The 72,089-nt window shown below is 45.1% G+C and overlaps 1 protein-coding gene across 1 annotated transcript; it reads right to left on the bottom strand.

Annotated features, from left to right (window-relative positions):
• Positions 1-30,086: 30,086 nt before the first annotated feature.
• Positions 30,087-55,408, bottom strand: slc2a15a (solute carrier family 2 member 15a). The gene is made up of 12 exons (XM_035400858.1): positions 55,169-55,408; positions 48,396-48,494; positions 44,218-44,378; positions 43,503-43,627; positions 41,777-41,922; positions 41,306-41,438; positions 40,625-40,812; positions 38,942-39,052; positions 36,156-36,257; positions 35,568-35,643; positions 31,040-31,167; positions 30,087-30,341 (listed from the first exon to the last, which is right to left on the bottom strand). The coding sequence occupies exons 1-12, from the start codon at positions 55,211-55,213 to the stop codon at positions 30,087-30,089; spliced, it is 1,569 nt and encodes a 522-aa protein (XP_035256749.1). The 5' UTR covers positions 55,214-55,408.
• Positions 55,409-72,089: the final 16,681 nt, after the last annotated feature.

The following is a 72,089-nucleotide window of genomic DNA, read 5'->3' as shown; positions in this document are numbered from 1 at the left end:
GTCTGTCCCAGAACAGCTGTGCGGATCTGGGGAGGGAAGGGATGAGGGGGGGGAGAGGGAAGAGAAGAAAGGATGTTCAGCAGTCCGCAGGGAGGCCAGCTCCTCTCTATCTCCAGCGGCTGGGGGGTGGGGGCAGGGGGGTGGAGGGGTACGTCTCCACCTCTTCTTTACACAGATCACATTTCAACTGGTGGGGGGGGGGGGGGGGGGGGGGGGAGGAGGGGGGGAGTTTGAGGGGGGGGTCTGTTCCACACCACCCTGCTGCCCCAGCTCCATTGCACAGGAGCCTGAGGAAAATTAAATCAAGGGCCCATTAAAGCAAACGGCAAACAAAATTAATTAAAGGTCTCATGCAATTAAACGTTTGCCTCTGACCTTAATCCTGGGATTGGGTTAGAAGACCCCTGAAGCCTAGGACAAGTTGAGCTTTAAACACAGCAGGAGTTATTGTTTGTCGCGGCTAAAACTGTCATGTGGCTAATGTGCCTTTTGTGTTTCCGTGGCTACTGAAACATTCAAAGGTGAAAGTTCACAGCAGTAAACATTGTGAAAATGGATTCACTACATTCTGTGCAATGGAATCTTTCCGAACGCAATGTGTGCGTGAGATGTGTCACAGTGCTTGAATGGAATTATTTTTTTATTCCCTGGAGCCGATTTTAATCGACAGTGAAATTCTGAGCTTCCATTAACCGCTCCATTTTGGGCTGCTCAGAAAGTATGAGCTGCCCAATAATGAGCGAATGAGTGACTCTGTGTTTTAGGGTGTTAAGAGCAAAATAAACAAATTCACATGTTGCTGTTAAAATACTTCTTGTACTTTGACTGCTATTATTATTATTATTATTATTATTATTTTTATTAGTTATTTTTATTATTATATATACTAAATGTATACTAAATATACTATATACTAAAACAATAATAATGACAACAATAATAATAATAATAATAATAATAATAATTACATTACATTACATTACATTACAGGCATTTAGCAGACGCTCTTATCCAGATTACATTACATTTATCCAGATTAATGTAATGTAATGTAATAATAATAATAATAATAATAATGATAATAATAATTTGTAATTTTGTGTTTAAAAAGATCCCGTAAATTTGGTGCAAAGGATGATTAGCTCATAAAGGTGTCCTTCCACGCTGGTATGAGGTAGGGAAAGAGCAGCTGATTGGAATAGCATATGCTTCAGAGCCTATGTAGCGTAACCCCTCCAGCACAGAAAAGCCCTGATCCGTCCTCACCGTCCGTCCTTCAGGACCTGAGCAGCACGATACGAACACACGCGACCAGCGTGCACGAGCCCGCCGAGACCCAGCCCGAAATCTACAGAGAGAGGGAGCAAGAGAGAGCAAGAGAGAGAAAATACAGCGTGGGAGTCAGAGAGAGAGCAAGCGAGAAAGACAGAGTGAGAGAGAGTGAGGTTGGTGGGAGTAAGAGAGAGCGAGAGAGAGCTAGAGCGAGATTAAAAGTGAGTGGGAGTGAGAGAGTGGGAGTGAGAGAGAGACGGACAGAGATAAAAAGTGAGAGGGAGTGAGAGAGTGGGAGTGAGAGAGAGACGGACAGAGATAAAAAGTGAGAGGGAGTGAGAAGGAGGGAGCCAGAGAGAGAGAGAGAGAGTGAGAGAGATGAAAAGTGAGTGGGAGTGAGAGAGAGCGAGTGAGTGAGTGAGAGACGGAGAGAGATAAAAAGTGAGAGGGAGCTAGAGAGAGAGTGAGAGGGAGATAAAACGGAGAGAGGGAGTGAGAAATGGAGCAAAGTGGAAAAGCAGAGGGAGCGGGTCTGGCTGGAATTCGGAGGAAAGGAGAGCTGGAAAGAGGAAAGCGGTGCGTCGAGCGCTGTTGTGTTTATGTAGTTTCCTTCAAAGGACGGCCTAATTATTTTTCCATACCGCGCGTCGCAGCAGCGCTGACTGCAGGTTAAGGCGCTGTCCTGTGATTCGCCGCTTAACCCCCTGCCACCCCCACCACAGAGCCTCAGACCTTGCATTTGTTCATTTGAAAACGTTCACCGTAGGTCATGTGCTCGATCTGAAGTCTCTTTTTCCCATAATGCCTGCTCGCTGTCGTTACGTTTAGACCTCATGGCAGGATGGAACGAAGCGCGGGATGATGAGTCCTGAGGTAAAAAGAAAACAGGGAAGGAATGCAGTGGTAAAGCCAGGGGGCAGGAGGACTGAACACCAGCCACAGGGGGGCTTCCCCGGGACGTTAAGTAGACACGGACGTCCCAGTTATGAGCGATGTCAAAATTGATTTTCTGGTTTATTTACCACAGCGCTTGGAAACAGTTATCCAAATCACTTTGAAATGAAAATGATCGTTGACGTGTTTGCCTATGGAGCACCCCCCCCTGCCTCCCCCCCACCCCCCCTCCCCCGCCCCCCCCCCCCGGGACTGCGGTTGGTTTGAGCCGATTGCATGAGTAATGAATAAGACATGAGGCTGGGAGTGTGATAGGGGGCCGGTGAACATGGTGGAGTCCGTTCTGAGGTGGAGGAGAGGTAAGAGAGCGGGGTGCGGTGCACGAGCGAGCGTGCACGAGCGCGGCTACAGGTAAGGCAGCCAGGTGCGCTGCGGCGTGAAGCGGTGAAATAAAGGCCTGAAATCTGAGGTGTGAAGTGAACTGCACTCTCCATGACATCCAGAACCGCCTTTCCAACAGCTAGGTACAAATAAAACGAGACTATTAATGTGAGTGTGTCACACATCCTGGGGTCTTTAAATGGAAAAACACGTAAGATGGCAGTGGAATTAACGGTTTGAAGCCTGCGATGATGACAGTGCAGAACCGAACAAAATCTGTGGAATCCGAGATCGTGATCGTTTTTCAGTCTTTTCAGTCTGAATATTTGTGCAAAAATACACACTGACACATACATGAATATGTGTATAACCTGTCATACACTGCAAAATGTTCGGGGTTAAATCAACTCTAGTAGACTGTTTGATCCCTATTGGGTCCATATGAACTGTATTTGAATTTAATTAGCACTGAATATCATACGGTTGTACTGTAGTATAAAAGCAGCATGTCTGCCATCTTCCCTGGATATTTGAAGGCGGAGTTACAGAAATCACTTAGCCGGACTCCGGAGTGAAGCGGTCATTAAACTGTCACGGCTGCCCACAGCTTTGTTTGCCATCGAAGCAGCGGCGGCCTGAACCCCCCCTGGCCTGCCCCGGGACCTCCCCTGACCCCCGGCACCCTCCGTCTCGCCCCGGCCGTAAAAAAAAAAAAAACCGCGATGCAGCACCGTGGAAACAAGATGTTGCCGCGGCCCGGACAAGCTGGGGAACCAATTAAAAGAGGCGAGGCGGCTGTGCCGAGGCCCGTGTGGCTCCGCTTGGCCCCCGGTGAGAGAGCTGACCTCGCAGAAGCCCAGTCGGGGGCCCGAAGGGGGGCCGGCCTCAGTGGAGGGGGGGGGGGGGCCCGACACCCCCACGCTGATAGCCCTGCTGCCTTCTTTAGCACGCGAATGTGCTTAAAGCCACCCCCACCCCCCTTTCCTCTGATAAGGGGGCTGAGTAGTCAGTGTGTTCAGACTGGGGCCCTTATCTCAACACTGCCACTGTGTTCAATTAAGTGGGAAATAAAGCTCTTTCCATTAAGGATGATAAAGGCTGGGAGCCTCTGAGCAGGAGCCCCATATGCAAACGCAATACATATATTCAAATATATTTCCATTATATTGGCATATAACACTTATATAACGCAATATATATGCAATATTATGCATTACTGTATTTTTGTTAGATATTGCAATATCATACTGCTGTTAAATGTATTTAAATGATATTCTCCAGACAAGTCCAGAATTATTATGATATGTTGCACTAGTATATGTACAATATAAGATATATTGTATGTGCAATTATGCCTTATATTCCATTTTTATAAGGACCTGTGTGTTTACAGTGCATGCTTGTCTACCACATGGAATATCAGTGTAAACTGGGTTTGGTAGCCTTAAATATAGCTACATATGAATATATAAATACAGCTTTTTGGAGAGGATGCAATCCAAAGAACCTTTCTTTTCATCATTGTGAGATGTATGTGTACGTCAGACCGTAGGGGAACTTGCAGCTATGGCTATTTGTCATGTTTCGAACATATGTGCATTTCATTGTCTTTCGCGCATAATAACTAGTTTGCCATGACCGTGTTTGAATTCGAGCCCCAGTTTGAATTAAAATCAGATCTGTTTTTGTCAAATAAGGCAGGGCATACAGTTTGGCCCGAGACAACACCAAGTAGCCAAAAAATGAAACATCTGTGTCTCGCATATTTTATTTTTTAAATGTATTATTTGCAACAAAATTACAGAGAATGACCCGGCGGGCTCTTGATTTGCCTTACAGAATGCGGCCGTGTTGATGAGCTTTCTCTTCCCGTTATTCCTAATTAGGTAAACAGGTTCAGTTCGGGGCGGGCCGGAGCTCCCGGAATGCTTTTAGGAATGTGCCGGGCCGGACGGAGGGGGGAACGTGAGGCTGGGACGCCGGCGCATTCCTCGCTCGCTCTCCGCGCGTCAGTCAGCGCGCTATCTCTCCCCCCTCTGGCCCCGCCCACTCCCGGCCTCCCCGCCCGCGCGTAGCCGCCGATGTGCCGATCGCTCCCGACTCGCTGACAGAGGGGGGCCCCCCATGTTTTAAATCTGCTGATAACCCCTCTGCCCGGGCACCGCTCTTCAGCTTACCTTTCTCCACTCGCGCTGTGCTGTTTTAACCCCCCCCCCCTCCCCAAAACTGCGCACCTCTCCTTATCAAACCCACCCCCAGAATAGCCACACAAGCCAATAAGGGCCATAGATGCCGCTGTCTGTTACTCAATACAAATACTATTGACGTGGGCTTTTATTTCAGTGTATTATTCAGTGCATTGAAACCTCGGTTCGGCGAACGATTAAAAAAAAAAAGCCTTGTAAACATTTATTTAAAAATGTATTTCGCTGTGTGTGTGTATGTGTGTTTCTCCGTGTGTGTGTGTGAGTGAGTGTGAGTGTGTGTGCGTGTTTGCTCGTGTATGTGTGTGTGTTTGTGTGCCTGTGTGTGATTGTGTGTGTGTGTGTGAGATTTTGTGCATGTGTGTGAGTGCTTGTGTGTAGGTGTGTTTGTGTGAGTGTTTGTGTGTGTGCAAGTGTGGATGTGTGTGTGTATGTGTGTGTGTGTGCGTGCGTGTGCGTGTGTATGTGTGTGTGTGTGCATGCCCATGTGAGTGTGTGTGCATGTGTGTGTGCGTGTGTATGTGTGTGTGTGTGCACGCGCGTGTGAGTGTGTGTGCATGTGCGTGTGTGTGTGTGAGTGAGTGTGTGATATTAAGTGAGTCATAGGCCGTTTGACAGTCGGCTGCAATGGACCTCCTTGGGGGACCAGTTGATACATTTGATGCAGGACCTGCTGGCGACTCGACAAGAGCTGTCAGAGGAATAGCAGGAGATGCTTATCAATCACAGCCCTGTATCTGCTGAGCTGTCCGTCACAGCCCAGGCCAGCTGTGATTGGATACAGACGACAGTGCAGTGTGTGTGTGTTTGAGAGAGCAGTGTGTGTGTGTGTGTGTGAGAGCAGTGTGTGTGTGTTTGAGAGAGCAGTGTGTGTGTGTGTGTATGTGAGAGCAGAGAGTACAATGTGTTTGAGAGAGCAGTGTGTGTGTGTGTGTGTGTGTGTGAGAGCAGTGTGTGTTTGTGTGTATGTGAGAGCAGAGGGTACAATGTGTGTGTGTGAGCAGTGTATGTCTGTGTATGTGAGAGCAAAGGGTACAGTGTGTGTGTGAGAGCAGTGTGTGTATGTGTGTGTGTGTGTGAGAGAGCAGAGGGTACAGTGTGTGTGTGAGAGCAGTGTGTGTATGTGTGTGTGTGTGTGAGAGAGCAGAGGTATGGTGGGCATGCTGACAGTGCCAGGGTTGTTATTACATGCCACTCTTACATGTCACTCTGACGTGTCACTCTTACATGTCACTCTTACCTGGCATGTTCGGGCTCCTTTAACACCCACAGTGAGGACAGAGAGGTCACAGTGTTTGTTGCTGTTGTGTTGGAAGGCGTACCGTTGGGGGATTAGAGTTCTCCTTCCCGCCCAATCCGAGCGGCTGTCCCTTTTACCCCCTCCCTGCCTCTGCTGATGTGTCGAGTGGCGATCTCACATTCTGGCTGGATAAGGCTAACAGCTGATGGGCCTGGGAAGTGAGTGATCTGTATCAGGAGCATCTCCCCGCATTATTTAACCTATGAGAAGCAACCAATAAGAGTGTGTTCTGCATTACTCCAAAGAGTCTCTGGAGCAGTGTATGTTTGTGTGTGTGTGTGTGTTTGTGTATGTTTGTGTGTGTGTTTGTGTATGTTTGTGTGTGTGTTTGTGTGTGTGTGTGTGGGCTGAGAGGTAAAGAGAGAGAGATGGGGAACGGGACAGACAAGTAGAGCAAGAAAGAGAGAGAGAGGGAGAGTGAGAGAGAGTGTGATTGAGAGTATGATTGAGAGAGAGAAGGAGAGAGAGCGAGATTGAGAGAGAGTAAGAGAGTGAGTGAGAGAAAGAGTGAATGTGAGTGAGACCGAGAGTGAGAGTGAGTGAGAAAAAGAGAGTGTGAGAGTGAGTGAAAGGAAGAGAGTAAGAGAAAATTCAAATTTTCCTAGGAGAGGAAAGGTGCTGCCAAAATTTGGCTGCAAAATATGTAGCTACCTGCCACAGCTTGAGGGACAGTTTTGACATTCAGAAATTATGATGAATTGTCATTTGTTATTTTATGAATTATCTTAATCTAATAATCATTAGTCTATGTATTTGTGCTTATTTATTATGGGTTTACTGGTTAATAATTCATGACATTACACTATAGTTTATATGCATTGTAATGTGTTTTTACAAAGCTTTGGCAACACATACTGAAATATGTCATCATACCAATAAAGAATTTTGAATCAAATCAAATCAGGAAAGAGAGAGAGAGAGAGAGAGAGAGAGAGAGGGAGACCAGCCTCTCCTCACTGCACAGGGACCAGCCTCACTGCACAGGGATCGGCCTCATTGCACAGGGACCAGCCTCACTGCACAGACATCAGCCTCACTGCACAGGGACCAGCCTCATAGAGATCAGCCTCACTGCACAGGGACCAGCCTCATTGCACAGGGATCAGCCTCACTGCACAGGGATCAGCCTCACAGGGATCAGCCTCGCTGCACTCCACACACCTCTGATTGGGAGTGAGAGTGCAGTTTTAGTGCTGGGTAGCTCCACACACCTCTGATTGGGAGTGAGAGTGCAGTTTCAGTGCTGGGTCAGAGTGCTGGGTAGCTCCACACACCTCTGATTGGGAGTGAGAGTGCAGTTTTAGTGCTGGGTGACTCCACACACCTCTGATTGGGAGTGAGAGTGCAGTTTCAGTGCTGGGTAGCTCCACACACCTCTGATGGGGAGTGAGAGTGCAGTTTCAGTGCTGGGTCAGAGCGCTGGGTAGCCCCACACACCTCAGATGGGGAGTGGGAGTGCAGTTTCAGTGCTGGGTCAGAGCGTTGGGTAGCTCCACACACCTCAGAGAGGGCAGGGAGCGGGCAGTGGGTTTCCAGCAGGAGAATGAATATGCAAAGTGAATTTACCTCATAAATACCACATGAAAGGACTCCTGGAGAGAGTAAAGCAATGTTATTAGCCTCAGTTTAAGAAAAAAGTGATGCAAGAGAATTACAATGTGACTGTGTACTCATAGAGGAAGAAGCAGCATTCAGCACACACAAAGGACAGCGCAGATCCACAGGGGAACTGGGAAACCTAGTCCAGAAATTTAGGAAAACGGGAAACATTTGATTCAAATGAAACTGAAAGCATATGCCATGCAGACACTGAGAGAATGCTCTATCGAACAGTTCTGGTGAATTATGGGTTCAGTCATTGTATTTTGTTTATCTATAAAGCCCTGCTTATGAGGCTTCCCTTTTATCTCTGCTCCTTGATTGCATTTAAACACAGCAGATACGGCACTAGGTCACAAGATTATTTCATTTTGGATGTACCACAGGTAAAAACCGAACTTGGCAAAACCGGTTTTAAATACTTTGCCCCATGGAAATGGAATGAATTACAGAAGACCTTAAATCTGGAATGTCTCGTTCCGTTAGAGGATTTTAAAATATTGACCTCTGATATGTTGGATATTGCTCGTGATTGTTTTCTTTGATCGGTATGTTAGTTTACAGCTCAACTCCTGTACCTATGATATGATCTGTATTTGTCCAATGTTTTTTACATTTTTACATTTTTTTTATTTTTTATTTTTTTATGCACTTGTCTGTTGACTGTGTTTTATATATGTTTTTACATGTACATGCAGGTCTCTCTTGAAAAAGAGATCTCGATCTCAATGGGACTACCTGTTTAAATAAAGGAAAATGAAATGAAATAATGATCTATGGGTTTGAAATGTTAACTGTGTCATGGTTAAACAGAATGTTGCTTTTCCTTGGACACACATACGTGAGTTTTCAAGCTATTGTGTAATGAGATATTTTCACTTTGCACCTTACGGCAAGACTTTTCATGGTGCGGTTGTGGATTCTCTCGCTATCACAAAGTCAACCTTCCAAAGCTGAGTTTCGTGCATACTATTTCCCAGGGAAAAGAGGAGAGATGTGATTCGCATTCGCGTAGTGACACAGCTTGCTCAGCCCTGTTCAGAGTTTGTTTTATTTGCAGAGGTCACTGGTGTATCCTGGAAAAAAGGATGATAGTAATTCAAGGGTAGGGGAGGAGGAGAACCAGTAATTCTGTGGTCCTCTCTGTAGTCAGATTGTACATCAATTTTCATCTCAGCTTTTGGCCACTAGTTGTTACATTGTTTCTGTTGTGAACAAAGATAGTTTGGTCATTTCAAAGTTGTAGACTTGCAAACACAGTCCTGACAAATTGGTCTATGATTCTTTGCCCGCTGATGGAGATGGGAACAAAATGCCTGTGGCTAGGCTTAGCACCGTGGAGAGCACAAGGAGCACGGCAGAGCTCGTAAATTGATTAAATAATTCCATTCCAATCGTCGCTGCTTTTTAGAGCGGTTCTACTGGCCATGGCTTCAAATGACTTAATAGTGAAATTTTAGGAGCTGTGAAAATGTATGCTTTACTTTTATCATAAGTAGTCTATATAATTAGGCTGCACTAAAATCTTCACTGCTACTCATAGTGGTTGCTTGGTTGGCTTTTGCTCACTGCTTTTTATCAGTTCTTCTTAACACAAGCTGTAAAACAGTCAATAAATCTGTAGAATTCATATAAAGATGACATGGAGTCACGTAGAATGAATGGGTTACGAGTTTTCTCTGAGCGCACTGATTTAGCGATTTATCACGGGTGTGCAGCACCTGTGTGGGGGGGGGGGATGAAAGTGAGGGATACAGGGACAGAGAGAGAGCAAAACCAAACCGCCACACTCCCCAGACATCTCTATTATTATTATTACAGGCATTTAGCAGACACTCTTATCCAGAGCGACTTACATAGTATCACATTTATACAGCTGGATGTATACGGGAGCAATGCAGGTTAAGTACCTTGCCCAAGGGTACAACGGCAGTGTCCTACTGGGGAATCGAACCTGCGACCTTTCGGTTGTAAGACCAACTCCTTACCCATTATACTACACTGCCGCCCCACTGCCGCACATCTGGAGAACCGCGGTCGCCAACAGCAAAGTCCCGCCATTCTTCTAGAGTCTGAAGCTCTGCATAGCACAAAAACTCAGCTTCAGGCATTCAAGGTGGAAAATTCCCCAACTTCGAACAAAAATGCCCACCTGTTCCCATTTTAAAAAAAATTGTATATATCTATGCCCAAGAAGGAAACAAGAACAAAATAGAAAAACTTGTCACCTCAATATTCAAAATGCTAAAACATTCATTAAATATTTAAACCAACTTGTACCCATGTCATGCTGGGGACCCACAATGTAAAAAAACCCAAAAAAAAAACAGCCGATACTCTGCAACGCTCCTGATAAATTCTACATATTGATGCAATTGCTTTTGTTTTCACTTTAAAGAGTTGTAAACTGCCACTCAGAGAGTCAAAGAGATTCATTGGCTGAGAAGCGGAGAAGAAAGACCGGTCACACTCGCTGGCCGCAGACCACAATGCAAACTGGGAAACAGCGCGTATTGTCATTCAAAGAGGGGAGACAGTCAGTTCTTTTCAGCGGGCGGACTCCCGGATTACAGGTAGTTGTGAACTCTCGCCATTTGTTGAAGTTTAGGCCCAGTACACAAAAAGAATGGAGTAACAATGACTTCAAATAAGCCTTTTAGGTAAACTCCCTTCGGACCCCATAAAAGAAAAGACAAGATACAGACGCAGGTATCTTGTGTATTCTCGCTGTGTATTGGCTTCTTTTTTTGTTGTCTTTTTTCTTTTTCCTCCCAAAATTAACAAACTGAAACGTCTCCCGACTATTCAAATGAGTGCGCCCTAATGCATCTGTGTGCTTTAGACTGCCCTCAGGTATTTCTTCTGTGCATTTTGCATTTTGCAACAAGTTGAGTGCAAACAGTGTACCCAGCCCCTACGCCGTTTGAGATGAGCGCTTCAAATAAACGCTCTACATTAGTTCTGCAGGATTCACAGAAGCAGCTAACTGCCAGGACACATCAAGGCGAATGGCACCTGAAAGAGATAGCCCTGTTTCTGAGTTGGAGTGTGTGCAGTATGACTGTGCTACTGGCACTGGGCCTCACAGATCACCCCACCAACAGTTCTGCTCAGCTTAACGCACAGTTATTGCAATCTGCGTCAATATAAAACAACATCTACCATCTCAAATGTGGAAGGACATGAAAGCTTCTTTAAATGTACTTCTTGCAGAGTCCATTGTGTTTATTTATTTCCGAATGACCGGCACTTCTTTACATATGTTTATTATTTTATATTATCTAGTTACACACATGCTCTTACCCCATGTACAAAATAAACGAATGCTTCCTATTTGCTACGCTCTAAAAACAGAATAATTTTGAATGTTCCAAAATCTGCTTCTGTTTGCTAATTGGGTGTCAAGAGAAACAGGTTTGTCAGCATGATTCAGATAAGACTGGATGTGTCCATTTCCCCTCAGTTAATGGGGACAGGCCAAGCCCACTGCCTGCACTGTGACTTCTCCTTTGTGTTTTCATAACTTTTCAAATGACGAGCAAAGAAGAGATTCTGATTTGTTCACTAAACCATCAGTTAATATGAATCCACGAGTACACCTAAGTTTGCCTTTCCTACTGACAAAAAAGAAAAATATGAAAAGACAAGATCAGTTACTGAACACTGAATAATGCGAATAGAAGAGAAAGCAGATCACATGAGCAAAATGGGAGCATGATTGAAATGGGGATTCATTAAGAATATTTAAAAATGGTAAATATAAAAAATACTTTTCTGTTCTTCATAGAATTTTCTTCCTGAAACTGTAAAATAGACCTTCTTTTGCAACAAAATGGTAATTCATGGATCTAGAACTATTACTGGATGCAAAAGTGTAATTAAACATATGCTAAATCTAATGTCTCAGCTCATTATGTATATTTTCAGACTCAAAAGAAAATATTCACACATATCAGACCATTGAATGCACATAAAATACATGAGTGAATTATGAGTAAAATACATTTTCTTCAGAGCTAAACCACCACTTCTAATCTTCCAATTCAATGATTCAAGGTGCTGAAATCAGACCTCACTGTGGGTAATGGTTTCTAACAGCTCTCCTGTATGTAGTCCTTGGGTGCCCTCTAGTGTTGCTATGGAAGACTTCTCACAGAGAGCTGACTAGGCTTCACTGGAGTGGATATTGTCTATCACTTATAACCCTTTTATATTAAAACAGAAAATGAGACATGAGTGCAGTGTGAATCGAGTCAGTATGTTTAATGTGACTAAATCTATTTGATCATTACTTTTAAACTATCACTATTACTATTACTACTACTAAGACTGATAATACTGGTACTACTACTACTGCTGCTACTACTACTGCTACTGCTACAGCTACTACTACTACTACTGCTGCTGGTAGTACTAGTACTTACAACAACAACAACAGCAGCAACAACAAAAGTAAAATTCTGAGTGGAAAAATGTTTACTTTTCCATTAAAACTTTTTAAAAGGAAACAATAACCCCATGGGAACAGCTGACCTGTTCTGCTGGTTTAAAGTCCCTGTCTCTGAATGAGTTGAGGAATCACACAGACACGCATACTGAGGGAAAAAGAACGCTTTCAGCATCACATCATACGGAGTGCAAGCACATCAAAGACGAAGAACGGCCGCATGTACCGAAAAGACCCACACCCACCCCCACCCCCACCCCCCAGCCCCCACCCCCCACCCCCCACCCCCTTACACCCCGCCCTCGCCCCGCCCCGCCTCTCTGTCTGCTCCAAACGGTCCCAGCGAGAGGTCGGGGAGCAGGAACCAAAGTAACGGGGAAGTGCCACATTCGACAGGTACTTGCTGCCATGTTTACAAATAGGAGAAACACTGCGACGGCGGCAGTTGTGAAAAAAGAGAAATGAAATGCAGGGGTTGCGGGTTCCAGTACAGGCACGCCGTTTGAGCCTCAGTCCTTTGTGCCCGCTTCGGTTCCCATGCTCACCGACGCACCCAGCTGGGCGGCTTTTCAAATGGAGCTCTCCTGGGGGGCGGATTGGGGGACAGGAGCCTCATTATAAACAGGACCGACGGCGTATTGGGCAGGGGGGCGAGGGCCTGGAAAATTCAGCTGTGGGGTAACAAGTAATTGCGAAGATGGTGAATCCCTGAGTTTCATATGAAGGAGGTGGAGATTAGCAGGCTGACGACCCGGTGGGGGAAGAGGCGGGGGGCGGTTTATGGGTCAGTCAGGGGTGAGCCAGGCCACGCTGTGTGCTGCTTAGTGTCTGTAAAACACGGCAGACATGCTATCTGCCCAGAGAGGTACCTCTGCTCCCTTAACTACGCACACACACACACACACACACCTACTGTACACACACATACACAAATACTGTAAACACCAACACACACACACATACACAAATACTGTAAACACCAAAACACACACACACACACACACCTACTGTACACACACACACACACACACACAAATACTGTAAACATCAACACACACACACACACACACACACACATACACAAATACTGTAAACATCAACACACACACACACACACCTACTGTACACACACATATACTATACACACACACTTACACACTTAAGTACACTCACAATTACCGGACTGCTGTCGAACATTCTCAGAACACAGAAAAGTGTGCACACGTTATTCAACATTAGTAAATATCAAGATTAATAAAAAAATGGACTGACTGAATGTATGATATTCTGTTGTATGCTCCTGTTCAACTGCCAGTGATGATACCCCACCAACAGGTGGCGTCCCACGCTTCAGCAGGCGTGGGCACACGTGCCACTCGCACCTGCGTAGCGGCTGGTGTCACTTAATCACACGACACCAACAAGTATGTACAAATACACAGGCAGCCTCAGCTTGGAAACCTGAAAGACCGGCGTGCTCATGATGAAGTCTAGCTGGTGTCTCTTACTCAGTAAATGTAATGCAGAAGAATGTTTCCTGAATCTCAGGACTGATTAAATATGATCACTGATTATAGTCTCTCCTTCCCTCTCGTCTCTGGACAGGTGTGGACTGAAGCTGTGTGGCCAAACACTGGAAAGCTATTCATGCATGAACGTGCAGCACATCTGTCTGAACCTAGGAATAAGCAGGTTAATATATTGATGGATGGATGTGTCTGGACCTGCTTCCTGTTTTATTTCGAATGGCTCAGAACATTAGTATTGAAGCTAACACCTGGGCCCAGACAGACTCACTGCCTGTAAAACATTCTCATTGGTGGAATAGTTGAATGAGTGACTTCACTTCATTACTACAAATAACGGAAGTTGTTCATCAATATCACAGGATTTGGAGGGAAGCAATGCATTGTGGGAGTGTCTGCTCTACAAGCCACAGGAAAAGATAAAATACAGGATAACAATAAAACTGACCAGCCTCCGTTTTTGTTGTTGCCCACAGGTACAAACTGTGAAATGTTTTAATTAGGCATGTGTTAGAAAGGCTTTTATTTATTTGTGCAAGGACACATAACACCAGTCCATATATTTGGAATAGTCATTTTGTGTCTGATACACTTTCAGACTTTCAAATTACAACTTGCAGCGCATTAGTAGACAAAATAAATACAAAATTTTTTTATTTACATAGACATATCCCCCTCCCTCTCCCTCTCACTCTCTCTGTCTCTTTCTCTCTTTCACTCTCTCTCTCTCTCTCTGCAGAATACCCGGTACAATTTTAAATGTATTCGTTCCTTCTTCCTTGTTGATCATTACATTTCGTACTTTCATTTCAAAATATCCCGGAAAGTGATATAGGCTACACAAGACCAGCAGTGCAATAGTAATGACATTACGTTACATTTATTTGGCAGACGCTTTTATCCAAAGCGACGTACAAAAAGTGCATTTCGTGGTCATAGACAAATGACCCGCGTGCGTGTTCGTGTCCTGTCCTTCGTCTGAGCGTCTCTGAGTGTTTCACAGCGAAGCGGCTCTCCCCTCAGCGACCGCGACCGCGGTTCGGCCGCCTGGGCGATCCGGAGCGGCCATTCTGCAGCAGAGCTCTCGCAGTCGCAGCGCGGAGCCGCAGATTTATGGAGCCAATTAGACCCGGGCTGATTAGACGGCCGGGTCGATAGAGCCGCTTCGGGAATTCGCCCCGGAGTAGCGGAGTAACACCCCTATGCGATACGTGCCGCGGGCTCTTTAATGACCGCACTGAATCAGGGCCTGGCTTCGGCAACTCGTCCAAAAGACAGACATAATACGACTGGCAGGGATGGGAATGAGCTACTGTAGCTGAGCCAGGGATGGGACTGAGCTACTGTAGCTCAGGCAGGGATGGGACTGAGCTACTGTAGCTCAGGCAGGGATGGGACTGAGCTACTGTAGCTGAGCCAGGGATGGGACTGAGCTACTGTAGCTCTGACAGGGATGGGACTGAGCTACTGTAGCTCAGGCAGGGATGGGACTGAGCTACTGTAGCTCAGGCAGGGATGGGACTGAGCTACTGTAGCTGAGCCAGGGATGGGACTGAGCTACTGTAGCTCTGACAGGGATGGGACTGAGCTACTGTAGCTCAGGCAGGGATGGGACTGAGCTACTGTAGCTGAGCCAAGGATGGGACTGAGCTACTGTAGCTCTGACAGGGATGGGACTGAGCTACTGTAGCTGAGCCAGGGATGGGACTGAGCTACTGTAGCTCAGGCAGGGATGGGACTGAGCTGGCTCAGGGATCTGAGTAAGGCTGTATACATACTTGTATTTTACAGGTTGATTTCAGTATGAAATAACCCCACCTTCCACAGGGTTATGTCTGTAAGCACCTTTTTAAGCTTGTGACATTAACATAAGGGAACTGAAAACATCCATAAACACAGGGTTTATTTTGACTGCTGCTAATGATTTGCAAGTGTGGCAGTTTAAATAAACTTCACCTCCCTGTAGCACATTTATTTTTGCTTCATGTAATATGGAACCATGGGGAACCATAACTTTAATTATAATTACAAGCGTTAACATTTCTGTATATCATTTTTTGTTTCATTACATTTTTGGAAACTTCTTTATATTGTTTTTGTTTTTTTGCTTTCGCCGAAATTTGGTATGCATCAGGGGGAAAAGTCTGTTATACCATTCCATAACACAGTTTAACTGATAACAGTAATAACCTGAACCATATTAATCTTTAGCCTCATCTTAAATGAAAAACACAAAGTGGGATCTTTCAGGAAAATAATCTAAATAGGGATGAATTAAGTGCGAAAACCTGTCCATCGGTTCCACCTTACAGGGGAGGGGTGCCTACACCGCCCCCTACCTGCTACGGCCGGTACTGCTGCATGTCCTCCTGCATGGGGGAAATTTAAAGGGAGGAGACCTAACTCCCCATCATATTCATCTAAATATTTCAGATATATTTAATCACTTATTTTTATATGCACATTTTGTCACTTTACCCTTGAAGCATCTTGGCCTTGTGTGTGCTATTTATGTATGTATTTATTTATTGATGTATTTAGTTATTCACTGGCCCACAGTGATGGCTGTCAGTGGCACTAACCTTGGCTTCTGCAGTAGTGAGCTAATTTATAGCAGGCAGTCTGTTCTGACCTTGCACTCGGTCTAAAGCAGTATAAATAATGTCTGCTAATTTCAGCTGTAGCATACACACACACAAACGTACTATACATTCACACACACACACACACACACACTGTACACGCACACACACACACGTACTATACATTCACACACACACACACACACACACACACACACTGTACACGCACACACACACACACACACACACACACACATACTGTATACGCACACACACACACACACACACTGTACACGCACACACACACACACACACACACACACACATACTGTACACGCACACACACACACACACACACTGTACACGCACACACACACACACACACACACACACACACATACTGTACACGCACACACACACACACACACACAGTACACGCACACACACACACGTACTATACATTCACACACACACACACACACATACTGTACACGCACACACACACACACACACACTGTACATGCACACACACACACATGCTCACACACACACACACGCACACACACACACACACACACACTGTACACGCACACACACACACACACACACACACACACACACATACTGTACACACACACACACACACACACACACACATACTGTACACACACACACACACACACACACACTCACTGTACACGCACACACACACACTATACATTCACACACACACACACACACACACACACACACACATACACACTTTCCCACCGAATGGACAGCATTCTGGGTTATCACAGAGAGCTCTTAAGAGAGTGAGAGCTGGGGATCAGGCGGCGGTCAGCGATGCTGTTTTAATTTCATGCCTAATTTCTCCCTCTCCTGCCCCTCACCTCACTGTCGCTGTCAGGAACATGACCCAGGATCTCCACATCCATCACCCAGCACGCTCTCTCCCTGTGCGTTTGTGCGAGTGTGTGTGTGTGTGTGTGTGCGAGTGTGTGTGTGTGTGTGTGAGCATGTGTGTGTGTGTGTGTGTGCGAGTGTGTGTGTGTGTGTGTCTGTGTGCGTGTGTACTGTGTGCGAGTATGTGTGTGTGAGAGAGTGTGTGTGTGTCTGTGTGTGTGTGTGTACTGTGTGTGAGAGTGTGTGTGTCTGTGTGTGTGCGTGTGTGTGCATTAGTGTGTGTGCGAGTGTGTGTGTGTGTGTGTGTGTGAGCATGTGTGTGCGTGTGTGTGTTTGTGTGTGCGTGAGTGTGCGTGTCTGTGTGTGTGTGTGTGTGTGTGCATGCGTGCAAGCTATCTGTATTAATGTCTTCCTATATGAATACTGAACTGTACTGAGCACTCTGCTAATGTGATCCATATAATTACATTAAACATATAAACACAAAGGGGACTGGCTAATAAGCTGACTGCAAAACACTGTACAGAGCGAGACAGTGAGATTTTCCACTGTCATGATCACGTCATACTGGGGCCCAGGACTGGCTCTGCGATGCCCAGGGCCCGGGGATCACAGAGGTGATCTGGCCTGTGCTCTTCCGCCCCCAGCCTGCCAGGACAGAGGGTGGCGCTCACCTCCAGGGATAATAAAACCGCCCCCCGCATCGATCCTGCAGATCCATACGCCGCCATCCCGCCATCATTCAAAGTTTTACAAGGAAGTCGGGTGAGTCCTGGGCCTTCCATCAGACTGGCAGTTTAATGATGCGGTCTGTGACCGGGAGGTGGTTATAGGTCCAGCACCGCGGAGGCGGCGCTTCCATTTTAAAGCGGTAACCTGCTGTTTTCGTTCTACGTTTATTTTAGACACAATAATGATGCCTTGCTCATTTGTGACCTTTGACCTCTCATTCTTTGGGCCGTGCACAGTGTCGGGAAAGCAACAGTGGACACGGAACACAATTTCATACGGCAGGGTTATGCTCCTCTTAAAAGGCCAGCACCTGCATTCAAACGCCAGCTGTTCATGTCTCAAATTATATTCCAGGTTTGCTCGAATCTTTTCGTTTTTACTCATGTTTTGAAGCTTAAAGAGGATGAAACCCACAGCCCAAGGACTCCTGCAGCTGGTGAGCATTCACGTTCACGCCCAGTTTTGTATCTTTCACGAGATTTAATTTACTGTCTAATTTACTGTAGCTCGTCCTGGTCTCATATAGGAACAGAAGTTTGATTTGATCTCTCGCTCCCAGACACATAATGGGCGCAGAGTTATGGAGCAGGGCGGTCCCCGGTTCCTCTCTTTATAATGACTGGATTTTAGAGCGCTGCCCCGGTGACAGAACGTGGCCTGTAGGTTAAATTGCGAAAGACAGATACAGCACGGCAGCCACAAAGGAATCTCTCAATATCCTTCAGCTGATCCTCTAAACGCGGAATCACACTCGGGGGCCGGCCGGGCCGGGGGGTGTGCTGTGAGGAGAGAGCTCCGTGTTCTGGGGGGTGGGGGGTGGGGGGTGGGGGGTCGCTACATCATCCGCGGCAGTCGGCTCTCCCCCCTCCCCGGGGGACCGCGCCGCACGGTGACGTGTGAAAAGCGGGTCTGGGAGGGAAGATGACGAGTGGGTTCTGGCTCCCGCTTTGATGAAGCAAAATAAGTTAACTGTAATAAGCAGCAGGCGCGCGCTCGTGTTCCGTCGCGTGCCCCAAAAGGACCATCAAAAGACGGTTCCTTCTGCAGGGCGGACCCCCCCCCCCCCGCTAGGGGGTACCGGGATATAATTGCCCGACCATGTATGAGCCAGGATGGCATGAGCTCTCCTGCCAGCTAAGGCGACATATCCTCGTCTGATCCATATTGGGAGTTCTGAATAGAATCAGTCTGTTTGGGGTCATAATTCTGTACATTAAAAATTCCCGCCATGAAACTCAGCCTTAGACTACATGCGTTCTCTGATGAGGGACTGATGATGATTGTCGTCTGAATGAAAGGGGAAAGGGAAAAATAATAGCAAATCAGGGAGAGAAATTATAAATGACTGCAGCCAATGCCCAGCCTATTTTATGGCGTCATCACTGTCGGTCTGCGCATCTGTCAATCTATCTGTCAGAACTGTTCATTGCGCGCAGATTTTTCTCTTTTTCCTCCCGTCTGTGCATCTTTTTTATTTGTCCCTTGGCATGGGGGAGGAACTGTGTTCATCAGTGTCTACCCTCCATCAATCCTTAAACTGCGTAATAACAGCACGTGCATGAAAAGCGAGAGAATGCCTTTAGCCGACAATTAGTGCAGCCCGCGTGGCTGCTTCCACGCGCCTCGGCTCCCTCTCCCCCTCCCCGCCTTAATTGGGAGCCAGAGAGACCAGTCGAAATCGCATTAAGCGAGGTCCTGACAGGAAGGGCCATCAATCTTTTTTTATTACAGTGTAATGGGGCTGCATGGGAGCCGAGATTCGATTTGTCACCAGCCTCGTTCGCTGATAACGGGCATTTGTCATCACTTTCCCTCCGTGTTAATGTTATCATCTCGGGCTGACAGCTGGCTCCATCGAGGGAGTGCCGGCGACAGAGCACATCCGTCAACATAATATTTCCACAGCCAAGGGGACCGGTACCGCAATAAGCGCACATTAAAGCACTTATGAGCGGAGAATCTGCTGTCATTAATTAAGATGTTAGCGTGTGCGGCGGGATTGTTTTGTGGCAGATCGCTGTGTTTGTTGGTATGTTTTTGCTCGGTGGGGGTGTAATGTTCTCCGTGTTTCGGTTTTTGAGTCGCAAAAGTTAAGTGCACTCTTGAGCATGTGCGGCGTATATTGTACACCATACATCACGCTCGAAAACTCGATTAGCATGAGCAAAATCAAAATGAAAGCTGGTAATTGCATAAAATAAATAATAATAATAAAGGAAATAAATTCCATATCGATCAATGTCACTACAATGCAGGAAGGTTATTTGTAGGCTATATGCCAGGTGCGCTTTCGTCAAAGAATGCACCTGTTAATCAACATATTTACAATAAACCTATTCAATATGGTGCAGTTAATATCGTTCGATTATAAATACACGCAGCTTAAACAATAAGGTGGTTGATGGAAAATTAAAAGAGCTATAGGCTTTGCAGAAGTACAGATCATGTTTCTTATTTTCATACCTTCTTGTGAGAAGCCCTGATTGCATTTGGTTATGTGTGTGTGTGTGTGTGTGTGCGTGTGAGAGCGTGGGTGTGTTAGTGTTCAGGTGTGCGGCTGCATGCATGCGTGTGTCTGTTTGTGATGTTTGTGTGTGTGTGTCTGGTCTGCAGGCTTCAGTGCTATACAGGCACTATGCGGTAGTAATGACCGCTTCTAATGTAACAGATTTTTAGCGCATCTGATGAAGGGGAGGCGCCTGACTGTTCTTGACCCGCTAAAAGACAGTAATTCCCCGAGAGCAGCAATTCTCTGTGAAATATACACTCCCTCAGACTAGCGCTCTAATTAGCGTCAGCTCCACAGAGAAAAGCTGAGATCCTCTGGAATTACGCAACTGTGCCTGCGAGGAAGGCAGCCTTTGCCTGGAAAATAGAGTTAACTACAGATCTTCAAGGTTGCCTGTCAAAGGAGATTAAAGAGAACTTTGTGTAAATTCGTTTTTAAACACTGTCCCCCTTTCCTCACTGCTTCAAGGCTTCCTATCTATTCACGAGGACACAGACGACCACATGCTCACCTCCAATACATATGAAACACGTTCCTTCTTTTAACACCAAATTCCAGTTGAACACTCACAGACATGATCAGAGGAAGACAACTCACATGTAGCTTTGGTTAGCATACTGCAGTCACTCAATTTACCACCAGGGGTCACTGGTGAGCAACAATACATGCTCATTCTAGCTGAATGAATCCCTCACTCCCTGGATGAAGCTGTTGCCACAGGCTCCAGTGCACAGTGTGGACCTGCCAATGGTGCTCATTGTGACTTATTTTTCTGAAAAAAGGAGATCAATTTGTCATTCAGGTTTTTGGATCAACGCTAGCCTTAAGCCTTTGAAAATTGTAACCATTTAGAAAATAGAATTTATTTCTTTGCAGGTTGATAACACTGTCACTGGTGTTCAAAAGTGTTTAAAATCTGGAAACTACTGGCATTGAATTCTGTCAATTTGGGTCAATAGACTGCTATTGAATACTGGCAGTGGAAAATCAAACAGAATAATACACACTACTTCCTGATTGATGATAATAATTATCAGCGGTTATGAATGGTTTGTACAAATATTTGATTGTGCCAATATGCTTAAACCCTAAATTATATTAATATAACACGATTAACATCACATCCATGTCATTTACATTATTTTTTATGATGTAAATGATTGTTGCATTAGCGACTCCTACTGGTTGGTCGGGGCGCCTGTCCAGCAGGGAGGGGATCTGGGGGCGATAGCGTGAACCCCCGCACGCGTTACGCTCTCCCAGTGAAACTCCTCGCTGTCAGGTGAAAGGAAGCGGCTGGCGACTCCACGTGTATCGGAGGAGGCATGTGGCAGTCTACACCCTCCCTAAACCGACAGAGGATAGCGCATCGACCAGGACTGTGATACACACGGGGAATTGGTATAACGACTAAAATTGGGGAGAAAATGGGAGAAATGGCAAAAGAAAAAAAAAGAAGAAAAAAGTGCAGACTCAAGAGGTGGGTCCTCAGGTGCAGACTGAAGTAGGCAGTATACTTTGTATGAAGTAGAACTTTTTGAGCAAAACGAAGCAATCAGAACAGCTGACGAACAAAAAGATGCGGTGTTGTGTGTTCGTACGGTGCAGTGTGCGACGGCCTCCAGGGAGAACTTTTCGAAAAGTTCTCTTGTTCTCCGACCTCCCCCTCTCAGCTATTGGTCCAAATATCACATAGTTGGTTACGTCACGGTTGAGAGATCAGAGGGCTGAATTCACATGCTAATGTATGGAGAGTCAACACCAATCTCTCTTCTGTAGAGATGGGAATTCTGTGAGTTCCCGCATGTTTGATAAATGGTGCTACTCATTTCAGCAAGTCATCAAAACGCCTAGCACACATTCAGAAATAAGAGAAAGTGGACCCCCTTGTCTAAACTCTCATTTGTCGAATGTACAGACAAAACTTTCCATTCTCCCTCCTACTCTGATTTAGAGAGCGTACTATCTTCTTCGCCTTTTTCCTTCGTTTTCATAGCTAGATTAACTAAAGCCACTTTAAACACTTTAAACTTTTTGTTTTGTGTTGTGATCTTGCGTAGCCCTTCTCTTTATACATCCATGGTGTAGCCGCAAGATGGAGGTCTGGTTGAGATTCCAGCCCCAGTTAATAGCTGACTCGTAATTATTCGTAATTATTCACGCCCCAGCGGTGTGGAGTGACTTTAAACGGTGCGGTGTTCTCACTGAGTATACCGACAACAGTGTTCGTGGACATGTTTGCCGGTGGTTCTCAATCCTGAAGTTCTTTCTTCTTACTGAGTGTACTGCCAGCTTGGAAAGGTGGGTCCTCAGGTGCAGACTAAGGAGACGGGTCCTCAGGTAAAGACTGAAGAGGTAGGTCCTCAGGTGCAGACTGAAGAGGTGGGTCCTCAGGTAAAGACTGAAGAGGTGGGTCCTCAGGTACAGACTGAAGAGGTGGGTCCTCAGGTACAGACTGAAGAGGTGGGTCCTCAGGTACAGACTGAAGAGGTGGGTCCTCAGGTACAGACTGAAGAGGTGGGTCCTCAGGTGCAGACTGAAGAGGTGGGTCCTCAGGTGCAGACTTAAGAGGTGGGTCCTCAGGTACAGACTGAAGAGGTGGGTCCTCAGGTGCAGACTGAAGAGGTGGGTCCTCAGGTACAGACTGAAGAGGTGGGTCCTCAGGTGCAGACTGAAGAGGTTGATACTCAGGTGCAGACTGAAGAGGTGGGTCCTCAGGTACAGACTGAAGAGGTGGGTCCTCAGGTGCAGACTGAAGAGGTGGGTTCTCAGGTACAGACTGAAGAGGTGGGTCCTCAGGTGCAGACTGAAGAGGTGGGTCCTCAGGTACAGACTGAAGAGGTGGGTCCTCAGGTGCAGACTGAAGAGGTGGGTCCTCAGGTACAGACTGAAGAGGTAGGTCCTCAGGTGCAGACTGAAGAGGTGGGTCCTCAGGTGCAGACTGAAGAGGTGGGTCCTCAAGTAGAGGTGGGTCCTCAGGTGCAGACTGAAAAGGTGGGTCCTCGGGTGCAGTCAGAAGATAGGCAGGCATTCTGTGTCGTGATCACCAATAGAAGTTCAGTCCACCATTGAGGGCACCTATTGGCTGTGTGTCACATTATACAACTTCATAATAATCTAGCATCTGTATTTGTGTACAAATACAGATGCTAGGTGTGTGCAAGAAATGCCCACATAGACACACAGAACTGAACAGGAATACACAAACAAAGCACTAATTTGTTTGTGTATATTATTTCTTAATAAATAACAATTAACAAAGGCAAATATCGATTCAGATCAATGTGCACCAGTTAAACAGAGCTAGTCAGCACATTTAATTAATTTCTTGACTAAATCTTAATTAAAATTTAAAGCGAGAATATTGATCTGGATTTTATGATTGACAGCATTATGATGGAGCAGTCAGACTACCTACCAAACTGAATGAGTTAAACTTCACACTCAAGCATTTATGAGAAAAAATTAACTCCCGAAATGTAGATTGTCCCAAAGAATAAATCAGTCCATAGGTAATCAATATCTTTACATGTTGAGTTTTGTTTGCCTGAGGCTCGGGCAACTGGTATCTCAGGTGGTTTTATGTATTTGAAAGCTCTGCATAGTTGGCAAGATGAGAGGCTAATTTCTTCACTGGCAAACATCCAGAACATGGCAAGTAAATAAATGCTTATGTTTGTATATCTTTTCATATGTTTCACAGTTTATATTAGCTTTGTCACAGAGACCGTTGCAATGTTTAAACTGTCAAATATGCGGCCCAAATCAAACCCGTTTTTATCTGATTGACTTGATTGTGTCCCTGGTCGTTCGCACATATTGCACTCTGAAATGCTGGACTTTCACAAAATGAAGCAGGACATTCGGGGACACTGATGATACCTTCGCAAATGGCCCTTTCATGCAAAGCAATCTGATCTGCGTGTCTAAACACAGGTTAGATCCAGAGAATATGAATGGACCCGGAATGAAATGCGACATACTAATGCAGTTAATTGACATCTGTTCAATATCAGCTCTTTTTTTGCTGCTTATTCGTTGGGTGAATTTTTTTTATTTTTCTTTGTAACCAAACAAATTCAAAAACGATTTGTCAGCTAACCATGCCTGTCTAAGCCTGGCCATACAGTTCTTCCAAATAAGCAACTCACATGTTTATCACAACTACAGTTTTTGCTTGTTTTTCTCATGAACACGGCCAATTTCATGCAAACAAATAGTCTTACAATGGCCGATTCAACCGTCCCTCTAGTGGCATGACTGGGAAGTTCTTATCTTCAGGGGAAACAACCACACACCTCAATTCCTACATCTTCAGACGTGCGCAAAATGGTATGCTGTGATTTTTTCCGTTTTGCTGATATTGCTTAGAAATGAATAAATTATGTTTATGTTCCCTTTAGGCAGCTGATAACACCGTTCTCAAGTCTCATGGCAGAACGCCACCGACACGTTATAGACGAATTAGCCTGAGCAAATAAGTGGTGAAAAATGAGCACCAGCACCCTCTGCTGGCGATGTGGCAAATACTCCTTATTCCTGAACCAAGTGAGAATGCCCACTGACTTGATAGAAAGTTTTAAAGTATGTCACGCGAGTTGCGTCTGCTGCACGGGCCCCGTTTTATCTGCACTGCGCAAAAGCATTCGTATGCAAATTTATATGAAGTGTTAAATTAATCAGTGTGATCTTGCTTGACATTATGTAAATTTACGCTTGGTCATACTTTACTTATGGTCATAAAGGACATAATCAAGCGGTGGAATACCAGAACGGCAGACGCAACAGAACAAGTAAAATCAGTGAACTGAGAATTTTAAATCGACCGTTTAAAAGTAAAATGGAGGAATGCTTAAAAACGTCATTGTACACTGCTTCATTTTGACATTAGGTGTAATCTCTAATGAAATGTGATTTCACTATAACTGTATGTTCACGGGCGCAAAATAAATTAGAGGGCATATTATTTCTGTCGCAAATTACTAATACATACATGCTACAAACACGAGGAAGCTGGTAACCTGCGAATAGAATGAGACATAGTTGTGTAGATTTGCCCAACTCTACATTCCGCATTGAAAGGTTATTTTAAGTGTAGAGATTACTGGGTGGCTTGTCCGTTGATACCGCTCGGTTTACCAAAGTCAGTTTAGGCTGGAAAGGGAAGCTGACCGAGCGGAACTCCATTTCTGTACAGTCAAGCACTGTCCACCCTTGGGTTCGGGGCACTTGGCACTATTCATAATACTGCGGACAATCATTTGCCGTAACGGGGAGCTATGAATCTCGCTCTGGCACCTCCGGTTGCTGCTAGTTCCCAGTAAAGAATGAGCAGACGCCTCATTCACTCTTTGGCATTCACGTCGATGTGAACCATTTAAAAACCCTAGTTCCAGACCCACATACAGATAAAGCAGCGGTCACTCCTTCTGTAATGTATCTCTATTCTATTCTATTCTATTCTATTCTATTCTATTGCGATTAAGAAATTATATGGCGGTTAGCACTCACTTCCTGTGAGTTTTTAAAGAGATAATTTAACCATGTACGGTTCACTGGGGGGCCTTTCTTAATAGAAATTTCCACAGCTGTGCATGAGCATAGATCATGAAAGTAGCTGCGGTTATCCTTGTACGAGCGTGCACATCTTACTCGCACGATTATTTGATAAGTCGCCTTCTAGTTTTCTGACAGCTCTCTAACTATGCTGGTCCACTCATGTAATGGAGCTAAGTGAGATCTTTAGGATATGCTTGCAGTCTATGGCTATAACTAGTGCTTATGCAAATGTCAGATCAAGATAATATTGAGCTAATTAAAGAAACTGGCACAAAATCCTGAAACGAATCAGCCCTCGTGGTGCACCCCTGCCCTAACCCCCTTCCATCACCCGAAGAGACCACAGAGATGGCATCTGACCAGTTTTGTTCGTCACTGTAGGTAATGCCACTGTTCACACTATCAGCAATGTTAATGTGCTAGCTCGCTCAATACTGTTAGACTGTTATTTTGAGAAGAATATTACGAGAGATATGGTAGTGGTTTATTCAATAATATGAAAAAGAGTCTGTGATGTTACAAAACCAGTGCATAAATAGATGGTAATGGACTGAATTCTATTAAATAATCACTATGATTTCTTTCCATTACTTAAAAAAATAAAAATAAAGTGGCTGTATTGAATGCATTCTATTGATTCACAGGCGCTAGAAGGCATATGCTTTCTTTCTAAGAAACACTGTGTGCTTTCACTCCCCTGATTTGAGTTATATCTGACAGGTGAGGAAATATCACTCTCGGGAAATCTAAATAAAACTCTGCGATTCAGTTTACAGTTGAATAAACAGTTGTGACAGTAGGCAGGTTATTTCTGTGTTCTTAAAGAAAAATACCACTGGTTCCCCACCTCCATAATCATCACACTTGTTTTGCGTTCTTATAATTGAGAGTATGATTGTGAAATGCACTAACTACATGCACCGTGCACGTTCTGTTTGTGGAAAAAGTTCTGGAGTGTAAGTTCCAGGTCAAGCACACTACAACAGCAAGTGTGGATGAGTGCACAGCGGAAAGACATGAGCGTCATGGTCTTACCTTGATTGGTCACGAGTGGTCATGAGTGGTCTTGAGGTGTTATGAGTGGTCTTGATTGGACATGAGAGGTCTTGAGGGGTTATGAGTGATCATACGCGGTCTTGATTGGTCATGAGTGGTTATGAGTGGTCATACGCAATCTTGATTGGTCATGAGTGGTCTTGAGTGGTTATGAGTGGACATGAGTGGTTATGAATGGTCTTGAGGGGTTATGAGTGGTCCTGAGCGGTCAAACCATGTTGAGAAAAGACTGCTCTGGTGGGAAGAACTCAGCTATATAGAGGTGTGAGGAAAGGGGCTCTATTCTATGGGGAGATATGCCTTTAATGGGGGCCTTGGACAACATCAGTGTAGTGTGACTGCAGAGAGCTGTGAACTTACTGGCTTCTGCTTGCAGGAGTATCACTTATTTAAACTGTTAATTCAATTTCAGCAGTCAGGAGATGGAAGCTGCCATCAGCCTGCAACCAGGGGTTCAACCTGAACTCACCCTCCAGCACCTGCTGATGTGTCTGAACATTCCAGGAACGAATGCGCGAGCCAATCTGTATCCCCATTTACAATAAAACAGTGGGACAAGAGGAGCAGCGTAGCAGAGGTGCATAGCGGTCCCGCGCTGTTGGCGGAAACTCTCTGGCGCCCCTGTGGATAGCGAGCCGGAGTGGAGTTGGGGACGCGCTCGCGGTCCTCGCAAAGCCGGTGTGTAATGAGGTTTGATCAGTCATCCAGAGGGAGGACACGGCCCATTTCATTAATTAAGCCCTGATCCTGTCTCCTTTGAGAGTTAATGAGGCTGTCGCCGAGCCTCGCAGAGTTCGTTCGCTCGGTCCTCACCTGTCACGTCTGCGCCCGTCCTGCCCTGTACGGAGGGTCAGACACTGAGGGGGACCGCAGCCTAAACGCTGCGACACTCTGCCCTTAGAGTTAAGCCATGTCTGTAAGGGAGAATGTCAATGTCTTCGTGTTCAGTTAATCACGATAGAAATTGCGGCGATGTGTAAGTATATGGGAAAATAACTGCTGAGTGTTTGATCACAATTGCAATGCGTCTGTTTGCATTCCTCAGCTTGGCGAGGCAAACCAAAACCAAAACAGGTAAACCCAAATAATTAATTTTCAAATTTTTATAATTAATGCATTTAGGGTTTAAACCCCGGCAATTCCTTTCTGTCCCTGTAGGGGGCATGAGTCACTGATCTTATTCTCAAGAACCATATTCTACTATTCTGAAACCTACACTACAAGGGACATTAAATAAAAATTAAAAACAATATTTTTGAAAACATTTTCACTGCTACATGTTTTTTCTCAGTCATCCCAGACCGTATTATGTAAAAAATGTAAATGCTGAAGCTTCCTGTCTGTGCTGTCTGAGGGGGATAATGCACAGCAGCCAGCTGGATGAGGTGGAGCAGCCATTTGGCTTCAGAACGCTCCCCACACATCAGCAGAGGTGGAGAGAGAGACAGTAAATGCATTAATGAAGCTCATAAATGTGTTCAGAAAGTTTTTATTTGTAATTTACAGTTTTGAATAGCCTCATAGTAAAGTATTTTAAAATATACATTATCCAGCACAGATGTAGATATATGCATTTGCATATATAAGTATAACAAATGCTGTATATATACATGGAATTTATTTTTAAAAATCCTTTTTTTAAAAACAAGATTGCATAAAACACATTTTACTCCATGATATCCTGAACATGTTTGGCTGGTATCCAAAGCCTCCGGTCATGGTTACAGATAACTTCAGCAGTGGTACTGAAGCTCAGCCAATCAAAGGAAGGGAACAATGACTGACACAGACGCTAACCTGGGATCACCTGGTAATAATGACAGACAGTTCCCTACCAAGGCTGACCAAACCAAACTCTGTCACACGCACAACACTTTCACTCTGAAAAGATCACAGAAGACTCGGATGCAGGGTCTTCTCGTAGACTACATATTCTCATCACACGAGTCTCACAACAAGGTATTAAATATTAATGGAAGATTTTAATAGAACAGAAAGTATATGCAGGCATGTAAAAATAAAGAAAAACTGAGCTTAAAATGAATATGGCTGGACAAGACACACACATAAGAGCTCTTAAGACTGCTGGTGGTGGTCAAACATCTATTTGCACATTTTAGCGATACAGAACGAAATGACTCACCAGAGTATCGTTCCAATATTGGAATAAAACATTAATCAAATGTTCAAATGTTCAAAGGCACATGTGAGAAATCATTCCCACTGTTGTAATGTGAGTACAAAAAGTTTTGTTAAAATCCAAAATTGTAAAACAATCTAAAGACCTACTCATAAACAGGTCACACAAGCAGCTGGGATACTGTGACCTTTGTAAACGTCAAGGCACCCGAAAAGCATCTGCTGTACTGTTAACAGAAAGATCACATAAGCAGCACCATATGCAATATGCAGTTCTGAACCCATTAGAATGTATGCGTGTACGGTACAAAAATCAATTTCAATTTCGGACTTACATATACACTGCTCAAGACATGTTTGGAGGGCTGAAGCGAAGCTATGGAATAATAGCAGCTTGATTGAAAATCTAAAAACTCTGAAATGTACACTAGATTTCCATAAACATTAATTACCTGACAGAAATTAATTACGAAAGAAACAAATGTGTGTAGAAGCAGGTCCCAGAGTATGTGGTGGCTCTCCTGTGACCTTGTCAAATTAAAAGCTTCTGTAAATAACACTTGCATTTGAAAAATGTTTGTATGAACAAACCTCACTAATCAGTTGATCACTGGCACCTTCCACAAACATCTTAAAAGAACTAAAGGTATTTAGCTTGCTTGGAATACCTGGCAAAGGATACTTTCATGAACATTGTGCTGAACATCTTTTTAAAGCTTTTATTTAAACGTGCGTAAAGTACACTTTTATGGTCAAATGTAAATTGCCAAAGTGTGATGTCTCATGAAGCAGTGCTGATAGAAAGGTGAGCTGTTTCCTCCTTCCCCAGCGCCACTCCCTACATTCACATAAAGACACAGAAACAAACTTGCAACAGTGCGCATTGCTTTGCTGAAAATCTCTCACTCTCGCATTCCATCTCTCTCTCTCTCACTCTCACTCCACCCCCCCCCCCCCCCCCCCCCCTCTCTCTCTCTCTCTCAGGGACAGGACATAGAGCTGTCGAACTCCACAGATCCGTTCTCCAGGGCTCCATAGCCGTTCATCTTCCGGAGCTTGAGCTGGTCAGAGTTCCCGGGCCCCTGGCTCTCCATCACAGGCTCCTTGGAGGCAAAGAGCTGGCTGATCTCCATGAAGGTCTTGTTCTTAGTCTCAGGGATGATGAAGAACACATAGGTCGCCACGGCCAGACAGACCCCAGAGAAGACGAGGTAGCAGTAGGCCCCGGCCGACATCTGCACCAGGGACACACACGAGAGCCAGAGCTCATTTACATACACAAACCCCTCTGTGTTGGCATAATGTTACATATATTTATGTCCCATTAAGATTCCAGGCATTAATCTTTTTGCCATTTTACTAAATCAGAATAAATTGCCTAAAAGCAGGTTCAGCCGAACCCAGTTCCAGGAGAAACCTACTGTCCTCTATGTTTTCATTTCAACCCTAATAAAGCAGACCCCATTCAACAGCTAGAGATCTCTTTGAGCTGCTAATTAGTAAAGTCAGGTGTGTCAAAATAGGGTTGAAATGAAAACCCACAGGATGATAGATCTCCGGGAACAGGGCAGGGCATCAGAACATGTCAGTGCAGGTTCTAATGAAGGTTCACAAGAACAGGACGACACAGGTTGGAATAAAGTTTCATAAGAAGTGCACAGTACAGGTTGGAATGAAGTTTCATAAGAACAGCACAGTACAGGTTGGAATGAAGTTTCATAAGAAGTGCACAGTACAGGTTGGAATGAAGTTTCATAAGAAGTGCACAGTACAGGTTGGAATGAAGTTGCATAAGAACAGGACAGTACAGGTTGGAATGAAGTTTCATAAGAACAGCACAACACAGGTTGGAATCAAGTTTCATAGGAACAGGACAGTACAGGTTGGAGTGAAGATGAGTGGCCAGTAGAGGGGTGTGGGCGGGGCTACTGACCTGCAGGAAGGGAAACACGAAGCCCACAGTGAAGTTGGACATCCAGTTGAGGGCCCCCCCCACGGTGTAGGCAGCGGGACGGTGAGACTGCTTAAACAGCTCTGCCGTGATCAGGAACGGGACACCCGCTACAGGAGGACAAAAGTCACTCTTCAGTCCCCGTGTCCTGCTCAGTCCCCGTGTCCTGCTCAGTCCCCGTCATCTGCTCAGTCCCTGTGTCCTGCTCAGTTCCTGTCTCCTGCTCAGTCCTGTCTCCTGCTCAGTCCCTGTCTCCTGCTCAGTCCTGTCTCCTGCTCAGTCCCTGTCTCCCACTCAGGCCTGTCTTCTGCTCAGTCCTGTCCCCTGCTCAGTCCCTGTCCCCTGCTCAATCCCTGTCTCCTGCTCAGTCCCTGTGTTTCCTGCTCAGTCCCCGTCACCTGCTCAGTCCCTGTGCCCTGCTCAGTCCCTGTCTCCTGCTCAGTCCCTGTCTCCTGCTCAGGCCTGTCTCCTGCTCAGTCCCTGTCTCCTGCTAAGTCCCTGTCTCCTGCTTAGTCCCTGTCTCCTGCTCAGTGCCTGTCTCCTGCTCAGTCCCTGTCTCCTGCTTAGTCCCTGTCTCCTGCTCAGTCCCCGTGCCCTGCTCAGTCCCTGTCTCCTGCTCAGTCCCTGTCTCCTGCTCAGGCCTGTCTCCTGCTCAGTCCCTGTCTCCTGCTAAGTCCCTGTCTCCTGCTTAGTCCCTGTCTCCTGCTCAGTGCCTGTCTCCTGCTCAGTCCCTGTCTCCTGCTAAGTCCCTGTCTCCTGCTTAGTCCCTGTCTCCTGCTCAGTGCCTGTCTCCTGCTCAGTCCCTGTCTCCCACTCAGGCCTGTCTCCTGCTCAGTCCCTGTCTCCTGCTCAGTCCTGTCTCCTGCTCAGTCCCTGTCTCCCACTCAGGCCTGTCTTCTGCTCAGTCCTGTCCCCTGCTCAGTCCCTGTCCCCTGCTCAATCCCTGTCTCCTGCTCAGTCCCTGTGTCCGACTCAGTCCCAGTGGCCTGCTCAGTCCCTGTCTCCTGCTCAGTCCCTGTCGCCTGCTCAGTCCCAGGGACCTGCTCAGTCCTTGTCTCCTGCTCAGTCCCTGTCTCCTGCTCAGTACCTGTCTCCCGCTCAGTCCCTGTCTCCTGCTCAGTCCCTGTCTCCTGCTCAGTCCTGTCTCCTGCTCAGTCCTGTCTCCTGCTCAGTCCTTGTCTCCTGCTCAGTCCCTGTCTCCCACTCAGTCCTGTCTCCTGCTCAGTCCCTGTCTCCTGCTCAGGCCTGTCTCCCGTTCAGTCCCTGCCTCCTGCTCAGTCCCTGTCTCCTGCTCAGTCCTGCCTCCTGCTCAGTCCTTGTCTCCCGCTCAGTCCTGTCTCCTGCTCAGTCCCTGTGTCCCACTCAGTCCCTGTCTCCTGCTCAGTCCCTGTCACCTGCTCGTGCCTCTGGATAATTTCATATTTTATGAGTAACGTACAGAAGTCATTCACCAACCATGTGTCTTATTTGGCAACTATTAGGAACCTCACATGTAAGCCATTCTAGAAATTAAACTGTAAAAAAAGTAAAATGTAATGTAATTGCTGTGGTTTTTTAAATATCTGTGTGTATGTGTGTGTGTGTGTGTGTGCGTGTATATGTGTATGTGTGTGCGTGTATATGTGTGTGTGTGTGTGTGTGTGTGTGTGTGTGTGTGTGTGTGTGTGTGTATATGTGTATGTGTGTGCGTGTATATGTGTGTGTGCGTGTGTGTATGCACATTCCATTCTCAGATAGTTCGTATTGAGTAACAAGGAGCCCAAGCCTTCAGCATTCCTCTGATGTAATTTAATATAGTAATAAAAACTGTAATTGAATATAGTACTTTATGTACAGACAATGGACAGTGACCATGATTCAGTAATTTACACTCAAGTACAGATGTATTTTAAAATCTAGAGATATTTATTCTGCTGCCTTATTGACAAAACGATTGTGTATTACGTAAAAAAATATACACTCACCGGCCACTTCATTAGGTACACCTGTTCAACTGCAAACTGCGCCCGTTATACAGATATCTAATCAGCCAATCACTTGCCAGAAACTCAATGCATTTAGGCATGTAGAGATGGTCAAGACAATCTGCTGAAGTTCAAACCAAGCATCAGAATGGGGAAGAAAGGTGATTTAAGTGACTTTGAACGTGGCATGTTTGTTGGTGCCAGACAGGCTTGTTTGACTTTTTCAGAAACTGCTGATCTACTGGGATTTTCACGCACAACCATCTCTAGGGTTTACAGAGAAAATACCCAATGAGCGGCAGTTCTCTGGGCGAAAATGCCTTGTTGATGGCAGAGGTCAGAGGAGAATGGCCAGACTGGTTCGCGCCGATAGAAAGGCAACAGTAACTCAAATAACCACTCGTTACAACTGAGGTATGCAGAACAGCTTCTCTTAACACACACCACGTCAAACCTTGAAGCAGATTGGCTACAGCAGCAGAAGACCACATCGGGTGCCACTCCTGTCAACTAATGAAGTGGCCGGTGAGTGTATGCAAGAATACATTTTAGCTATGTAAAAATGTACGTGTACCTGAAAATGCACAATATTGCAGTGGTGGGCAAAGGAACATTAGAATGGATGAATGTGCTGTTCATTATCTCAATGCACAGAAGTATGGATGTTCCAGTGCTTAGCTCCTACTCCCTTTTGGTTACAAGAGAAAAATGCTGTGGCTCAAGGTGTTTTTTCAAATCTAATGCATTTTGCGCGCAAGCAAACTGGCAACTTCATTATTTGTGCATGATAATTGCAAGGGGAGTCTTAATGCAGTCGAACCGATAAGGCACCCCATCCTCAGCCCATTGTGCACGCATGGTTTTGTCATAAAAAGCCATATTCATCATTGTTTATGAACAATGAGCCATAACACCCCTAATTAAAGACGTAATTACAGCAGAAGAAATTGTGGAGAGAGAATGAATTATAGATTTGTTCGAGGGCCTGATAATCCATCAATTTCGTAAACATCTCGAGCCCCCATCTATTATCCGCACACTGTGTAGCGCGTCTGTGGCTGGGCGGCACGCTGCTTTCTGCTGAACGGGGGAAATTATTCAAAGCTGTTGTTGCTACAGAATGAAATAAACAAAAAAACTAAACTTTTCTTTCGATGGAAATGTATTTCAGCGTGTTTCTAAGTCCGTGGTTTAACTCTAAATGTCTAACGGGCTCCGTGATTTACTGTTGTTTCCTGTAATTGGGTTGTTTCTCAGGTAAACACAAGGCAGACGCAATCTTCCAGAGAAACAGGAAGACATCAGGAAAATATATAACTACAACATGGCATTAAAAAATATCAATACTTTGAGTGGATTTGGATTTTCGTGCGACAGTGGACTTGGGACGAACAGTTGGGGAGGGGGCATATAGCTGGATCAACGGACAGTAAAATAAAATAACAATTAGAGGCCGCTATAGGATTTAAGCATCCACTGGCAAGTGGAGTAGCATCAGTACTACTGGACACACAACAGCAGCTCTATCTGAGGGGCCTATTTACCTTCACATGCTGTTGTGTTAAACTACAGCTCAGTCTCAAAAGGTCACAGGCACAGACATGCAGCCAACGTGGGAAAATAACAGTTCTGCTCCAATGGCAGAGAGACATGACACATGCTCACTGTCACTCCATATATGAGCCAGTCTATCACACTATTATATGCGCACATTACGCATTCTAATAAATCACCGTCAAACACACTATATTTAATGATGGTAATGACCTTTTAAAGAAATGGCTCCCTTAAAAAGCTATCCAGAGGGCAACATGAATAAAGTTTCGGAGGAAAAGAATAGGTTTATTCAGAACTGACACTTTGTGTGTCTGAAGTTAACTGCCTGCTTTTATTATTCTGACTAATCTTCCGTGCAATGTAGCTTCTAAAAGAGTAAGCGATATTTTATCAATGTTTCAAATATACCACAGTTCACCTCCAGGGGTCACCATTTCCCTGCTTCTCAGACAACCTTTCCCCAACCTTTCACCGGAGTAAAACCCAGTGGCTGTGCATATACAGTGCTGTATGTATACATATACAGAGCCAACCAAGTGGGAAATATTGTGACAAGCAAAGAGGAGAAAACGAGAAAGAGCTTTTGGGTGAAATACAGTGTGTGAAACCTACATACATGGTTCATCTGAACTTTGGTCACATCCAGAGGACAGTTTTGAAATGGAACCTACCAGCGATGATCCCCACCACACAGCACACAGTCACGTAGCGCATGGATAGGGGTCTAAAGAACCTACCTGGCCCTATACAGAACTCAGTGATGATGCCCACCACACAGGCCACACCCACATAGCGCATGGATAGGGGTCTAAAGAACCTACCTGGCCCTATACCGAACCCAGCGATGATCCCCACCACACAGCCCACACTCAGATAGCGCATGGATAGGGGTCTAAAGAACCTACCTGGCCCTATACAGAACCCAGTGATGATGCCCACCACACAGGCCACACCCACATAGCGCATGGATAGGTGTCTAAAGAACCTACCTGGCCCTATACAGAACCCAGCGATGATCCCCACCACACAGGCAACGCTCACGTAGCGCATGACAGAGACGTGCTCCTGAAGACCAAAAAACAAAGTTTCACTTAATTTTAAGAGAACATGCATACTGTTAGAAACACATTGGTAAGCACAGATGCATTTTTGAAGAAATATATGCAAAGAAAGTGAGATGTTACAAATATGAAATACATATCTAATTTAAGAAGGGGAAATAATTTAGACGTGGTTGTGTATTTAGGCAAGTCTATATATTTATTGTGTTGAAAGTTGTTGATATTTACTGTGTGAATAAGCTGAGAGCAACCACACCCTGACATGTGGCACACAAACAACTGAAACATAAACTGCTTGGCACTGTAAAATTACAAGTGTAGTATTTAATAAATGTTTTCTAACACTGTAAACAGGCTCTTTAAATAAACTGTGTCCAAAAAAAAAATTTCAGCATTTAATAGTAATACTGGGTGCATACACAGAGTTTGGCATCATTGTCATGCTCTGTAATATGTGTGCCATCAGTGGGAACATTTATATGAATGACAGAGCTGCCCATTTGGGTGAAGACGTACCTGCAGGACCAGAGAGAACGTGATCCCAGCACAGCACAGTCCCATGAACCCAAAGCCTCCGATTATCAGCGGCCTCCTGCCCAGATGTTCGATGGTGAAACACTGGGGACCCGGGAGAACACACCAATGAAACGGCATGTCTGCTTCTGCAGACACCGCCCACCAGGAGAATGCACCAATGAAACGGCCTGCCTGCTTCTGAGGGCACTGCCCACCAGGAGAACACACCAATGAAACGGCCTGTCTGCTTCTGCAGACACCGCCCACCAGGAGAATGCACCAATGAAACGGCCTGCCTGCTTCTGAGGGCACTGCCCACCAGGAGAACACACCAATGAAACGGCCTGTCTGCTTCTGAGGGCACCGCCCACCAGGAGAACACACCAATGAAACGGCCTGCCTGCTTCTGAGGGCACCGCCCATCAGGAGAACACACCAATGAAACGGCCTGCCTGCTTCTGCAGGCACCGCCCACCAGGAGAACAAACCAATGAAACAGGCACCTCCCACCAGGAGAACGCACCAATGAAACGGCCTGCCTGCTTCTGAGGGCACCGCCCACCAGGAGAACACACCAATGAAACGGCCTGCCTGCCACTGCGGGCACCTCCCATCAGGAGAACACACCAATGAAACGGCCTGCCTGCTTCTGCAGGCACCGCCCACCAGGAGAACACACCAATGAAACAGGCACCTCCCACCTGGAGAATGCACCAATGAAACGGCCTGCCTGCTTCTGAGGGTACCGCCCACCAGGAGAACACACCAATGAAACGGGCGCCGCCCCCCAGTGGCTCACTAAGCTAGGGCACACAACGGGAGGGCATCAAGCTGCGTAACCACGTGACCATGTGAGTCACCCTACGCTCCTTCAGTGCAAATAAATAATCAAACAGCTTTGTTCGCCCCTTATAGTCACTGCAGCTCATGAAAAAGATGGAGGGGACCTGATGGGAAGGGGGCACTTCAGTTTCCTAAACGGCGTTAAAACACAGTGTTGACTTAAAGGAAGAGGGAGAGAAGACAGCAGAATGAATGGCTGTAATTTTATAACCAATCTCCACGCGTGCTTAGCGCCCCATTTCCTTCCTCTGAGTGGGGCGGTGGACACTGACAGCACTGAGCTCTTATGATTAACAGGAGAACCCACACACTCATACTGTCAGACTGCAGGGCTAAATCCCCCATACAGGAGAACCCACACGCTCATACTGTCAGACTGCAGGGCTAAATCCCCCATACAGGAGAACCCACACACTCATACTGTCAGACTGCAGGGCTAAATCCTCCATACAGGAGAACCCACACGCTCATACTGTCAGACTGCAGGGCTAAATCCTCCATACAGGAGAACCCACACACTCATACTGTCAGACTGCAGGGCTAAATCCTCCATACAGGAGAACCCACACGCTCATACTGTCAGACTGCAGGGCTAAATCCTCCATACAGGAGAACCCACACACTCATACTGTCAGACTGCAGGGCTAAATCCTGCTACAGCACTCATCCCCCATACAGGAGAACCCACACACTCATACTGTCAGACTGCAGGGCTAAATCCTCCATACAAGAGAACCCACACACTCATACTGTCAGACACTCAGGACTAAACCCTGTTGAACTAAATGGAAATAATATTCAGGAGAAACAATGCTTGTAGTATCTACTGTATATCTGGCAGCAGCATGGTGGTTTGAGGCTCATTTGATACCTTGGACCCTTGATGACTTAAAGCCATTTAGCCAACAAATGCGTTCTATATTGTATCAGCATAATTTATAGCTGAATCTAGTCCCACCCCCCAGTTTCCATAGAGATCCATTCAAATGCAGAGTTTTTGTATCGCCTGTAGGACAACCTGACAATAAGATATCCAGACTCTGATGATGTTGATAAGTCACAGACATCAGGAAGTCATGGCATGCAAAGGATATGCAACCAAATGCAAAACATGACTCTTTTATTTGACATTATGTTAATTTGTCTAAAACACTGAAATGGGGGACTTCGTATAAAAAGTGCTGTAACTACTACATGGTGAAAACAAAGCGTATAAGAATACCCTTTAATAAAAGCTCTGAGTCTGCGCTTTGACCACACGTGAATTGGTTGATTACAAACAGAAAATAAAATATTAAATCAGAAAAAATAAAAATGCAGGTGGTTTTAATGTTGTGGCTGACCTGTGTATACCAGGTCAGTAAGCTACATATACTGTATGTCAGGTTAGTAAACTACACACAGTATATATCAGGTCAATAAGCTACATATATATCAGGTTAGTAAGCGGCATATATATCAGGCCAGTAAGCTACACATACTGTATGTCAGGTTAGTAAACTACATACAGTATATATCAGGTCAATAAGCTACATATATATCAGGTTAGTAAGCGGCATATATATCAGGTTAGTAAGATACGTATATATGAGCCTTGTCTCTGATTGGTCCAGAACAAGGGCCCCATGTTCTTGATTTTAAACTTTTCCCAATATGGATTTTTGACGTTGTTTTAATATACCCCTCCTCTGAGAAAAGTACCTGGTAACTCCTCCCTTCTGTAGTGCAAAGGGCCACTTCTGAACTCACTGTATGGGCTAATACATTTATTAAAGGGCTGGAATACAAAATGAAGATAAATGGAGAGAAACAGTAGCTTCCTCTGCCAGTGAATAACTGCTCAAAACAATACTTCATATCTGTAGGCTTATTTTTTCTGTTATTTTTTTTCATTTCACACAGTGGTAGAGGGGAAGATTTTTTGGGGGCTGGAAAGGACTCACCCCAATGAGGCCTGCGACCACCTCGATGGCTCCTGTCCCGACTGTGGTGTACTGGATCTGAGGGGCGGGGATTCCAGCTTTCTCAAAGATGTCATTGGTGTAGAACCAGATCTGTGTGACAGATTCAATCATTCTAAACAGTCTGCAAGATGTATTGTGTTTTTTAACACATTTACCAAACATTTCTCAGATATAATTGTATCCATTTAAATCACAACATTATTTATATATTTTGATGTTCATTGTAGCAGTTCTGTTTACCAGTGTATATATAAAAAAAACTGTGCTATGAATGCATTTGGTAAGTAACAAAGAGGATTATGTGTTCAGGCAAATTTGTACAGAAACAACTAAAAATAATAAAGACATGAATTCAAAATTGTTTCTACAAAATTACATTTGCATCTGACAAACACAAAAATGTAAACTGTGTATTGTACAAAACCAACTTTACCACACAGTCCTTTGTCGTTTGTCATGAAGAGAATAAAGTTAAGACCTGATAGGCGAAGTAAGATGAAACAATATGACTAATGAAATTCCATTTTATGGCTTTATAAATCAATACCTGGAAGTGCAGCAGCAGAAATATGTAAATAAAGGTCTGTGCTTTCCACTCACTGGCTTGTGAATGCCTACATTCAGATACTGAGTCATTTTAAGCCACTCGTTGTCATTATAGTTACATCTCAGTGCCTTCCTTATGTATGCCACCAGCCTCCTGGAGGCCGCATTAGAGGCATAATCAATGAATAACTTGTATAACTGAATGATCAGTTAATCTCATTGTGCACTACATTACCAAGGCTCCTGAAGTGTCCAATAGCGGGCTGCGCTGGAAGTGTTCCGTTTTTGTAATGGCCCATTTTTAAAATGAGCAGTTCTTGATTGCCAAATTCCAGGGATGATTTTCAGTTATACTTCTATTACATTTCTCAGCTGGCCCTGCTGGCGTAAGATTTGATCAATATTATCCATTCAGGCACAGCAGTATTAAGCTTTTTTTACTCCTCTGTGTGTGACGTTATCCTGAATACGCTGTGCCTGTGAACTAAAGCGAAGTGCACTAAGAGCCCCAGACCCGCGCATACGTCCCCTGGCAGCGGGTGTGGCAGTGGGCGGGACAGCAGGCGTGGCAGTGTGCGTAGCAGCGGGCGAAGGAGGGGGCGTGGCAGCGGGCATAGCAGCGGGTGAGGGAGGGGACAGGGCAGCCGGTGAGGGAGGGGGCGTGGCAGCGGGCATGGCAGCGGGTATGGCAGCGGGCGAGGGAGGGGGCGTGGCAGCGGGCATGGCAGCGGGCGAGGGAGGGGACAGGGCAGCCGGCGAGGGAGGGGGCGTGGCAGTTGGTGAGGAAGGGGGTGTGGCAACGGGTGAGGGAGGGGGCGGGGCAGTGGGCGAGGAAGTGGGCGTGGCGGCGGGTGGGGCAGCGGGTGTAGCAGTGGGCGTGGAAGCGGGTGTGGCAGTGGGCAAGGCAGCGGGTGTGGCAGCGGGCGGGGCAGTGGGTGTGGCAGTGGGGGTGGCAGCGGGTGTGGCAGTGGGCGTGGAAGCGGGTGTAGCAGTGGGCGTGGAAGCGGGTGTGGCAGTGGGTGAGGCAGTGGGTGTGGCAGCGGGCGGGGCAGTGGGCGGGGCTGCAGGTGAGGCAGTGGGCGGGGCAGCAGGTGGGGCAGCGGGCGGGCACCTCACCGCGTCGATGCCGGACAGCTGCATGCCGATGTTGATGACCACCACGGAGAGGACCTGCCAGCGCACGGAGGAGTCCACCAGGAGGCGCCGCACGGACACCGTCCGCACCGAGGACAGCGAGCGCTGCTCCTCCTGCATCTCCTCGATCTCCGCCTGCAGGTTGCACTTGGCGCGGTACCACTTGAGCGCTGTAGAGGGCGCACATCCCACCCCGCAACAATCATCCTCTTTATTCAGGCAGATCCAGCCTTGCTAAGTGCATGTGCTGTTATACTTGTGTCTGGTCTGGTAGTCATGCACACCAAATACTGCTTGATTCACTTTAATAAGCCGGGTGTCAAACTGTTTTTACATTTCTAACATGCTCGGAATAAACGGCTTTCCGATTTGGCACCGTGAAACAATGCTCATAAAATATTTTACCAGCGTCTCACAGACAAAGATGAACACTCATATGTAATTTATGATGGATGTATAATATCCACTTCATAACAGACACAGCAATACAATGCCTTAATGTAAATCAACATTGCAAACTATTCTGCTTTAATAGGATGAATAAATGTTAACATTTTATACGCAGTTAATTAGTTACAATTTCTGATAAAGAGTTACCAGGGAACTGTCTATGTGGGATTTCAATTTTGTGGGTACTCAGTTAGTCAGTGTCTGTAAACTCACCTGTTATGGTGGCATGGACATTGTGCTTCTCTATCAGCAAGTACCGGGGGCTTTCTGGGAACCATGGCAACAGCATCAACTGGATGAAAGTGGGTATCACCACCAGAGCCAGGAATAAAGGCCAGTACTCCTCCTGCGAAACAAGGCCATATACCTGTATACACCCATCGCCATAACAACAGACCTGTCCTGAGGATCTCTGCATGCTGGCTGGTTGAGATGACTGCTGTTAAAGTGGATCCTTATTTTTTTTTAAATGTTGTTAAGAATAAAATTATCTGATGAAAGGAAGGAAATAGAACTACCACTAGGAAATTAAGCTGCACACGCCATGCACACATTGAGTAAACGGCCTTTACAAAGGAACGTCCAACCAAAAGCTTCCCTGGGCTCCACAGAACTACCCTGTCACAGGGGCCTAATGGGAGCCGGCTTGCAGGCTGCACAGGGAGCACGCGCACAGGTCAGTACCTGTCCCAGTAACTCATGGAGCCCCAGAATCTGGGCGGTGAACACCCCAACGCAGATGAAGATGCTGGGCATGAGGCCCAGGAACCCCCTCAGATTTTTGGGAGCGATCTCTCCGAGGTACATGGGCACCACACTGAGCGCGATCCCTGTGGCACAACACAGAGCCGGACTAGTTATAACAGTGCTACATGCTAACAGTGTATGTAAACATCTACCAGTGAGACACTGGACCAGTTATAACAGTACTACATGCTAACAGTGTATGTAAACATCTACCAGTGAGACACTGGAGCAGTTATAACAGTGCTACATGCTAACAGTGTATGTAAACATCTACCAGTGAGACACTGGACCAGTTATAACAGTGCTACATGCTAACAGTGTATGTAAACATCTACCAGTAAAAAGCTGGACCAGTAATAACAGTACTACATGCTAACAGTGTATGTAAACATCTACCAGTGAGACACTGGAGCAGTTATAACAGTGCTACATGCTAACAGTGTATGTAAACATCTACCAGTGAGACACTGGACCAGTTATAACAGTGCTACATGCTAACAGTGTATGTAAACATCTACCAGTAAAAAGCTGGACCAGTAATAACATTACTACATGCTAACAGTGTATGTAAACATCTACCAGTGAGACACTGGACCAGTTATAACAGTGCTACATGCTAACAGTGTATGTAAACATCTACCAGTGAGACACTGGACCAGTTATAACAGTGCTACATGCTAACAGTGTATGTAAACATCTACCAGTAAAAAGCTGGACCAGTAATAACAGTACTACATGCTAACAGTGAATGTAAACATCTACCAGTGAGACACTGGACCAGTTATAACAGTGCTACATGCTAACAGTGTATGTAAACATCTACCAGTAAAAAGCTGGACCAGTTATAACAGTACTACATGCTAACAGTGAATGTAAACATCTACCAGTGAGACACTGGACCAGTTATAACATTACTACATGCTAACAGTGTATGTAAACATCTACCAGTAAAAAGCTGGACCAGTTATAACAGTGCTACATGCTAACAGTGCATGTAAACATCTACCAGTGAGACACTGGACCAGTAATAACATTACTACATGCTAACAGTGTATGTAAATATCTACCAGTGGGACACTGGACCAGTTATAACAGTACTACATTCTAACAGTGTATGTAAACATCTACCAGTGAGACACTGGAGCAGTTATAACAGTGCTACATGCTAACAGTGTATGTAAACATATACCATTGAGACACTGGACCAGTTAAAACAGTACTACATGCTAACAGTGTATGTAAACATCTACCAGTGAGACACTGGAGCAGTTATAACAGTGCTACATGCTAACAGTGTATGTAAACATCTACCAGTGAGACACTGGAGCAGTTATAACAGTGCTACATGCTAACAGTGTATGTAAACATATACCATTGAGACACTGGACCAGTTAAAACAGTACTACATGCTAACAGTGTATGTAAACATCTACCAGTGAGACACTGGATCAGTTATAACATTACTACATGCTAACAGTGTATGTAAACATCTACCAGTGAGACACTGGAGCAGTTATAGCAGTGCTACATGCTAACAGTGTATGTAAACATATACCATTGAGACACTGGACCAGTTAAAACAGTACTACATGCTAACAGTGTATGTAAGCATCTACTAGTGTCAAAGTGGCCAATGGTGACTGCATGTGCGTGGAAATTGTACCTGAGTGTATTCCTGTGATAAAGCGGCCTAAGATGACCATTTCTGGGGAGTCGCATATCCGGCTGAACCCCATCAGCGAGCCAGCGATGAAGACGAGCACCGTGGAGTTCAACACAGTGCCCTTCCTGAAAGGAGAAACCGCACCGTTAGCTCACCGGTCACTGTCTATTAATCACAGATAATTACGGGCAGAAAGGGAGGCGATTAACACAACAAAAACAGAAAAGTGATCTTCCATGACTAAACTACGCTGTAAAACTGCAAAGACTTCACAAACAATTCTTTCTCTGACAATAAAACCTTGTTTAGATTTACAGTCAGATGAGATTGACATCATAAACGCTTCAAACCCGTATTAATATCTGGTTGTGTTAACACTGATAATTGCAACGAACATGATAGCACATCATTAATCTTTGGTTTGCATTTAATGTACATAATCAGGAATGACTGAAAATGGGCAGGCCTCTATTATATCTCTTATTATAAATGCACTTAAACAGTGGGAGCTTTAACATAAGAAAAATACATAAGATTAGTTCAGATAGACTTAATTATAATAATAGCCACAGAACATTACTTCACATATTATGTCAAGTAACCAGGTTAAATAAGCCAGAACAGAAGTTTCCATGGAGCCCCGAAACAGAAGAGCCCTTCCTCTGCACCCCTGATATGAGCCCACACCCAGTGCCAGCTGGGCGTACCCGCTCACCTCCCAAATCTGGTGACCAGCATGCCGACCATGAGGGAGCCCACCAGCCCCCCGATGGCGAAGACGGACACGGTGAGGGAGTACAGGAGCGTGAGCGCCTCCTGGCTCATGCCCGTGCCATTGCGGCTCACCGTGGTGCGGTTATAGAAGTCCTTAATGTACTGGAGGGGGAGACCAGGGAACACACAGCACATTTCAAAAAGATCACAACACGTGAAGGACTGCTCAAAAGAGACAGGCATGCCTCATAGGGCTAAAGAGAGCACACAGTTATTACAGTATACTTTACATAAGTACATGGTGTTCGAATGGCTTGACGGCAATTCATTTTCATTTCAATTTCAATTTTATTTGTATAGCGCTTTTTATGGAGACACTGTCACAAAGACGTTTGGAAGAACACAAGAAAATTAGGCAAAAACCAGGCCTGGACCCCCATAAAGTGAAATATTGAGGGAAAAACTCCCCAGTAGGAAGAAAAACACTCAAACAATGGCAAGAAAAAACTCCCAGATGGGAATAAATCTTGGGGAGTACCTGGCTATAGAGGGGGGAAGCCGTCTGACCAGCCCAGTGTAATCAGTCGTGTTCCTGTATTTACAACCACTCATCTAAACTGCTCTAATTCACTCTAGTGTTTCTTTTGCACCTCTACATCATGAAACTATGCACTTGTTGTACGTCCCTCTGGATAAGAGCGTCTGCTAAATGCCTATAATGTAATGTAATGTAATGATTAATTTTGTGGTTTTTGCTTAAACACAAAAACTAGAACTAACACTTGTGAGGGGAACACGAGGTTTCCAAAATTTAAAGAAAAACAGATAAGAGCTACAGTACAGCTACATATGCTATTGGTGACTCAGTCCTTTGAACCAATCACTGAATTTTGCTGTGAAAAGAAAAACCTTTAAATTGTTCAGATAAGTAAATTGTTCTGCTCATTGCAGCTCCATTCGTATTGGGGGGCATAAATCCTCACTCCCCCGTCTCTAACAATCTAACAGATCCCACTGCAGAGTCACTGCATCTCTGCTCTACAGTCCGAGTGTGTCTAGCACATCTAACAGATCCCACTGCAGAGTCACTGCATCTCTGCTCTACAGTCCGAGTGTGTCTAGCACATCTAACAGATCCCACTGCAGAGTCACTGAATCTCTGCTCTACAGTCCGAGTGTGTCTAGCACATCTAACAGATCCCACTGCAGAGTCACTGAATCTCTGCTCTACAGTCCGAGTGTGTCTAGCACATCTAACAGATCCCACTGCAGAGCCAAAGTGTGTCTAGCACATCTAACAGATCCCACTGCAGAGCCAAAGTGTGTCTAGCACATCTAACAGACCCCACTGCAGAGTCACTGAATCGCTCTCTGCTCTGCAGTCAGAGTGTGTCTAGCACATCTAACAGAACCCACTGAATATTCTATATAGTACATTATACTTTATTGTCCCCGTGGGGAAATTTGTCTGCACATTAGTCCGGGTCGCAAGCAGGGCAGTGCCGCCGATTCCACAGTCAGGAAGTGCGCGGCTTTGCTCAGGAATGCCCAGGGGACGCAGAAGCACAGCCAAGCAGGAGTCAGGACTCTCTCTCGTGACCAGCACCACCACTGCAGTCCCCCAGCCAGGAGTTTTCAGGTCACAGAGAAATCAAATTCCGGTTACATTACATTACATTCCTATCCTTTTCCTAATCACTTTAGGATGAAAAGGGGGCAGTGGTGGCGGCATGTTGTCAATTCACTTCTTTTTCTGCTGGTGAGTTTCATCTGAGACACTGTTATATGGGCCCTAGCAGCTGGCCCCTGTCCTTCTACTCCAGAAGAGGCTTTAAATGACTCTTAATCAACTCCCAGCTTTCCAGTCTACACGTGACGATAGGACAACCCTCTGGCCTATTTACTGATCAGAGAGAAGATGCTAAGCGCTCTAAACTATAGTAAAAAGATCTATGGGCTAAATCAATCTACTCCAATGGATTTAGGGAATAATAATCACAATTTACCAAACTACAGTGTAACCTTATGTAAACTGATAGATTTACTCTACTCAAAACAAGAGAGGAAGCCATTTACCTTAAAAAAATGTAGTAAAAAACAAAATAAGTAAGACTAAGTACTGTTAAGTACTGACTAGTAAAATATGACATTGCAGATGTCTACCTCTATTTGAATTTGTCAGTGATGAATTATAATTATAAAGAGAAATGACATGACAAAACATTTTCATAAATTGAACAGGCATGAGATCAAAAAACCCACTCATCCCATCCAGTGTAACCCACAATCCTCCCCAGCAGCACAGCATGCCCACAACCCCCCATAACACATGCTTGCTGAACTAACCACAAAGCTTTCTATGTTAAAAATACCATGTTTTAATGCCATTTTGGGCCGATTAGTCAGTAACATAATGCTATTATACACTATTATATCTCAAACACAATTCCTCTATGGTACATTCGGAACAAGTGGTGGCCGGACGATCTGGACCACGTTGCTTTACCAAATAGAGACAATGATGCCAAACGAATGGTCCAAACAGAACTAGGGTTTGAATGTGCTTCCATAACTGAGCATCCATAACCTCCATAGCTAATCGTGTTTCATCGAACATGCCGTGAACAAAGGTCATGAAAACATATTGCTCCAGCTTTGACCTTTCACGGCTGACAAACTGAAAGGCACAGGGTTGAATTTATGTCACAACCTCCTTGGTCAGGCTCCTGTGAATCTGTGGACTGACTCAGGCTGACTCAGGCTGACCTAAGCTGACCCAGGCTGACCCAAGCTGACCCGGCTGACCCAGGCTGACCCAGGCTGACCCAAGCTGACCTAGGCTGACTCAGGCTGACCCAGGCTGACTCAGGCTGACCCAGACTGGTCTAGGCTGATTCAGGCTGACCCAGGCTGACCCAGACTGACCTAGGCTGACCCAGAGTGACCTAGGCTGACTCAGGCTGACCCAGGCTGACCCAGGCTTACTCAGGCTGACCCAGGCTGACCCAGGCTGATTCAGACTGACCCAGGCTGACCCAGACTGACCTAGGCTGACTCAGGCTGACCCAGGCTGACTCAGGCTGACCCAGGCTGCACATGTGTTGTATGTGAGTGTGAAACAGTGTGGCACACTGCACACATGTCGTATGTGAGTGTGAAACAGCACTGCACACGTGTTGTATGTGAGTGTGAAACAGTGTGGCACACTGCACACGTGTTGTATGCGAGTGTGAAACAGTGTGGCACACTGCACACGTGTTGTATGTGAGTGTGACTCAGCACAACACACTCAGTGTGTTTACATGCATAGTTGAAATTGATCTATATTAATAGCTCGATTTGGCCGAAGATGAGAAAGAATTGATTTATTGATCGGAGGTGTGTCTGACGAAGGCTTCTTATAAATCCTGCTTCCTCCAATTTTGTCTCTAATTTTTTGAATAGTTCGCCATTCTGCTTTTTTCTTCCATCCATGTATTTTAGGATGTTTAACTACTTTAATTCCGATAGCATGAAGTTGGTCTCCTCGTCGGTCCAGAAATGTTTTTTTCACCATGATAATAGGGAGGGCAAAACAGAGCTTTAGAATGTCGCCAGCAGTGTATGCGCGTGAGCTCGACAATGCATTTCTCACAGAAAAGGTCGTTTGTTGCCTTTTTTTAGTTCATTACAGTGGTGATAGAAGTGACAATAATTAAGTGATACTGTTAGCCTTTATTGATCGCCGTACAAGGTTAATGTGAAGTAGCTAGCACAATCGGACAGCACTAACCCATAAAAATGTACTTTCTCAGTCGAACGGTAAATGTGAAAAACACCTAAATTTTCTGACACCCTCAATAAACGGCAAAAGTCCCAGTAGAAGATTGAATTAAATCTTTAAAAGTTATATATTTTCAGAAACGTTATCAACTCTGCTTGGTCACAGTAGTTGCTATGTAAATTACAGAAAATGTGCAGAATGCCTAGGCCAATATTTGGCCTATTGAAGCGTATACATGCCGTAGTAAATTGACCCCCAACCGCATTATCTAGGTATGTTAGTCCGACTTTGAAAAATTCGAATTCGTTCGATTTCAGTCGGACTACAAAGTTTACATGATTTTTAAAAGTCCAGTATTAGCCGGACTAATATAATCAATTGACTTTTTCAAGCATCATGTAAACCCACTGACTTACTCCTGCAGGAGAATTGACCACTGCCAGGTTGAAGCCGTAGAGCATGGAGCTGCCGAAGGAGGTGAGGAAGGCCACAGCCAGCAGGGAGGAGGTCAGGTGCTAAAGGAAAGAAAGAGAGAAAGAAAGAAAGAAAGAAAGAAAGAAAGAACAAAACCTCTCAGCGGCTGCCCCTAAGCATGCTGGGATAGAAGGTGCTCTGGAGATCCATCTGACCCCGACTCTAGGACACACTGAAAAAATATGAATTATTCACATTTTCATGCATTCAGAAGGTGCTCTTATCCATAGCAACTTACACAACTTACATTCTTTTTATATACAATCCATTTATACAACTGCGTAATTCTCAGAAGCAATTCAGTGGCTCTAGAATAGAAGAGATGAGGGGAAGGTCACATGTTCCACATGAGAATTGGGAGAAATCCACTGCACTGTTTGTAACGGTGCTAAAAATAGCAAACCCTATAGTCATCAGGTCTGTTTACAAAAATCCCTAAAATTACACTGATTTTCAATTAATGACTATATTGAAAAACATGACAGATAATAAAATAAATGCATCAGCATAGCCCCTATTAAAAGTATGCAACTTTAACGGAATAATAATCAGACAGCTAAATATTCACAATTTACAATATTGTGTTTTGCAAAGGAGAACACTATTCAATTATGCCCAAGCAATATTAGCTGAGAGGCCGTTGTTGCCTATTTGCTTATTAGAAGATGTAAACTCAAAGAGGACCAATGCTAACTAAATCTGTTAATATATGGCAGTAACCTGAGGTTAATCTGAGTTGAGTAATTGGAGTTCTCTACAAAGGTCTCTATGAATCAATGAGAAGTTATCCCAGGTGTGGACCAAAGGTTGCATGTGATGTGTTCATCAACCTGCTTAAAATTGCCTTGTGCAACAGGTGAAAACAGCCGGTGTACATCGATTAAAGCTGAAGAAATGGAGGATGACTATTTTGATTTGTTTTACAGTTTAAAGGCATTTAGCAGACACTCTTATCCAGAGCGACTTTCATTGTATGCAATTATACAGCTGGATATATACTGGAGCAATGCAGGTTAAGTGCCTTGCTCAAGGGTACAACCGCAGTGTCCTACCGGGGAATCGAACCTCCGACCTTTAGGTTACAAGACCAACTCCTTAGCCGTTATACCACACTGCCGCCTACATTTGTAAAAATGTATTAATTGCTCATGGTTTAGAATAAAGCTTTCACACAAGCGTGTGAAGGCCAACACAAGCGTGCTTGATTCTGCTGATGAACAGCTTACACTACATGCAGTGATTAATAAATGCCCTGGCCTCCTGCCTGGCTTGTGCGAGGTCTGGCCCACTTCCCGTGCCACTATATTCTCCAGAAGGTTTAAATGTGTGAAGTGTTCGCAGGGACAGAATTCAGCACTGAGAGACACGGAGCAGGAATTCTGCTGGAGAACTGGACCACTGCAGCCCGTCAGAACCCGAAACAGACAAACTTACAATTTCTCTGTGCACTCCAATCCATCAGAAGAGGCAGGCTTACAGTCTCTCTGTGCACTCCAACCCATCAGAACCAGAAACAGGCAGGCTTGCAGTCTCTCTGTACACTCAAACCCATCAGAACAGGCAGGCTTAAGCTGGCAGTATACTCAGTAAGAAGAAAGAACTTCAGGATTGAGAACCACCGGCGAACATGTCCACGAACACTGTTGTCGGTATACTCAGTGAGAACACTGCACCGTTTAAAGTCACTCCACACTGCTGGGGCGTGAATAATTACGAGGCAGCTATTAACCGGGGCTGGAATCTCAACCAGACCTCCGTCTTGCGGCTACGCCATGGATGTACAAAGAGAAGGGTGACGTGAGATCACAACACAAAACAAAAAGTTTAAAGTGTTTAAAGTGACTTTAGTTTATCTAGCTATGCAAAAGAAGAAAAAAAGGCGAAGAAGATGGTACATTCGCCCTCTAAATCAGAGTAGGACGGAGAATGGAGAGTTTTGTCTGTACATTCAGCAAATGCAAATTTAAACAAGGGGGTCCACTTTCTCTTATTTCCGAATGTGTGCCTGGCGTTTTGATGACTTGCTGAAACGAGTAGCACCATTCGTCAAACATGCGGGAACTCACAGAATTCCCATCTCTACAGAAGAGAGATTGACGTTGACTCTTCGTACATAGCATGTGATTTCAGCCCTCTGAACCCTCAACCATGACGTAACCAATTATGTGATATTTTGACCAATAGCTGAGAGGGGGAGGTCGGAGAACAAGAAAGAACTTTTTGAAAAGTTCTCCCTGGAGGCCGTCGCACACTGTACCGTACGAACACACAACACCGCGTCTTTTTGTTCGTCAGTTGTTCTGATTGCTTCGTTTTGCTCAAAAAGTTCTACTTCGTACGAAGTATACTGCCTACTTTACAGTCTCTCTGTACACTCAGACCCATCAGAACCAGAAACAGGGAGGCTTGCAGTCTCTCTGTACACTCAAACCCATTTGTCTTATAGAATTAAGCACCTTTATTAGCTACATTTCTGATCATCGCACATACAGATATGAAGACAAGGCTCTCATGTGTGCTCTGCTCTCCCAAACCACCAATGCAGTGTATGTAACTGGCCATAATAATAATAATAATAAGAATAATAATAATAATAATAATAATAATAATAATAGATTTAAATATATGTATGCTTGTGGTTTTCATCTCCATGGTGGGTTCACAGAAGGCCCTCAGGCTTCTGCTGTGGCCACACAGAGGGGCTTTATGGGAAAAAGTCAGCCAGGGAACATGCTTGAGTGAACAAACCGTCCATTTATAAATCAGCCTCATAGAGGCCAAAGAGCAACTGGGGGCCAGAAGTGTCTGAAGAAACACCTTTCCTAAGGCTCACACACAGCACTTCCTGACTCACAGAAACACCTTCCCTAAGGTTCACGCACAGCACTTCCTGACTCACAGAAACATCTTCCCTAAGGCTCACATACAGCACTTCCTGACTCACAGAACACCTTCCCTAAGGCTCACGCACAGCACTTCCTGACTCACAGAGACACCTTCTTTAAGGCTCACATACAGCACTTCCTGACTCACAAAACCACCTTCCCTAAGGCTCACATACAGCACTTTCTGACTCCTCACAGAAACACCTTCCCTAAGGCTCACACACAGCACTTCCTGACTCACAGAACACCTTCCCTAAGGTTCACGTACAGCACTTCCTGACTCACAGAATACCTTCCCTATGGCTCACGTACAGCACTTCCTGACTCACAGAAACATCTTCCCTAAGGCTCACATACAGCACTTCCTGACTCACAGAATACCTTCCCTATGGCTCACGTACAGCACTTCTTGACTCCTCACAGAAACATCTTCCTCTGTCAGAAATCTGCAATACACTCACATGGACTGACTGTTTAGAGCGGGAGTGTCCAGTCTAATCTGAAAAGGGCCGGTGTGGGTGCAGGTTTTTGTTTTAGCCCAGCACTAAGACACCTGTGGCTGGTTGCATAAAACACCTTAAGGGAAAATTCCCCTTAACTTTTCTCTTAATATTCCCTTAACCTTAAGTGAGTTGAATAAAACTACTTAACTATGTATTTAAGGATTTACTGAAGTTTCTCCCTTAAGTATTTGTGTCCTCTTAAGTTTTCCCTTAAATAATTTGGCAGTTGCAGAAAACACCTAAAGGAAAGTTTTTAATTTCAAAACTTAGGAGTCCCTTCTAGGTCCCTTAAACCAAACTGTTAAGTTATCAGTGGAGGAACAAACACTTCTCATCATGGCTGAGTTCATGGATTTTGGAGAAGACACCGAGTTTGAGGTACCAAAAAGAGTGTTTAGAGATAGAGAAACCCCTCTTGATACAATGACTGATCAACAGCTAATTGATAATTACAGATTTAATAGAAAAAACATATGACCTCTCTGAAATGCTGGAGGAGGACTTGATGCCACAAACAATGAGGAACCATTCCCTGCAGCCAGTACAACAAACTTTGATTGTACTGCCTTTCTTCGCAAGTGGCTGCTTCCAATCAGTGTTGGGGGAAGTAGTTCATGTGCACAACTCAACGGTGAGCAGAGCTGTCCACAGAGTCGCAACAGCTTAAACCAAGAGGATGAGACAGCACATAATGTTCCCTGACCACTCAGAAGAAGGTGCATTTGCCTAAAAGATTTATTCAGTTGCTGGATTTCCTCGTGTATGTGGAGCCATTGATGGCACACACATCAGGATTCAAGCTCCCAGCCAACGTGAAGACACAAACGTGAATCGGAAACACTACAATTCGATTAATGTGCAGTGCATCTATGATCCAAACTGCAAAATAACAAACATTGTGGCATCTTGGCCTGGGAGCGCGTACGATGCCAGAATACTGTCAGAGCGCAAGATTGGCAGAGATTTTGAAGAGGGAAGACGTAAAGGAGTCTTGCTTGGAGACAGTGGATATCCATGCCGACCATGGCTGATGACACCCTTTCTTCAGCCGTCAAACCCAGCACAGGCATTTATTGTTTTTAAAATAAAACATATCAGGGGATGTAAAACATCAGTATTAGCTAGCTACGTATCCACATACCTCCAGCCATCACTGCTTATTAGAAATACAGTGAATTTAGAATTCAATTTTACCCACAGTTAAAGTACAGCTAGCTTCTAATATAGCATACCTAACTTGAATAGATAGTTGGCTATCGATAGGCTAGAAATAGGCTTTATCCTGCCTCTTTTTTGAATTTCGATAGGCTACCTCCTTTGCATTTACAGTCAAACTCTAGTATTTCTTTTTAATTTCAATTACTGTCCTATTTACAGTTACACGTCTCAAATTTACTTTATCTCCTGCCACATTTTCTGTTTTGTGGTAGATGTAATTTTTGGATCTAATTTAGCTGTCAATGTTTCTTTTCGTTTGGAGTATTCTTCTAAAAGTATTATTTTTTCCTCTTCTGACCAATTTGGGTTTCTTCGTTTACTGTCCGTTTAACGTAACGTCCTCAACAAGGGACATCCGAGCCATCTCCATGGTAACATGGGGATTCCCCTGTTTTTACCGTAAGGCGATACGCCATATACAGTAAAATACTTAAGAATTACCCTTACCTATGGAAAACATTTGAGGGGTTTAAGCAACGCACTTACAAGATCCCCTTAGGTAAGCGGAAATAATCCCTTAAGTAAAATATTTAAGGGAAAAACTTAAGGTGTTTTATGCAACCGGCCACAGATGATCATGTGCATGCCTTCAGTCAGGGAGGTAAACACGGCGCATACCAATGACGCATTCGTCCGAGTGACCAATAAAGTCGCAGCCTTAAGTAAAACATTTAAGGGAAAAACTTAAGGTGTTTTATATCCAATTAACTAATCATGTTCTTCAAGCAAGACCTTGTAAGTAGAATCAGGTATTTTATTACAGAAACGTGCCTCCACACCAGCCCTTTTCAGATGGGATTGGACGCCCCTGGTCCAGAGAGACAGAATGTTTCATGTGCAGTTTACATGTGAATGTTTTTTTGTTGTTGCCTAAAGCAAAATCCTCTTGAAGTAATTATATAGGCCTATGCTCTTTTTTAGGCCCTATATAGTCCAAGTATAACTGAAAGTTAACCTTTCATTTCACAGGGAACAACACAGCACAGACACATTGGGGAACAATGACAGCACACAGCGTCAGGAGCTGAAAACCTAATTTAGCCGGTAAATGGTAAGATGCAGCTACTTATTCATTCATGTGCATGTGAGAGCGGACGTTCGGACAATGTGGTCTTGTGACTTCCACTCAATGATAGTCATCCACTCAATGTAAATGGAATCTTTAGAAGATGGCTGCACAGGCCAAAATTCACTGACAACTGCTTGAGCTTCTGCTTGAAAAGGTCACCAAAAAGTAAGCACCCCACAATTTTCATAAAATACACTTTACCAGGTCAGTTTTCCAGTTTTCATAATTTTGCTGCAACATGACATCCAGTGAATTATTAAGAAAATGTTATATTTAAAAACATTCCAGACATTTACCCCCTGTTGGCATTCAGAGCTCAGCATGACCCTGATAAAGCAGTTATTGTAATTTGTAGTAGTTATGTAAACAGAAACTCTGGCCCTGGTTAAATAGCTCTTCGTATATAGGCTACCGCTAATTTTATTTAAACAAGCTGTAATCTTGTTAATAATAATAATAATAATAATAATAATAATAATAATAATAACAATGGTGTTACATTTCCTGGTTGTATTTTTAAACCAAGTAATACCATCACAACAAGTCATGGAATTTAAGAAACATGCTGATCAATTCACTATTTTCCAGTTACGTAGCTATTTGGAGCACAGAAACCTCTTTATTTGCAAAGGCCATAGCCCTAACACATTAAGCGTTGTATATCATAGAGAGTACACTCTCTCCATTTGAGATTGATCAATCATACTACGTCAGTATCACAGTTAAAACAAGCTGTCATATTAACATACTTGTACATTCAGCATCTCATACAGAACGAGAATCATAAACTGAAAACCAACTTCTGGGGATATACAAAGGCGATTATTAAGAGACAGAAGTAAACCTGCAAACGCAATGTTTGTAAGTGTACAAAAAATTCAGGAATCAGCGGCAGTTAAATAATTGTATATTACTCATAAAGAACAGTTGCTTTAAGCTGTCAATCATGATATGATGTGCATTATTTCCCCCATCTCAGTACTTTCTTCCAACTGGTGTACAAACTATACGTTACAGACTATTCAGTAAATAATACTTACCGACGTAATTTTCCCTGGGGCCGTTAATAACACTTCTTCCGCCATTTAAGGAATTATCTTATAACAGATGTTCCCGTACAATCGATTAAATAAAAAAGAGGAAGATGTCTTCTCGATTAAACTTTTTTTTAGTACATTCTGGTTACCAGTACTTTCAGAAGGCAGACGTAGCCAGCGGATTTTGAACACACTCGCTAACGTGACGCGCAGGGACGACCCGCGCGGCATTCGAGTCGTACACTTTCACAGTAGTTTCCGCCTAATAGGAAATACTCGCCCACTCCGATTAACAGGCAAGACCCGTGTAATCACATGACGGTAGACAGCGTGATTCTGAGGGAAGGAGCTGAAATCAATTAGCTAAGTGAATTTACAAAGCTTTACTACCGTTATGTGCAACTTCTTAAATAAGACATAGAAGATCAGATATGATAAGATAAGATATGAGCGGACAGGAAAAAAACATAGGCTAATGAAACGCGCGATATGATAATTTAAAAATATATTTTCATTAGTGTAAGCTCAACGGAACACGTTCTCTTGCATCAACATGTTACTTCTAATGTACTCATTACATATTGAGACTAGTATTTCTGGGTAAATTAATGTGTGTGGATATGTATGAATGCTGAGTATCATATTATACACCCCTAGGCTCTACCGCACAGGTATCTTAAACAAACACTTAAACATTACTGCGCAGAGCCTATGAGACAGTCAGGACAGACAGTTTGATTTTGAATACATGCCCTGCGGAGAGGACTATGTGCCCAGGTCCCAGAAGTGTGCCAGCAGTTTGCCAGACCCACTCTACCCACTCAAACTGCACCTCAGCTTACTCTCTTAAGATCCGTCCATCTGCACCAGCTCAAAATCCAACACAGCATTTAGCTTGGAGGAACACCTGTACTGGTCTGTGGTGCAGGCCCATACGTGCACTGCTCTGTGGTACAGGCTTATGTGTGCACAGCTCTGTGGTACAGGCCTATGTGTGCACAGCTCTGTGGTACAGGCATGTACTGGTCTGTGGTACAGGCCTGTGTGTGCACTGCTCTGTGGTACAGGCATGTACTGGTCTGTGGTACAGGTCTGTGTGTGCACTGCTCTGTGGTACAGGCATGTACTGGTCTGTGGTACAGGCCTATGCGTGCACTGCTCTGTGGTACAGGCATGTACTGCTCTGTGGTACAGGCCTATGCGTGCACTGCTCTGTGGTACAGGCCTGTGTGTGCACTGCTCTGTGGTACAGGCCTATGCATGCACTGCTCTGTGATACAGGCCTGTGTGTGCACTGCTCTGTGGTACAGGCCTATGCGTGCACTGCTCTGTGGTACAGGCCTATGCGTGCACTGCTCTGTGGTACAGGCCTGTGTGTGCACTGCTCTGTGGTACAGGCCTGTGTGTGCACTACTCTGTAGTGAAGACCTGCACTGCTCTGTGGTACAGGCCTGTGTGCGCACTACTCTGTAGTGAAGACCTGCACTGCTCTGTGGTACAGGCCTGTGTGTGCACTACTCTGTAGTGAAGACCTGCACTGCTCTGTGGTACAGGCCTGTGTGCGCACTACTCTGTGGTAAAGAGCTGCACTACTCTGTGGTAAAGACCTGCGCTGCTTAGTGGTAAATAGTTGCACTGCTCTATTGCCCCTTTTCCACCAAGGCATTTCGAGGGCCGGTTCGGAGCCGGTGCCTAATCGCAAACCAGTTCTTAAGTTTTCAACAGCAAAAGAACTGGCTCTTGGCCGGGAAAACTGGTTCCAAAGCGGCATATGGGAAGGAAACGCATTTAAGATCACCAACCATCACCACCAAGATGGAGTATATTATTAACAAAAGAAGTATATGTAGAACTAACAACGGCCAGATCTTGGTCAAAACAGTAATAATCTGTAGAGGTTTGCACTAAATATAAAACACAAGCTGTAAAAGTCCATATACAATGAAAGCACAGCTTCTGGCATACAAACTAGGCCTTTCATACAAACGTGTTGTGAATGATAAAATCCAGCAGGAGTTGAATGAGGTGAATACATAGCCGTGTTTCCACCGCAGGAACTAGGAACCTTTTGAGGAACTCAAGCCGCGTTTCCACCGCAGGAACTATACCCCGGAACTAGGAACCTTTGGAGGAACTCAGTGCGTTTTCACCGCAGGAACCAGGGTCTAAATTAAGTTCCGGGGACTTTATTTTACCCCCAAAAAGTCCCTGCTCGGGGGGTAGTACTTTCCAAAAGTACCGGAACTTTTGGGGTGGGGTGCAAGCGCTGAATATTTCTGATTGGTCGACTACTCGCAGTATTTTACTTCAATCGCCATTTTTAAAAACCGATTTATTTTCATAATAATAACTTGAATTCAAACTTGTATGTTATGCAGCGCAGTTGCCTACTTTTGGTTATGGCCTGTCAACGTCTTGGAACAAATAAGAAATTAAGATTGAGGATTATAACGTGTGCTCTTCTGTTCTTTTCTTGCTTTAGTATTCGTTTATAAAATGTTAAGCATTCGTGCTGGGGCAGCATATTACTTCTCAAAACATTCAAACGGTTTAATTCGGTTGCTGAATATTTTCTTCCGGATTTTCTTTGTTAGTCCGTTATATTTGTCTCAAAACGTTTGGCACAGTTATGTGAGGTATGCGGTAGTTCTGCGTAGTTTACATTGGGGATACAGTAAAAGCAAACTAGAAATCAGCTTCCGCACTTTTTGTCAGGGTAAAATAACAGGTTAATTCTGGTAATCGTCCCTTTTGCTTTTTCAGACTGCCATAATTTCACTCTGCGATTCTTCAATTCCACAAAAAGACCAGGAAGACTAGACAATGGACTGTATTTATGGTGCATGTTTCGCATCTGGAGGGCACACTTCGCTGCTTCGCTAGCAGTAACTTTCAAGGAAAGCAAACGGTGGCTGTACCACTGCAATATTAATTTAAATTTAAAATAAAGTCCGAGTTGTCATTCTGTTTATTCTTGTCATTTTGCGATTAGCCGATATTGGAAATGACGATAAGAGTCGAATCAATTCAACAACACATTGTTTACGACGTGTGCATGATTTCTGCTGTTGTTACCAGTTATTTGTGGAATGTGAATTAATTCTGTCGTCTTGGATGTCAAGACATGAAAGTGAATGTTCGCATAAAAACATAATGAATGTGTTTGAGAATATATATAAAACAATTACAATCTGTATATTGGCCTGTTATATCCTGTTTGTTGCATAACAACGGTCCAAGTCAAACTACCAACGAGAGCTTTTTGCTTGACAACGGTAAAATAATATGCCCAAACGGCCGTGGAAGAATATTTCAATTTCAGGTGATTAAGTCGATAAAAATCAATAAATACTAAAGTAACCATATATAGTAATTGTTGGTAACCTGTTGTATAAGTGGAATAAACCCCTCCGGCTGTCCCGGTTATTGGAAAATAATGTACTTCGGTGGTATGGGGTTACAGAAGAAATCATAGGACAGATGGACCGACGACAACGTCGCTTTTACATACGTCAGCGGACTAATTTGTCTAATCGTCAGGGGTCTTTAGACCGCGGTGGAAACGCAGACAACAGTGGGCTGAAGGAACCTTTTAGTTCCTTGAAAAGTAGTTCCTGGGTACTTTGGGTGGAAACGCAGCTTTGTGACCGCCAGGTAGAGTGAGACCGACAGACAGGAAAACGTAAACTGATTTGCAACTATATATGAAATAGGCAAGATATTGGTAACAACCTGGACCTAGTTATGTAGGAAAAAATGTCCTTGTTATCCTCCAGTGATTATTTTTTCAGTACTTTCGCAATTTTTTTCTGTGCGGCAAATAAGTCAGAGGTGGTCCAGCGCTAGCTTTTGGTTGCTAAGGGGACGTTTATCGACCTCCCCATATAAATGAATGGAACTTTACATAAATTTGCTAGCATACAGTTTAAGTGTCCTGTCTTGCGACGTGGTCCCTATCAGTACGTCTAGGAATCTGATATTCAATGTTGTAACCCAAGTCGCAGGATGCAAAATAGCCGTCAGGAAAGCAGTTTTAAATTATGAAGCAACGTCTGTGCCATTGGATTTAATCGGTCGCGAATGAGATAATTCCGAGCGCGTTGCTTGTCTTAAAGTTGATATAGTAAATAAGAGGTCCCTCCAGTTTTTTGCGATTCAAAATTTTCGGAATTCAACACAACTTAAACAAAATGCCGCATTTTCCCGACGCTGCATAATTCCTAAAAGGGCGAATTATTTTTACGAATCATGCAGCCTTGGGGGAAATGTGGCATTTTGATGTTGTGTTGAATTCAGAAAATTCCGAATCGCGAAAAACTGGAGCGACTAAATAAGGCTGTAATAATATAACTAAATGTATATGTATGAAGTTGTTTTTTTTTAAATTTAATTTAATTTTTTACATTTAGACAGTTTATTATGTGTATTTCTACAGGACATACAATGTTGCTGGGAAAGCGGAGGTGTATACAGAGGTATACAGTGACGTAATGACGTGGCTCTCTAACCCGTGGAAAAGCAAACCGGGTCTTAGAAGGTTCGCAAGTTGAACCAACTGCGAACCGGCACTAGAACCAGCCCAGAACCAGAACTAGGTTCGCCTTGGTGGAAAAGAGGCATGTGGTACAGGCCTATGTGCGCACTACTCTGTGGTACAGGCCTATGTGTGCACTGCTTTGTGGTAAAGACCTGCACTGCTCTGTGGTACAGGCCTTGGGCTAATCAAGGCAACAAAAACGAGGATGAATGCTCAGCACCACTCAGGAACCACCATCCACCATTTTCTGCTGTCTTCCTTCAATTCACAGCTAATTTCTGTTTTTGTTTGTTACTGCTTGTGCTCGCACACCCAACTGACACACAATAATAATAATAATAATAATAATAATACTAATAATAATAAAATAATCATACTAATTCTCGTAATAATAATAATAATTGTGCATAAGTAAGTAAATAAATCAATAAATATTTACACTTCATTTTCATTGTTATGCACAGTGGGAAAATCCTGATTGCACCCAGACCATTCTTGACCAGCAAACATACCTTCACCTACATTTGAACCTAGGAGTTAAAATTTTTCAAATTTTTTTGATGAATTTTGATTTCATTCAATGAAATTCAAAACATTTTCCTGCATTATGGCAAACCTCCAAACTCAGAGCCTGGGTGTGTTTGGGCTGCACGCCCACCACAGTCTCATTTATCACACGCACGCACGCACACACACACACACAGTGGAAGTTTTCTGTTTCGGTTTACAAAAAGTGATTAAAAATCAGAGGTGGCCTGGGCTGCTTGTTATGAAAGTGCTTGTGCCAGCATTGCTGTATCATTAGAGAAATAATAAAGCAGCACTCTGCTGCTCTCGGGCACCAGTGTACTGCAGAAAGGCAGGGGCCTGCTGGAGATATCACATGACTCCTATCTGAGGAGTCATCCCACTCTGCAAATATCACTTACAGAGCAAATAAAACCAAAATAACCACTGCTCATACAGGAGCGGGAGGGCCTGCTCCCACAAGGCGCAGCATCCCGAACACGCACCGCGCAGTACGATGCGGCAGAGTTCCCCTCCGTTTCAAAGGAAAAGACAGGAACTTCAAGTGCAGAGAATGAGAAATTAGGACTGCCTCTCCTGTATCCTGTTTGCTATTTTTTTGTTATTCACTGTAGTTATGAATTATCCCTGTTTTGACCCTTTATTTACCCAGGTAGGTGTTCTGAGGCCTCCATTCTCTTTTTGAATGCCAACCTGGGGAATCAATGTGCAGGTAAAACAGGTAAAGTGAGGGATTGCATAGGCAGTCAGATAAAGGGGATTATTAGGTGACCAGATGCAGATAGTCATTCAGTAACAATTAGGCAAGGTTTGACTGGGTTTCCACCCCCAATCTGCCGCAGAGGGTTGTTGGGCTGGTTACAGTGGCTAATAGTATGGGCCCTGTGTTCACACATTACTTTATTCAGTAGGACCTCACATCATTACATTACATCATGGGCTGCCTGCCCCAGAACACATTCAAGTTAATTTCTTTTCTTTCTGATTTATCCCTGGACAGTAGCTCTAATAGAATCCCAATAAACATTCTGTAGAGAAACATGTTCCCATCTGGTTACATTACATTTACATTACATTTATTTGGCAGACGCTTTTATCCAAAGCGACGTACAAAAAGTGCATTTCATGGTCATAGACAACTACTAAACACAGGTTCAGTAAGATACAATACTTATTTTGTACAGCTATTTATAGCCAAGAACACAGTTTAGTTCACACAGTGAACACTATTCTGACCAAACCTCTGCAAAGCCAACTAGGCAGAAGAATGAGCTACAGTATTAGGACAAATACAAATGACCAAAAAGTGCTGGGATGGGGCAACATGTAAGAAGTGTCATAAAAAGGGAGGGGGGGGGGCGTGGATTTAGAGATATACAGCATGGTGGTAGTTAGTCTAGGTATAGTCTGAAGAGATGAGTCTTCAGGCCACGGCGGAAGATGGGTAGTGAGGGGGAGGTTCGGAGAGGGACGGGGAGTTTGTTCCACCACTGGGGAGCTAGGGTGGAGAAGCTCTGTGATGGTTCTCTTGGAGGATATAGCCACACAATGAAGGCCGCAGTTCTCAGACTCCTCTCCACTTTTTAGGAAACTGCAGGTACACCCCGCCCCATTCAACCAATGAAAAGAGCGCTGATGTGCCAGCCCACCAGCCCTACAGCAGTGTGTGAGAATTAGTCCACAACCATCAGGATGTGGATCCTTATGGCCAATGCCCCCGGTAGCTGCCTTCGGCACTGCAGCAGCAGTGCTCTAGGGCTGGGGAGAGGCTTGGGACAGTGTAAACTGCACTTAGCTGGGGGAGAGAAAGTGTTCCCCTTCAAGAGTCTGCGAAGCGCTGCAAACCATGTGGCCATACAGGAGAATGCCACACTGTCCGTTCGTCCATCGTGGGGGTTGTGGAGGGAAAAGAGTCTCCAGCTTGCCCTGAGGTCAGCTCCACAAAGAACCACCTGACCCAAGAGTCACAAGGAAACTGTGTGTGTGAGTGAGTGTGCTTATGTGTGTGTGTGTGTGTATGTCGGTGTGTGTGCTACTGTGTGTGTGTGTGTGTGTGTTTGGGCCATTAGCAAGGAATTCCTTCATTCCTTCCTTAATGAGTATTTGCTTACACAAGCAGTCAGAGGTCAGGTATGGTGAATGTGCACGTGGCCATGGAACCGGACCTCATCATGAAAGCGAATAAGAGAAAGGCCCCCCCCCCCCCAGGCCCTCTCACCGCAGGCCTGTTGAGAGACGGGAGCAGTCAGTGTGTGCCTTGGGATACCAGAGCCGTCCTGTCCTCAGCCACAACCTCTCACCTGCCATTCTTTCAGAGACAGAGTGTCAAGCCAAGGCAAACAGACATAAAACTCAATCCTATAAGGAAGACTGTAAACATAGCAATCATCTTCTCATAGACAAAACATAAAATTGTGAAGATTTTTCCACAGTGAAGATTTTTCATAGGACACCCATATTCTCCTGAGACCAGGCAGAAAAGTACTTTAATTTTTTAATTTTTAAGTACATAATTTCACGCAAATTTCTTGGATCGCATCTTGGATGGCAATTCATTTTCGGGTCTGAGGAGGATATATAAAACAGCTGCCAGTAAATACAGGTACCCTGTGTTTGATGTGTGCTGGTTGCTGAGTTGACATAATTTTATATGTACTCATTGCACACCCATTTGCTGCCCTGAACACATTTTCTTCTGCTTGATTTTCAAAGATGAACCACAACTGTGTTCTTGCTTTGCAGTGAAAAGTTACCAAAATTTGCTCAGTTTAACATTCTCTGTCAGAAACATGTATTATCAGTAGATAATTACATTACATTACATTACATTACATCACATACATTACATTACATTACATTACATTACATTACATTACATCACATACATTACAGGCATTTAGCAGACACTCTTATCCAGAGTGACTTACACACGGCATTTACATTGCATCCATTTATACAGCTGGATATACTGTATACTGAAGCAATGCAGGTTACAGTAAGTACGTTGCTCAAGGGTACAACAGCAGTGGCCAACTCGGGACAATGAGAATTGCGAGCTAAAAAATAATTGTGCCTCAAGTACCAAAGGACTTTGGGTTACCGGACATTGTGTGACCCATTCGATGTGTTCTCAATGTTACCCTTTACAAGACTGAATGAATGAAAAACACCACTGAGTCAAAAATGCTTGAATACCGAAGACATGAAGACTACTGAAAACTGGACTCTATACTATAGACTATAACTGAATTTGTTTATTTTTCAGCTCCTCCCCTGACCGTGCAGAGGTCAGGTGGTACACACCAGCCCTGATAGGACAGACTCTTCCCCTGACCGTGCAGAGGTCAGGTGGTACACTCTGGCCCTGATTGGACAGGCTCTTCCCCTGACCGTGCAGAGGTCAGGTGGTACACACCAGCCCTGATAGAACAGGCTCCTCCCCTGACCGTGCAGAGGTCAGGTGGTACACTCAAGCCCCGATAGGATAGGCTCCTCCCCTGACCGTGCAGAGGTCAGGTGGTACACTCCAGCCCCGATTGGACAGGCTCCTCCCCTGACCGTGCAGAGGTCAGGTGGTACACTCCAGCCCCGATAGGACAGGCTCCTCCCCTGACCGTGCAGAGGTCAGGTGGTACACTCCAGCCCCGATTGGACAGGCTGCTCCCCTGACCGTGCAGAGGTCAGGTGGTACACTCCAGCCCCGATTGGACAGGCTCCTCCCCTGACCGTGCAGAGGTCAGGTGGTACACTCCAGCCCCGATAGGACAGGCTCCTCCCCTGCCCGTGCAGAGGTCAGGTGGTACACTCCAGCCCCGATAGGACAGGCTCCTCCCCTGACCGTGCAGAGGTCAGGTGGTACACTCCAGCCCCGATAGGACAGGCTCCTCCCCTGACCGTGCAGAGGTCAGGTGGTACACTCCAGCCCTGATTGGACAGGCCCTCCTCTTGAGTTCTGCCATGTCCTCCTGAGCACAGCGGAAGCATGTCAGTACATCTTAAAGATGAAATTTTGGACTGATGTATTGCCCCAAAGACTTGTGATACGGTTGTCTAGAATTCATACATAATTATGCAAACAGTCTATTCAACCCATCCAGGCTGGTTATTCGCTTACTGTTGAGACAGCTTACAGAATCCTTGCGGCTTTTTACTGCCACAAAAATGCCTAGATCCGGAAATAATTCCTAAACTTTGAACTGATAGATTAACCACTACTCCCAAGTCTTTTTCAAACTCGGTAAGTTCAATTTTTTCCTCTAATTCATTCCTCTAATTAAATAACTACATCTTCATTTTATACATCCCACATGCAGACCTTTACACTTTACAGCTTTTGCTGTGTTGAATACAACTTTCTGTCAAATGCTTTTTGCCAATCCCAATAAAAATTTTATAATCCTGGTAAAAGTCAGAGAGCTTTGTAGCTACTACAGTCAAGCCCCCTCTCTCTGTGAAGACCACGCCAGCCATCCCTTAGGATACTTTTCTAAAGGAATAATTTGATGGATAGTTTGCAGTATTTTACTAGGGATTCAAGTTGAACTGGTCTGTAGTTCTCTGGATCACTACATAGTAAAATGGTCAGTGTTAAATCAACTCTCCATCACATATGGAGGTGAATTAACACCAGAAACTTTGCTGTGTACATTAATGATGAGTGACGCAAAAGAGCCCCCGCACTGACCAATCAAAAGCTGGTATATCTGAACATGCTTTCAGTCAATTTCAAATGTGATCAAATTTTCTTTCGTTGTAAATGAAGTGACTGTAAGAAAAGTAATCTATTAATTCCAGGCTAAGTGGCCATCAAGGCATATTTTACTGACCCAGGTTTCAAGAATGGAACTGACTTTATGAATTCCCTAATATAATCTTTCTTGTCAGATTTGAATGAGTGTATGTGTGTGTGTGTGTGTGTGTGTGAGAGAGAGAGAGAGTGTGGGAAGGAGAGATAGAGTGTGTGTATGTGTGTGTGTGCGTGTGTGAGAGAGAGAGAGTGTGTGCATGTGTGCGTGGGTGTGTGAGTGTGTGTGTGTTTGTATGTGTGTGTGTGAGAGAGTGTGTGTGTATGTGCGTGGGTATGCATGTGTGTGTGCGTGTGTGTGTGCATGTGTCTGTGTGTGTGTATGTGCATGTGTGTGTGTGTGTGTTTGTGTGTACGTGTGTGTGTGTGAGAGAGTGTGTGTGTATGGGTGTATGTGTGTGTGTGTGTATATGTGTGTGTGTGTGTGTGTGTGAGAGAGAGTGTGTGTGTGTGTATATGTGTGTGAGAGAGAGCGTGTGTGTGTGTGTGAGTATATGTGTGTATGTGTGTGTGTGTGTGAGAGAGTGTGTGTGTATGGGTATGTGTATGTGTGTGTTTGTGTGTGTGTGTGTGTGTGTGTGTGTGTGTGTGTGTGTGGGTGTGTGTGGGTGTGTGTGCTCATGTGCCCTGTGCCTGAGCTAATTCTGGAACTTTCCGCACATGAAAAGGATGACAGACGAGGCGTAGCAGGGAGGAGCAGAATGATTACTCTCCACTGAGACGCGATGCCTTCCCCGCACACCTCACCTCATCTTTCAAACCTCCGGAGCAAAATTCAGATTCCTCATTTAGTTAATTACTGAAAGAGCCGGTCGTCTCCCAGTGTTCGCAGAGCGCCAGTTGGAGACTTGATCGCGTTACGTGCCGGGTTTGATCGATGGATGGTGGGGAAACCTAATATCTTCACCCCATGGCAAAATTTAAAGCAAATATAATTAGAGACTCTTAATGTAAAGTGCTGACAGAAGAGGAAGGCTCCCAATTGTGCGATGAAAGAGTCTGCAACACTGATAAAAAAGAGGGATGCCTTTAATTGAGTGTCCTACAACAGAACTTGTCAGGTTAATAAGCATTCCAAATAAACTAGTGCCTCTTTTCATAAAAGGTCCAATCATTCGGGAGGGGAGGACACATCAGGACACGTCAGGGCAGGGATAACAGGCGTCGCCACAAGGAAAATTTAAAGTTATTAAAGATTAATTTATTAGATTTTGCAGAACATCTCCTGAAGACTGAAAGAGTTTACAAATGAAATGTTTCTGCATTGAAAAGCACTTACAGTCCATTTCTTCACATTTCAGAGAAGTGATTGGATTGTGGACATACTGAATTTTGTGCATACTGGATTGTGTGCATACTGGATTGTGTATATATTGAATTGTATGCATACTGGATTGTGTGCATACTGGATTGTGTACATACTGGATTGTGTGCATACTGGATTGTGTGCATACTGAATTGTGTACATACTGAATTGTGTGCATACTGGATTGTGTGCATACTGGATTGTGTACATACTGAACTGTGTGCACACTGAATTGTGTACATACTGAATTGTGTGCATACTGGATTGTGTACATACTGAATTGTGTACATACTGAATTGTGTGCATACTGAATTGTGTACATACTGAATTGTGTGCATACTGGATTGTGTACATACTGAATTGTGTACATACTGAATTGTGTGCATACTGAATTGTGTACATACTGAATTGTGTGCATACTGGATTGTGTGCATACTGAATTGTGTACATACTGAATTGTGTGCATACTGGATTGTGTGCATACTGGATTGTGTACATACTGAATTGTGTGCATACTGGATTGTGTACATACTGAATTGTGTGCATACTGGATTGTGTACATACTGAATTGTGTACATACTGAATTGTGTGCATACTGGATTGTGTGCATACTGAATTGTGTGCATACTGGATTGTGTACATACTGAATTGTGTACATACTGGATTGTGTTGTAGCTCATCACAGTAATCCTCACTAGAACATTCATGCCCCCTTGTGGTCACATTCTCAACCCTGAGCCAGGCTGAATCACTTCTTTCAGAAAGGGCTACTTTTTCACTGCTGTAGAAATCAAAAGGGTGCTTTAGATCTCTCTCTCTCTCTCTCTCTCTCTCACTGTATCACACACACGTGCACACACGCACGCGCGCACACACACATGCACACACACACATGCACACGCACACACATTGAATAAAAAAAAGAAACTCATTCATTTAGGAAAAGCAAATAAAGCACTATATGAATATTTAATCCCAAACAGAATACACACAACAGAACTCTTAGTTCACTGAGGTATTGCCCAGCCAATAAGTGGGACACAGGGACCCAGTACAGGTAATTTCTGACCTGGCCTTTTTCATGAGGGAGTCTTGAATTTTGTTAAAATATTAGAGTTCTTACTGAGAACTATAACAACAAAAGGCTATACTAGAACTGTCAATAATCTCAATAGTTTTGGTTGTCTTTCTGTATCTTTTTTTTAATCATCCATCTATCTATTATGTGTAAGGAGGGCAGGGGTGGGGGCCTGGAGCCTATCCCAGCATACATTGGGCGAGAGGCAGGAGCACCCTGGACAGTCCGCTAATCTGCCACATAGCACACACACCGTCCAGTTAGCCCACCTGCATGCCTTTGGACTGTGGGAGGAAACCCACGCGGACACGGGGAGAACATGCATACTCCACAGGCCCAGGCCGAGATTCGATCCCACGATCTTCCAGCTGTGAGGCGGCCCCCTGCACCACCGTGCCACATATTATCATCCTTTTAATCATTTCAGAATTATATTTAAAAAATAAAATGTACAGGATAATTATTAATAACACAGGACGTTCACCTATTGTCGCCATACATCTGTCCTGAACCAGAAGGCTGACATTAAAGGCTGCTGTTGTGAAGCTGTGCAGAGGTGCAGACTGTGGGGTGAGAAACTGTGCAGGCTGTGGGGGTGTGTAGCTGTGCAGGCTGTGGGGTGTGTAGCTGTGCAGACTGTGGGGGTGTGTAGCTGTGCAGACTGTGGGGGTGTAGCTGTGCAGGCTGTGGGGTGTGTAGCTGTGCAGACTGTGGGGTGTGAAGCTGTGCAGACTGTGGGGGTGTGTAGCTGTGCAGATTGTGGGGTGTGTAGCTGTGCAGACTGTGGGGTGTGAAGCTGTGCAGACTGTGGGGGTGTGTAGCTGTGCAGAGGTGCAGACTGTGGGGGTGTAGCTGTGCAGGCTGTGGGGTGTGTAGCTGTGCAGACTGTGGGGTGTGAAGCTGTGCAGACTGTGGGGGTGTGTAGCTGTGCAGACTGTGGGGGTGTGTAGCTGTGCAGAGGTGCAGACTGTGGGGGTGTGAAGCTGTGCAGGCTGTGGGGGTGTGTAGCTGTGCAGACTGTGGGGGTGTAGCTGTGCAGACTGTGGGGTGTGAAGCTGTGCAGGCTGTGGGGTGTGAAACTTGCAGACTGTGGGGGTGTGTAGCTGTGCAGGTTGTGGGGGTGTGAAGCTGTGCAGGCTGTGGGGGTGTGAAGCTGTGCAGACTGTGGGGGTGTGAAGCTGTGCAGACTGTGGGGTGTGAAGCTGTGCAGACAGTGGGGGTGTGAAGCTGTGCAGACAGTGGGGTGTGAAGCTGTGCAGACAGTGGGGGTGTGAAGCTGTGCAGAGGTGCAGACTGTGGGGGTGTGAAGCTGTGCAGGCTGTGGGGTGTGAAGCTGTGCAGACTGTGGGGTGTGAGGCTGTGCAGACTCTGGAGGTGTGAAGCTGTGCAGGCTATGGGGGTGTGAGGCTGTGCAGACTGTGGGGGTGTGAAGCTGTGCAGACTGTGGGGTATGAAGCTGTGCAGGCTGTGGGGTGTGAAGCTGTGCAGGCTGTGGGGGTGTGAGGCTGTGCAGACTGTGGGGGTGTGTAGCTGTGCAGGCTGTGGGGGTGTGAGGCTGTGCAGACTGTGGGGTGTGAAGCTGTGCAGGCTGTGGGGTGTGAAGCTGTGCAGACTGTGGGGTGTGAAACTCAGGGAAGTGAAGCTCTAGGTCTGGAGAATCATATTGTCTGTGGGTTTCCTTTAAATCAGCAGAAAATATCAAAGCCAGCGGACAGTTTATATTCAAGGGGCGACCATGTTTCCTGCCCTTACATGGGCGTACTCACTCGGAGAAACACAGCCATCTGAAGAGGAGCCTTTGGCCTCATCGTCCTGACAACTTTGAAGCGATAGGATGGCCAATAACCACAAAGCTTTGTGTGTTTGCTACCTGTATTATCTTTTTCTAGATATCTCCAGTGACAACTGCACTGGTGTAGGCTAGTGCTCTGTATGCCACAGGTTAAATCGAACACTGCGACAAGCCATAGCTAAAGAGGCACTGGAGAGGGCTGCATGGACTGCTGCAGTGAACAGAGGCAGCGGCTGGATAACCAACGGCGGGTTCCTGGGGTTGTACTCGCACCCACTTATCCAGCTGTCCAATGCTAACCAGCTAGTTACGTAAATGTATGACTAGGATATAACAGCTGTAGCCTTGTGTGTTCTTTTAAAGACATGAATGTAATTTAGCTAATCTAGCTCACGTTGATGTTTAGTTATCGACTGCTCACTATCGAACCGCTAACAAATGGAACTCTGTTGTATGAGTGAAGCATAATAGAAAGTACCCTCTTAGCTAGCTACAAAGTAAACACAAAGACATTGTCACGACGTTGTTGGGTTGTTGTGTTTTTGCTGGGTAATGTATTCATAAGTAGAACAGACCCTGGGGAAGCTACTTTAAAAGCCACTAATCACTCTTCATAAAAGCAACTTAACTCTAAAAGCTATACCACATGTTTCTTAAAAGCTGTAAGCTAGCAAGGTAGACCTAGCAGGCTATTCTACATGCTACTGACCACACAGTGCCACAGGAGAGCTAGCAGGCTATTCTACATGCTACCGACCACACAGTACCTCAGGAGAGCTAGCAGGCTATTCTACCTGCTACTGGCCACACAGCACCACAGAGAGCTAGCAGGCTATTCTACATGCTACTGACCACACAGTGCCACAGGAGAGCTAGCAGGCTATTCTACATGCTACTGACCACACAGCACCACAGGAGAGCTAGCAGGCTATTCTACATGCTACTGACCACACAGTGCCACAGGAGAGCTAGCAGGCTATTCTACATGCTACTGACCACACAGTGCCACAGGAGAGCTAGCAGGCTATTCTACATGCTACTGACCACACAGCACCACAGGAGAGCTAGCAGGCTATTCTACATGCTACTGACCACACAGTACCTCAGGAGAGCTAGCAGGCTATTCTACATGCTACTGACCACACAGCACCACAGGAGAGCTAGCAGGCTATTCTACATGCTACCGACCACACAGCACCACAGGAGAGCTAGCAGGCTATTCTACATGCTACTGACCACACAGTACCTCAGGAGAGCTAGCAGGCTATTCTACATGCTCCTGGCCACACAGCACCACAGAGAGCTAGCAGGCTATTCTACATGCTACCGACCACACAGTACCACAGGAGAGCTAGCTGGCTATTCAACATGCTCCTGGCCACACAGCACCACAGAGAGCTAGTGTCCAAGCAACTCTAGCTTGTCTGAAGCAATGCAGGTTAAGTACCTTGCTCAAGGGTACAACAGCAGCGTCCTACCCAGGAATCGAACCAGGGTTACAAGCCCAGTTCCTCACGCACTATGCTACACTGCCGCCCATACAATAAGCACACTCCCCCCGGGATGTTGAGGCCCACAGTGTCCTGCCATTGGGGATCTGAAGTTGGCTACATAAACTAGACAGCACGGCTCGTCCTGTACTCAGCGTGAGCACCTTCTCCTGCCGAGACACCGGGGAGCCTCTCAATTTATTTATTTATTTATTTATTTATTTCTGGGAACACCCAAACCGTCTATGGTGATAACCGTTATTAGCAGGAACACAAACAAGTGGTTAATATTTCATTATATGTCTGGGGGGACCCGGAGCCCCCCTTCTGCTCAGATCGTAATCCGCATCATAAAACCCCCCCTCGCGAGCGAGCCGACGCGCCCACCCACCCCCCCCCCCCCCCCCCCCCCGCTGAACGCCGTCCGGTATCCCGCTGACTCTGCACATTCCCGGCTCGGGAGCCCGTTTGCCCGAGAGCGGGAGACGGACACGAGTCGACGGAACGAGCGGAGAGGGGCGGCGATTACCGGGCCCTCACCGCGGGGGGGCGAAGCGCCCGCCGGCGCCAGTGGAGCCCCTTCTGACGAGCGAGAGAGCGCTTAATCAATTCAGCGGCGCGCTGCCGGTGTTTACGACCGTTCTGGGGGGGGGGGGGGCGCTTCCGGGTGCGGCGTTTTCGCCAAGCTCAGCACTGCCTGGACCGGAGGCAGGCAGGCAGGCAGGCAGGCAGGCGCTCACTCTCTGTACGATAGCCGCTTTTAACAAAACCCTGTTCAACCAGCTTTCACGGCTGGGCCTGTGGAGTGACTCCTCGTTTATGAAGAGTCAGGCCCTGCACACACACAGAACTGCTACACAGCGTCATGGAGAGGACGCGGTACATTCTGTACACTTTTGTGGAAAGTGGAAGGCAGATATATGGTCTGAAATAGCTTTAAACAGGAAAAAATAAAGGTTCACAAAGAGCCAATGGATGCTGTAAATACCAGGGTGATGAAGGAAAGAAGTATTAATACTCCCTTAACTACACTTCAGTACACTTTTCCCATATTGGTGCTTTACATACTCCAGGTTACCATTTTACTCCACTGCCTTTTTAAAGATAATGTGTACTTTGCTTTTATCCCTTTTTCTGTGGCCCATCAGTACCTGTAGTTTTTAAGCAGGGGTCTTTTAGTGTAAAGTGGTAGGGGGGTCCTCAGCTTGTAACTTGTAAAAGGTTGCGGGTTTAAATCCAGGGCAGGCTTCTGCTGGTGCACTTTAGGGAAATGCGCTTGATTCACTTCTGTAACATGTCTGCCGACAGTAAAGAATCTAAGCTGTGCAAAACATATGTGTCCCTGCTAAACAAATGATAAAACAGCTTTTGCATTAGATTTGTAGCTAC

Source organism: Anguilla anguilla, chromosome 18 (assembly GCF_013347855.1).
Source record: "Anguilla anguilla isolate fAngAng1 chromosome 18, fAngAng1.pri, whole genome shotgun sequence".
NCBI lineage: Eukaryota > Metazoa > Chordata > Actinopteri > Anguilliformes > Anguillidae > Anguilla > Anguilla anguilla.
Note: the sequence above shows the minus strand (reverse complement) of the source record. Positions and strands in the feature narration are given on the sequence as shown.

Bases quoted from the DNA above. Each gene is read 5' to 3' on its own strand.
- slc2a15a (XM_035400858.1), bottom strand. From the start codon at position 55,213: ATGGCGGAAGAAGTGTTATTAACGGCCCCAGGGAAAATTACGTCG. The intron at 43,628-44,217 runs GTGAGCGGGTAC...TTCTCCTTTCAG, and splicing joins CTGGTCACCAGATTTGGGAG to GAAGGGCACTGTGTTGAACT. The intron at 41,439-41,776 runs GTACTGACCTGT...CTTGTTTCGCAG, and splicing joins TCCATGAGTTACTGGGACAG to GAGGAGTACTGGCCTTTATT.